Here is a 72,089-nt window from a genome sequence, read left to right as displayed (position 1 = left end):
GCCTTATGGCACGCTGAAGGTGGACGTGGGCTGCCTCCCAGGTTTCCTCAGCGTGCCGAAACCAATTGTCCACCGCAGGAGCTTCGGTCTGACTCTGATGCCAAGGAGCCAGAACCGGCTGATACCCTAATACACATTGAAAAGGAGTAAGGTTAGTGGAGGAGTGACGTAGCGAGTTCTGGGCCATCTCTGCCCAGGGCACGAACTTCGCCCACTCCCCCGGCCGGTCCTGGCAATAGGACCGCAGAAACCTGCCCACATCCTGGTTAACTCTCTCCACCTGCCCATTACTCTCGGGGTGAAAACCTGAGGTAAGACTAACCGAGATCCCCAGACGTTCCATGAACGCCTTCCAGACCCTTGACGTGAACTGGGGACCCCGATCAGACACTATATCCTCAGGCACCCCATAGTGCCGGAAAACATGTGTAAACAGGGCCTCTGCAGTTTGTAAGGCCGTAGGGAGACCGGGCAAAGGGAGGAGACGACAGGACTTCGAGAACCGATCCACAACGACCAGGATCGTGGTGTAACCCTGTGAAGGTGGAAGATCAGTCAAAAAAATCCACTGACAGGTGCGACCACGGCCGTTGAGGAACGGGTAAAGGTAGAAGCTTACCTCTAGGCAGGTGTCTAGGAGCCTTGCACTGGGCGCACACCGAACAGGAGGAAACATAAATCCTCACGTCCTTAGCTAAAGTGGGCCACCAGTACCTCCCATCAAGACAGCGCATCGTCCGACCTATCCCAGGATGACCAGAGGAGGGTGACGTGTGAGCCCAATAGATCAATCGGTCGCGGACAGCAGACGGAACGTACAGACGACCAGCTGGACACTCAAGAGGAGAGGGCTCTGCACGTGACGCCCGCTCAATGTCCGCGTCCAGCTCCCACACTACTGGCGCCACCAAACACGACGCTGGGAGTATGGGAGTGGGATCCATGGGCCGCTCCTCTGTGTCATACAGCCGAGACAATGCGTCTGCCTTGACGTTCTGGGAGCCTGGTCTGTAAGTAAGCGTAAACACAAAACGAGTGAAAAACATGGCCCACCTTGCCTGGCGAGGATTCAGTCTCTTCGCCTGCCGGATGTACTCCAGATTGCGGTGGTCAGTCCAGATGAGAAAAGGGTGATTAGCCCCCTCAAGCCAATGCCTCCACACCTTCAAGGCTTTTACGACAGCTAACAGCTCTCGGTCCCCCACATCATAGTTTCGCTCCGCCGGGCTGAGCTTCTTCGAAAAGAAAGCACAGGGGCGAAGCTTCAGTGGCACACCCGAACGCTGAGAGAGCACTGCTCCTATCCCAGCTTCGGATGCGTCCACCTCTACTATGAATGGCAAAGAGGGATCCGGATGAGCCAACACAGGCGCCGAGGTAAACAGAGTCTTCAGTTTTCCAAAAGCCCTATTCGCCTCGGCCGACCACTGCAAGCGCACCGGTCCCCCCTTTAGCAGTGAGGTAATGGGAGCTGCAACCTGACCAAAACCCCGGATAAATCTCCGGTAGTAATTGGCAAACCCTAAAAAACGCTGCACCTCCTTTACCGTGGTTGGAGTCGGCCAATTACGCACGGCTGTAATGCGGTCGCTCTCCATTTCCACTCCTGAAGTGGAAATCTGATGCCCTAGGAAGGAGATGGATTGTTGGAAGAACAAGCATTTCTCAGCCTTGACATATAAATCATGCTCCAACAGGCGACCAAGCACCCTGCGCACCAGGGACACATGCTCGGCGCGTGCAGCGGAGTATATCAAAATATCATCGATATACACCACTACACCCTGCCCGTGCAGGTCCCTGAAGATCTCATCTACAAATGATTGGAAGACTGATGGAGCATTCATCAACCCATATGGCATGACCAGGTACTCATAATGACCTGAGGTGGTGCTAAATGCCGTCTTCCACTCATCACCCTTCCGAATACGCACCAGATTGTACGCACTCCTGAGATCCAATTTTGTGAAGAAGCGTGCCCTGCGCATTGACTCCATAACTGTATTGATCAGAGGTAGCGGGTAACTATATTTCACCGTGATTTTATTGAGATCTCGATAATCAATGCACGGGCGTAAACCGCCATCCTTCTTCTTCACAAAAAAGAAACTCGAAGAGGCGGGTGAAATGGATGGCTGAATGAACCCCTGACGCAGGGATTCAGAGATATATGTATCCATAGCCACTGTCTCCGCTTGCGACAGGGGATACACGTGACTCCTGGGATATGCAGCGTCTACCAGGAGATCTATCGCACAATCCCCCCGTCGATGGGGTGGTAATTGTGTCGCCTTCTTTTTACAGAAGGCGAGAGCCAAATCGGCATATTCTGGGGGAATGCGCACGGTGGAGACCTGGTCTGAACTTTCCACCGTAGTAGCACCAACGGAAACCCCTAAACACCTACCTGAGCACTCTCGCGACCACCCCGTGAGAGCCCTCTGTGGCCAAGAAACAGTGGGGTTATGATAAGTTAACCAGGGTATGCCTAGCACCACAGAATACGCAGGAGAATCAATAAGGAAAAGACTAATCTTCTCCTTGTGACCCTCCTGCGTTATCATAGACAAAGGTGCGGTGACCTCCCTGATAAACCCTGACCCTATTGGTCGACTATCTAATGCATGAATAGGGAAAGGCATATCCACAGAAACAATAGGAATCCCTAAACTATGAGCTAAATTTTTATTAATGAAATTCCCAGCCGCGCCTGAATCTACTAGCGCCTTATACTGGGAATGCAGGGAAAAATCCGGAAAAGTGACGGAGACAAACATAAGTGCAGCAGAGGGCTCTGGATGAGAATGGTGCCTACTCACCTGGGGTGATGCCAGAGTGCCCTGCCTGCCTTCTCTATTCCCAGAGGAACCAACCCGGCACCGACCAGCAGTGTGATCTCTGCGATCATAGATGGTGCTCGAGCGGGAACCCCCTCCGGTCTCCCTGCGCACCATCCCTCCCAATTCCATAGGTTCGGGAGAGAGGGTGCGGGAGGATGGAACAACCAGACCCCGATCTAGACGTCCACGAGTAGCCAGCATGTTGTCCAACCTGATGGACATGTCCACCAGCTGGTCGAAGTTGAGGGTGGTGTCTCTACAGGCCAGCTCCCGACGGACGTCCTCGCGTAGACTACAACGGTAGTGGTCGATCAGGGCCCTGTCGCTCCATCCAGCGCCGGCAGCTAAAGTCCTAAACTCCAAAGCAAACTCCTGGGCACTCCTCGTCCCCTGCCTCAGATGATAGAGGAGCTCACCCGCTGCTCTGCCTTCGGATGGGTGGTCGAATACCTTCCGGAAATGGCGGATGAACTCCTCAAAATGGTCCAACGCCGCATCCTCTCCACACACAGCGTTGGCCCACTCCAGGGCTTTCCCGGTGAGGCATGAGACGAGGGCGGAACTCTTCTCACGGTCTGATGGTACTGGAGAGACCGTGGCCAGATACAAGTTCAGTTTTAGGAGAAAACCCTGGCAGCTGGCAGTATCTCCATTGTATCCCGTGGGTAGGGATAAATGGATCCTGTTCTGTTCAGGAGGAGAAAAAGCGTTCAAAGGAAATCCAGGTTGTGGTGGTGGAGGTGCTGGAAAAGCTCCCTGTCTCTCCCAGCGGTCCATATTCTGGACAATGCGATCCATGGCAGCGCTCAGACTGTCAATCTCCTCCGCTTGTTCCATAACGCGTTCCTCTAGCTCCATGAGCGAAGTGCCTCCTCCTGCTGACTTCATAATGAGGTCAGAGATTCTGTCATAATAGTGTGTATAGGTGGCATGGAAGTCAGACGCAGGAGAGTAAGACGGAGTGTAAATGTAGACTTTTACTAAATGTCCACTCAATATGCTCCAAGCACGAAAATATACATATATCAAATAAACATGGGTACGAGGACCCGTCGCACACCTATACAACAAGAAAACAATACTTGACATAAAACAATCTCTGACAAACACATGAGGGGAAACAGAGGGTTAAATACACAATAGGTAATGAATGGGATTGAAAACAGGTGTGTGGGAAGACAAGACAAAACCAATGGAAAATGAAAAATGGATCGATGATGGCTAGAAGGCCGGTGACGTCGACCGCCGAACACCGCCCGAACAAGGAGAGGCAACGACTTCGGCAGAAGTCGTGACACTAACAAGAACAACATTAATGGTAGGTGTAGTTGACGGAGTTGGTATAAAATTATACAAATCAAATATTTATTTACATTATTGCCAATTTATTTGTACATTTGTTGAAAGTATGGAGGTTATAGTTGCAAAATATCCCAAAATCAGAAACTTGACAGATTGTAAGGGGTGCGTAACCGGTGGCAGGGAAGTCAGACACAGGAGAGCAGAACTTGGTAATAGCCAGAGCAGTTTAATAACAAAACCCACGGCATAAAAATAACAAGACATTTGGGCATAAAAACCCGTCGCGCACCAATCAACACGTGCACAAGCACTTACAATAAACAATCCCACACAAAGACATGGGGGGAACAGAGGGTTAAATACACAACAAATGATTGAGGGAATTGAAACCAGGAGTGAGGAAAAACAAGACAAAACACATGGGAAATGAAAAGTGGATCAATGATGGCTAGAATACCGGCGACACCGACCGCCGAGCGCTGCCCGAACAAGGAGAGGACCCGACTTCGGCGGAAGTCGTGACACAGATGGAAGCAAAATCAAAATTTTAGCTTGTGGTGCCTGGCCTTAAATCAAGAATAGTCTGATGGGTGACAATATTAGCCTATCACTTGTGAATTATATATTATAACTTGTGAATGATGCCCAGCGTAAGGCAAGAAACAATGCTTTTTTGTGTGACTTTTTCTAATCATAATCACACCTCATGTAGCCTAGCCCATAGCCCAAGGCTTGTACCACAAATAGCTTCTTAAAATTAAGCACATTAATCCTCTTTACAAGGGGTGTAGAGCCTAACTGGCATACATAAGCAACGTGTGAGTTTCAAGTTTGGGGAAGATAAATGCACCTTTATAATAAAAGCCTCAAATGCATAATTGGATGTTGTTTTTTCTGCTAATGGAACATTCGTGCTTATAGCCTACTGCCGTGTGCGCATTTCTGCACTTATAATGTGAAGAAATAGCGTAATGGTTTATCAACATTTTAAGCTAAACGTTCTGATCTGTTGCGTAAGCCACATTGCGTAAAATATTTTTTAGATGGTAGTGGTTGTATTAATTTTGGATCTATTGCACAACTATCCCAGACTAAGTTTGGAATATTTATTTCTCGCATAGAAATATGGGGGATAGTAGATTGACATAGGCTAGTGCTTTTGCTGTTCGTTAGGCCTACTCATCTTATGTGACGAAAATTAAATGTGAACAGTTCTTCCAATATCTTCAATATGCACCTCGGAACTGGATAAGGACTCGGGCAGTTGCGTCCACGATGTGTCTGTCTTCACTTGTAGCCTGTGAGAAAGACCCGATCACATAATGGAGAACCATGTGAGTGAGAGGTGCTTCGGAGCACTCAGTACTCAGGAGAAGGGCACAACGCAGCACTCCGGGCCAAGGGTACAACGGCCAATGGCCGCATAAGCCATGGATTATTTTAGGGTGCATTACGGCCACACAAAGGGGATGCTGCCGAGAAATTCGAGGCATTATCAAGTGCTTGTCAAATTGTGAAAGAGAGACTGCCGAAGTGTGTACAGCCTGTGCAAAAACAACTAAGCAGAGCTAACGCCTTTCAAGTGACTTTTTTCAAATCATCATTAGAGTCGCATCATGTAGCCTTTCAATGTATTAAAAATCTAAACATATAGCCCAACGTTTGTAAAACTAAAATTATATTAATAACTCCAAATTAAGCATATAGGAGTACCCATTTCTTTGTTAACCACTCAACATCGAATAGCCAGAATAGCTGCATGTGCGCACTTCCTCAAATCGTTTGGAGAAAATATCCTTTTTATTTTATTCAGCTTTGTTCAATTGTATTTTTCATACTATAAAATGTAAAATAATGCCACGGAATTCTAAGCAAATCTTGTCTGCTAAATTAACTAGTGTAGCCCACAGACATTTGGCATAGCCAGATCAGGACAGGCTATGTGTGAAAGCCAGGACATGTTAAATGTGTTTGTTAATTAACGGTCAATTACCGTGAGACCGACAGTTATTTGCTTGACAATCACCGGCTGACGAAATGTTGTGACTACCACAGCCCTAGTTAGGATGATGACTGGTGTGTGTTTGCCTGTTGGAATGATGACCCATGTGTGTTGGAATGTTTCACACAAAGGGGAGAGGAACTGTTTTTCTCTAGCTCTAGACTTCCTGGAGCTGATGGGCCGATGAAGTATGAGGAAATCTCATCACACGTTATCAATCTTGTTGCAAAGTCACATAGAAATGGTCAGCACTTTCTATGGTGATGATTAATTCAAAGCATTTAAGACACTATATGTAGAACACTATACACATATTAAAGCTTATGTATATGCATAGACCTATATTTAATTTATTTTAGCTTTATTTAACTAGGCATGTCAGTTAAGAACAAATTCTTATTTTCAATGACGTCCTAGTGGGTTAACTGCCTTGTTCAGGGGCAGAACAACAGATTTTTACCTTGGCAGCTCGGGGATTTAATCTTGCAACCTTTCGGTTACTAGTCCAACGCTTTAACCACTAGGCTACCTGCCGCCCCAGTATGAGTATGAGCCCAAATAAAATTTAATTAAAATAATTATTGTGCTGTTATACGATACATAGCCTACTGAATATTACGCACAGCAGAAAAACAGCTGATTTAAGATGTCTTTGAAACATCATTGGTCTATCCTATACCTATATCCTAAAATTAAACAAACTCTAGTAATTGCCTTTGACTGTGGACTGTATTATAATGCTCTCGAGTGGCGCTGCGGTCTAAGGCACTGCATCTCAGTGCTAGAGATGTCACTACAGACAACTGTAGTGTTAACTACAGTTAACTGACTTGCCTAGTTAAATAAAGGTTAAATAAAAAATAAAAAATACAAATTAAATGCATCCTAGAAGGACTGGTTATCTTATGCTACGCTCCAAACTTTCTATCCATTAGTCTGGGAACATATATGCCTAAGTGATGCTTTTGGTTCGTTGATTGTGCAGGGCAGCTTACAGAGTATAGTCGGCCAGCAAAAATAGTGAATTTGGATTTGATTTTGAATAGCCTAGTAATAGGACTTTTTTCATAATTAATAGGATGACACATTACCTTTTGCTACAGAATATCTCACCACTGTGAGTTTCCATCTCTGCCCCTCTCTCCTTCATTCCTTTCCCCTCCCCCTCTCATTATCAGGACAGAGAAACCAGAAACATGCTCATTGCTCACATATAGCACTCCAAACAAAAGACAGTGAAAACATTGACAAATCGAGTAAATGATGGTTATGAAACAGTGGTGGTCAGTACGGTTTATGGTGAGGGAGGATAATGAAAAGAATGTATGAGCCACAGGAGGTTGGTGGCACCTTAATTGTGGAGAACAGACTGGTGGTAATGACTGGAGCAGAATAAGTGGAAAGGTATCAAATACATTAAACACATGGTTTCCATGTGTTTGATGCCATTCCATTTGCTCTGTTCCAGACATTATTATGAGTCGTCCTCCCCTCAGGAGCCTCCACTGGTATGAGCATGGCCTTATTTCTATTACAGCATATTGGATGACTGTCATTCATATTCCACTCACCCAGCTCAGTGTAACATTGATAGGTTTAGGCTACTACATGACTACTATACTCTAATTTTCCCTTTACCTATGCCCATCATGAGGTTGCTACAACCTAGCCTATGAATGAAACGTACGTGCAAATGTCCAGAGAATTTTGACTAATCAAGGTGACAGACAGTGACACATTCAATACCGCATTGCACACTCTTGCCAGCATCTAGCTCATCTAGGGTCCATTAGTCCAACAGTTGCAAATTAGAGTTTCTATTCGACAAATTCAGGTATTTTTATCCCCGTTTCGTTCCTTTGCTTCCATTTATGAAATGTTTTTCAACAGAATCGCCAGAATGAATACAACCCTGATCACACTCAAACACAGTTCACTTTCATAGCAGCCACATAAAAACAGCATGATCACTTTGCTTGTTGTATATATATTTGCTTCTCGCAGCGATCTACACGCTCTCCTCCTCTCACCTTTTCCCTCACTTGTGGAATTCAGTGCACAACACATCAGCTGTCTGTAACCAGGCGAAAAAATCTTTCCAAGCCAAAGCTTCATATCATGACCGCAAACCACTACACACAGCCTACATCGTTGTCATGTCAAAGTCAAAATACTAGAACTAACGTGTTAGTAAACCTGCTACAATCATCCAGTACAGTGTACAGTCAGAACATAGCATCCCTCTTTGTTTGAGTAGACTAAACTAACTAGATGCATTCACTAGCTAAGTGAAAGTGATTTTTTTTTTAAATACTACCAAATATAGCTAGCTATCTCTCTCTCTTGCTTCTCCTTAATTTTGGAAGAAATTAATTTGTTCAAAATTGTTCAACCACTGTCTTTCTCTCTCTTTAAGTCAACTACTCACCACATTTTATGCACTGCAGTGATAGCTAGCTGTAGCTTATGCTTTCAGTACTAGATTCATTCTCTGATCCTTTGATTGGTTGGACAACATGTCAGTTCATGCTGCAAGAGCTTTGATAGGTTGAAGGATGTCCTCCGGAAGTTAAAGTCTATGTGTGTAAGTCTATGGAAGGGGGTGAGAACTATGAGCCCCTAGGCTTTGTATTGAAGTCAATGTACCCAGAGGAGGACAGAAGCTAGCTGTCCTCCGGCTACAGCATGGTGCTACCCTACAGACTGCTGCTGAGACGACTGTAGACCATTGCAAAACAGTGTGTTTTAATCAATTATTTGGTGACGTGAATATATTTTGCAGAGTTTTATCTAAAAAGGCTAACTTTTTTTATGTTTCACTATTTTTAATTTCATGAAATTCAAAACTTGTTTATTACAATTGTAGCAGGTTGTTAACTCTGCAAACAACATTTTCACTCAGAGAATGAGAATGGTAAATGACTGTAATTAGTACATACATTAACAGAAATGAATGTAACCAAATGACAGGGATTAATGGCACATTTACTACTGGTGACGTGAAATGGGGAATTTATTAGAAAAAAAGGCTAATAATTAACACAATTAAATAATAAATAATGAATTCCCAAGAATTGGCGGGAGACAGCTGAGCCATTCTGGAGAGAGACAACTATATCTTCGCCACCCACCCCTCTCCCCTTCTTCTTGTCTCAACATTGTAAATTATACTCAAGACATTATCTTCACACATATTTTAGATAGTGTTGTGTTCGAGACCATCTAAAGTGAAACTGATTCAAGCCCGAGACCGAAGCAAATCGATTCAAGGTCAAGACCGGAGAGGGGGCGAGACCGAGTCAAAACCGAGACTGGGAGGGGGACAAGGGGTCCGAGACCAAGTCAAGACCGAGACCAGAAAAATGCCAATTCAAGACCATGATTATAATTTTGTCAAATCACCACCATAATAAGAGTTCAAAATGTCCCGTATTTCTGTGTTCATATTTCAGAACAACATATGGATTCTTTACACATTCAAAATAGTGATGTTGAGGGAACATATGCATGTTGAAATATGCATGTTGAGGGAACATAGAGTCACTATACAAATTATTATTAACCCAAACACAGTGAGGAACAATGGGCCTTCTACGCCTTCAGAGAAGGGCTAAGGATTTATAAAATAATGATTATAATAATGATAATGGTAATTATTATTTTCAATGATTTTCAGATTTTTTGTTGGAAAGGAAAGGGTTAACACTGAAGAGAAAAAAAGATCCAATCAGGATGTTTCTTTGCTGTACTTTGGGGAGATAAATCTAGCTAGCTAAGTCAGCCGTTGGCTAGGCCATCAGAAGCTAGATAAAGGCATCTACCGTTTTACTGTATTAGGGAAACATTTTGGAGTGACAGAGGAATCAACCAATCACATTTTGACTTAATGGGTAGAACCGTTTTTACCAAAACGGTCACTGCGCGATAGCGAGCAGTGGTTTTCCCACGGTCTAGCTAGCTAGCTTTTGTTGTCGGCTAGTTTGCAGCTGCTGCAGCAGGTGTTATCAAAGAGGATGTTGTTGCTAATTTCTTAGCTTCTCCCTTTCAAGAATAACATTGAACAAGAGGTTTAAAATTATTGTGGAACTGTGCTTTTTATTGTAGTGTGCTTGATGTTTTTAGCCATCTCTTTGAAAATAACTTATGTGTGTGAAACATTGTTGCATTTAAAGTGGAATTGACAGCATTTTAGCAATATGAATTCTTAATCAAAGCTTTTCATATACAACCCCAGGAAGAATATGACACATATTCTGACAAACGACCACTTAGATCAAATCAAATGTTATTTGTCACATACGCCGAATACAACAGGTGTAGTAGACCTTATAGTGAAATGCTTACTTACAAGCCCTTAACCAACAATGCAGTTTTAAGAAAATCCCCAAAAAAGTAAGATGTCTTACGATCTCTTTGGGGATACCGCATTCCAGAGCATGAGTTAATGTTTCTGTTCTATACGGTACCAGGGAGACATGGCTCCAGTATGGAGTTGGGGGCCCAGACACTGGTCTCTATACAATGAAAACTGTTGACACAGCAGATGCTGTCTGCTGTGAATTATAAGTATCTTTCATACAAATCTTAACTTTGTGACCCATTCCATACATCTGTTGTGTGTCATGTAAACTGAAGGAGGATGGACTTTGGTATAAAATGCTGTGGCTCAAACCAACTCGTTGAGTTCTGTGATCACCTCCATGGGGGTTACCAACCAGCTCCATTACTGTAGTAATTAAATAATAAAGTTTGATTGCTTTGAATAATCTTAAAAGTCTCTCCTTTTTGATTACAATAATTCCACCACAGGTAGCAGAGAGAACAGTCTATGACTGGGGTGGCTGGAGTCTTTGACAATTTTATGGGCCTTCCTCTGACACTGCTTGGTATAGAGGTCCTGGATGGCAGTAAGCTTGGCCCCAGTGATGTACTGGGCCATACGCACTACCCTCTGTAGTGCCTTGAGGTCGGAGGCCGAGCAGTTTCCATACCAGGCAGTGATGCAACCCGTCAAGAGGCTCTCGATGGTGCAGCTGTAAAACCTTTTGAGGATCGGAGGACCCATGCCACATTTTTTCAGTCTCCTGAGGGGGAATAGGTTTTGTCGTGCCCTCCTCACGGCCATCTTGGTGTGCTTGGACCATGTTAGTTTGTTGGTGATGTGGACGCCAAGGAACTTGAAGCTCTCAACCTGCTCCACTACAGCCCCGTCGATGAGAATGGGGGCGTGCTCGGTCCTCCTTTTCCTGTAGTCCACAATCATCTCCTTTGTCTTGATCACATTGAGGGAGAGGTTGCTGTGCTTGCACCACACAGTCAGGTCTCTGACCTCCTCCCTATAGGCTGTCTCATCGTTGTTGGTGATCAGGCCTACCACTGTTGTGTCATCAGCAAACTTAATGATGGTGTTGGAGTCGTGCCTGGCCATGCAGTCATGAGTGCATAGGGAGTACAGAAGGGGACTGAGCACACACCCCTGAGGGGCCCCTGTGTTGAGGATCAGCGTGGCAAGTGTGTTGTTACCTACCCTTACCACCTGTGGGGCGGCCCGTCAGGATGTCCAGGATCCAGTTGCAGAGGGAGGTGTTCAGTCACAGGGTCCTTAGCTTAGTGATGAGCTTTGAGGGCACTATGGTGTTGAATGCTATAGTCAATGAATAGAATTCTCACATAGGTGTTCCTTTTGTCCAGGTGGGAAAGGGCAGTGTTGAGTGCAATAGAGATTGTATCATCTGTGGATCAGTTGAGGCGGTATGCAACTTGGAGTGGGTCTAGGGTTTCTGGGATAATGGTGTTGATGTGAGCCATGACCAGCCTTTCAAAGCACTTCATGGCTACAGACGTGAGTGCTACGGGTAAGTAGTCATTTAGGCAGGTTACCTTAGTGTTCTTGGGCACAGGGTCTATGATGGTCTGCTTGAAACATGTTGGTATTACAGAATCAGTCAGGGACAGGTTGAAAATGTCAGTGAAGACACTTGGTCAGTTGGTCAGTGCATGCTCGGAGTACACGTCCATGTAATCTGTCTGGCCCTGCGGCATTGTGAATGTTGACCTGTTTAAAGGTCTAACTCACATTGGCTACGGAGCGTGTGATCACACAGTCGTCCGGAACAGCTGATGCTGTCATGCATACTTCAGTGTTACTTGCCCCGAAGCGAGCATAGAAGTAATTTAGCTAGTCTGGTTGGCTCGTGTCACTGGGCAGCTCGTGGCTGTGCTTCCCTTTGTAGTCTGTAATAGTTTGCAAGCCTTGCCACATCGGACGAGCGTCGGAGCCGGTGTAGTACGATTCAATCTTAATCCTGTATTGACGCTTTGCCTGTTTGTTGGTTCGTCGGAGGGCACAGCGGGATTTCTTATAAACTTCCAGATTAGAGTACCGCTCTTTGAAAGTGGCAGCTCTACCCTTTAGCTCAGTGCGGCTGTTGACTGTAATCCATGGCTTCTGGTTGGGGTATGTACATACGGTCAATGTGGGGACGACGTCATCGATACACTTATTGATGAAGCCAGTGACTGATGTGGTGTACTCCTCAATGCCATCGGAAAAATCCCGGAACATATTCCAATCTGTGCTAGCAAAACAGTCCTGTAGTTTAGCATCTGCTTCATCTGACCACTTTCTAGTTGACTGAGTCATTAATGCTTCCTGCTATAGTTGTTGTTTGTAAGCAGGAATCAGGAGGAAATAATTATGGTCAGATTTGACAAAGGAAAGGAAGAGCTTTGTACGCATCTCTGTGTGTGGAGTAAAGGTGGTCTAGAGTTGTTTTCCCTCTGGTTGCACATTTAACATGCTGGTAGAAATTTGACGTAGTTTCCCTGCATTAAAGTCCCCGGCCACTAGGAGCGTTGCCTCTGGATGAGCGTTTTCCTGTTTGCTTACGGCCGTAAACAGCTCATTGAATGCGGTATTAGTGCCAGCATCAGTTTGTGGTGTTATATAGACAGCTACAAAAAATACAGATGAAAACTCTCTTTTTTTAACTTGAAAAATATATATTTTCTTTGAAAAGGGATGAAAACTCTCTTGGTAAATAGTGTGGTCTACAGCTTATGATGAGATACTCAGGTGAGCAACTACCTCAGGTGAGCAAAACGTCAAGACTTCCTTAGATTTTGTGCACCAGCTGTAGTTTACAAATATACAAAGACCGCCACCCCTTGTCTAACCAGAGGCCGCTGTTCTATACTGCCGAAACAGCTTAAAACCCGCCAGCTGTGTTATTCATGTCGTCGTTTAGCCACAAGTCGGTGAAACATAAGATCTTACAGTTTTTAATGTCCCATTGGTAGGATATACGTGATCGTAGTTCGTCTATTTTATTTTTGATTGATTGTATGTTGACTAATAGGACCGATGGTAAAGGGATATTATCCTCTCGGCGACGGATCCTTACAAGGCACCCAGGCCTTCGTCCACGATAACGCCGTCTCTTTCTCCTGCGAATGACGGGCATGAAGGCCTTGTCGGGCGTCTCAAGTCTTCTCAGGTATGATGCTACAAGCTTGGTACACCTGTATTTGGAGAGTTTCTCCCAAACTTCTTGGCAGATCCTCTCAAGCTCTGTCAGATTGGATAGTTGCTGCAGAACTATTTTCAGGTCTCTCCAGAAATGTTCAATCGTATTCAAGTCCGGGCTCTGGCTGGGCCACTCAAGGACATTCAGAGACTTGTCCCGAAGCCACTCCTGCGTTGTCTTGCCTGTGTGCTTAGGGTCGTTGTCCTGTTGGTAGGTGAACCTTCGCCCCAGTCGGAGGTCCTGAGCGCTCTGAAGCAGGTTTTCATCAAGGATCTCTCTGTACTTTGCTCCTTTCATCTTTGCCTCGATCCCAGTCCCTGCCGCTGAAAAACATCTCCACAGCCTGATGCTGCCACAACTATGCTTGACCGTAGGGATGGTACCAGGTTTCCTCCAGATGTGACGCTTGGCATTCAGGCCAAAGAGTTCAAACTTGGGTTCATCAGACCAGAGAATCTTGTTTCTCATGGTCTGAGAGTCTTTAGGTGCCTGTCATGTGCCTTTTACTGGGGAGTGGCTTCTGTCTGGCCACTTTACCATAAAGGCCTGATTGGTGGTGCTGCAGAGATGGTTGTCTTTCTGGAAGGTTCTCCCATCTCCACAGAGGAACTCTAGAGCTCTGTCATTGTGACCATCAGGTTCTTGGTCACCTCCCTGACCAAGGCCCTTCTCCCCCGATTGCTCAGTTTGGCCGGGAGGCCAGCTCTAGGAAGAGTTTTGGTTTCTTCCATTTAAGAATGATAGAGGGCAGTGTGTTCTTGGGGACCTTCAATGCTGCAGACATTTTTTGGTACCCTTCCCCAGATCTGTGCCTCAACACAATCCTGTCTCGGAGCTCTACGGACAAATCCTTCGACCTCATGGCTTGGTTTTTGCTGTGACATGCACTGTCAAGTTGTGTGACAGTTGTGTGCCTTTCCAAATCATGTCCAATCAATTGAGTTTACCACAGGAGGACTCTAATCAAGTTGTAGAAACATCTCAAGGATGATCAATGGAAACAGGATGCACCTGAGCAAAATTTAGAGTTTCATAGCAAAGTGTCTGAATACTTATGTAAATAAGATATTTCTGTTTTAAATTTTGTATAAATTTGCAAACATTTCTAAAAACCTGTTTTCGCTTTGTCATTATTGGGTATTGTGTGTAGATTGCTGAGCATTTTTTATCCATTTTAGAATAAGGCTGTAACATAACAAAATGTGGAAAACGTCAAGGGGTCTGAATACTTTCCAAAGGAACTGTATATTAATACATTGATTTATTAGACTTTAAAAAAAAAAAAATGTCCCAAAGATGTGCATTAGCAACTTGTATGCGTGGTGGACTGGAGGTTTATGTTGATTCATGGTCAATTACCATGAGACGGCAGTCATTTTTATTTATTTTAATTTTATTTTAGATTCACCTTTATTTAACCAGGTAGGCTAGTTGAGAACAAGTTCTGATTTACAACTGCAACCTGGCCAAGATAAAGCAAAGCAGTGTGACACAAACAACAACACAGAGTTACACATGGAATAAACAAACATACAGTCAATAATACAAAAGAGAAAGTCTATATACAGTGTGTGCAAATGAGGTAGGATAAGGGGGGTGAGGCAATAAATAGGCCGTAGTGGCAAAATTATTACAGTATGGCAAATTAAACACTGGGGTGATAGATGTGCAGAAGATGAGTGTGCAAGTAGAGGTACTGGGGTGAAAAGGAGCAAAATAAATAACAATATGGTGATGAGGTAGTTGGATGGGATATTTACAGATTGGCTATGTACAGGTGCAGTGATCTGTGAGCTGCTCTGACAGCTGGTGCTTAAAGCTAGTGAGGGAGATATGAATCTCCAGCTTCAGTGATTTTTGCAGTTCGTTCCAGTCATTGGCAGCAGAGGACTGGAAGGAAAGGTGGCCGAAGGAGGAATTGGCTTTGGGGGTGACAAGTGAAATATACCTGCTGGAGCGCGTGCTGCGGTGGGTGCTGCTATGGTGACCAGTGAGCTGAGATAAGGCGGGGATTTATCTAGCAAAGACTTATAGATGACCTGGAGCCAGTGGGTTTGGCAACGAATATGTAGCGAGGGCCAGCCAACGAGAGCAGTGGTGGATTGTATATGGGGCTTTGGTGACAAAACGGATGGCACTGTGATAGACTACATACAATTTGCTGAGTAGAGTGTTGGAGGCTATTATGTTAATGACATCGCCGAAGTCAAGGATCGGTAGGATAGTCCGTTTTACGAGGGTATGTTTGGCAGCATGAGTGAAGGAGGCTTTGTTGCGAAATAGGAAGCCGATTCTAGATTTAATTTTAGATTGGAGATGCTTAGTGTGAGTCTGGAAGGAGAGTTTACAGTCTAACCAGACACCTAGGTATTTGTAGTTGTCCACATATTCTAAGTCAGAACAGTCTAGAGTAGTGATCCTAGTCGGGCGGGCGGTTGCGAGCAGCAAGCAGTTGAAGAGCATGCATTTAGTTTTACTAGCATTTAAGAGCTGTTGGAGGCCACGGAAGGAGTGTTGTATGGCATTGAAGCTCGTTTGGAGGTTTGTTAACACAGTGTCCAAAGAAGGGCCAGATGTACAGTTGAAGTTGGAAGTTTACATACACTTAGGTTGGAGTCATTAAAACTAGTTTTTCAACCACTCCACAAATTTCTTGTTAACAAACTATAGTTTTGGCAAGTCGATTAGGACATCTACTTCGTGCATGACACAAGTAATTTTTCCAACAATTGTTTACAGACAGATTATTTCACTTATAATTCATTGTATCACAATTTCAGTGGGTCAGATGTTTACATACACTAAGTTGACTGTGCCTTTAAACAGCTTGGAAAATTCAAAAAAATTAAGTCATGCTTTAGAAGCTTCTGATAGGCTAATTGACATAATTTGAGTCAATTGGAGGTGTACCTGTAAATATATTTCAAGGCCTACTTTCAAACTCAGTGTCTCTTTGCTTGACATCCTGGGAAAATAAAAATAAATCATCCAAGACCTCAGAAAAAAAATTGTAGACCACCTTAAGTCTGGTTCATCCTTGGGAGCAATTTCCAAACGCCTGAAGGTACCACGTTCATCTATACAAGCAATAGTATGCAAGTATAAACACCATGGGACCACGCAGCCGTCATACCGCTCAGGAAGGAGACGCGTTCTTTCTCCTGGAGATGAACGTACTTTGGTGCAAAAAGTGAAAATCAATCCCAAAGACCTTGTGAAGATGCTGGAGGAAACTGGTACAAAAGTATCTATATCCACAGTAACACCTGAAAGGCCACTCAGCAAGGAAGAAACCACTGCTCCAAAACCACCATAAAAAAGCCAGACTACGGTTTGCAACTGCACATGGGGATAAAGATCGTACTTTTTGGAGAAATGTCCTCTGGTCTGATGAAACAAAAATAGAACTGTTTGGCCATAATGACCATCGTTATGTTTGGAGGAAAAAGGGGGAGGCTTGCAAGCCGAAGAACCCCATCCCAACTGTGAAACGCGGGGGTGGCAGCATCATGTTGTGGGGGTGCTTTGCTGCAGGAGGGACTGGTGCACTTCACAAAATAGATGGCATCATGAGGCAGGAAAATTATGTGGATATAGGGAAGCAACATCTCAAGACATCAGTCAGGAAGTTAAAGCTTGGTCGCAAATGGGTCTTCCAAATGGACAATGACCCCAAGCATACTTCCAAAGTTGTGGCAAAATGGCTTAAGGACAACAAAGTCAAGGTATTGGAGTGGCCATCACAAAGACCTGACCTCAATCCTATAGAAAATTTGTGAGCAGAACTTAAAAAGTGTGTGCGAGCAAGGAGGCCTACAAACCTGACTCAGTTACACCAGCTCTGTCAAGAGGAATGGGCCAAAATTCCTCCTTGTGGAAGGCAACCCGAAACATTTGACCCAAGTTAAACAGTTTAAAGGCAATGCTACCAAATACTAATTGAGTGTATGTAAACTTCTGACCCACTGGGAATGTGATGAAAGAAATAAAAGCTGAAATAAATCATTCTCTCTACTATTATTCTGACATTTCACACTCTTAAAATAAACTGGTGATCCTAACTGACCATAGACAGGAAATTTTTACGAGGATTAAATGTCAGGAACTTTGAAAAACTGATTTTAAATGTATTTGGCTAAGGTGTATGTAAACTTTCGACTTCAACTGTACACAGAATGGTGTCGTCTGCATAGAGGTGGATCAGAGAATTACCAGCAGCAAGAGCGACATCATTGATACAGTATATACAGAGAAAAGAGTCGGCCTGAGAATTTAACCCTGTGGCACCCCCATAGAGATTGCCAACAGGCCCTCCGTTTTGACACACTGAACTCTATCTGAGAAGTAGTTGGTGAACCAGGTGACGCAGTCATTTGAGAAACCAAGGCTATTGAGTCTGCCGATAAGAATGCGGTGATTGACAGAGTCGAAAGCCTTGGCCAGGTCGATGAAGACGGCTGCACAGTACTCTCTTTTATTAACGGCGGTTATGATATCGTTTAGGAACTTGAACGTGGCTGAGGTGCACCCATGACCAGCTCGGAAACCAGATTGCATAGCGGAGAAGGTATGGTGGGATTCGAAATGGTCGGTGATCTGTTTGTTAACTTGGCTTTCGAAGATTTTAGAAAGGCAGGGCAGGATGGATATAGGTATATATCAGTTTGAGTCTAGAGTGTCTCCCCCTTTGAAGAGGGGGATGACCTCGGCAACTTTCCAATCTTTGGGGATCTCAGACGATACGAAAGAGAGGGTGAACAGGCTAGTAATAGGGGTTGCAACAATTTCTGCTGATAATTTAGAAAGAGAGTCCAGATTGTCTAGCCCAGCTGATTTTTAGGGATCCAGATTTTGCAGCTCTTTCAGAACATCAGCTATCTGGATTTGGGTGAAGGAGAAGCAAGGGGGGCTTGGGAAAGTTGTGGCGGGGGGTACAGAGCTGTTGGCCGGGGTAGGGGTAGCCAGGTGGAAAGCATGGCCAGCATTAGAAAAATGCTTATTGAAATGATCGATTATCGTAGATTTATCGGTGGTGACAGTGTTTCCAAGCCTCAGAGCAGTGGTTTGCTGGGAGGAGGTGCTCATATTCTCCATGGACTTTACAGTGTCCCAAAACCTTTTGGAATTAGTGCTACAGGATGCAAATTTCTGTTTGAAAAAGCTAGACTTTTTTTGTATTTTGGTTCCTGACTTCCCTGAAAAGTTGTATATCATGGGGGCTATTCAATGCTAATGCAGTACGCCACAGAATGTTTTTGTGCTGGTCAAGTGAAGTCAAGTCTGGGCTGAACCAAGGGCTTTATCTGTTCTAAGTTCAACATTTTTTGAATGGGGCATACTTATTTAAGATGGTGAGGAAAACATTTTTAAAGAGCAACCAGGCATCCTCTACTGACGGGGTGAGGTCGATATCCTTCCAGGATACCCGGGCCAGGTTGATTAGAAAGGCCTGCTCGCTGAAGTGTTTTAGGGAGCATTTGACAGTGATGAGGGGTAGTCGTTTGACCGCAGACCCATTACGGACGCAGGCAATGAGGCATTGATCGCTGAGATCCTGGTTGAAGACAGCAGAGGTGTATTTAGAGGGCAAGTTGGTCAGGATGATATCTATGAGGATGCCCGTGTTTACGGATTTAGGGTTGTACCTGGTAGGTTCCTTGATAATTTGTGTGAGATTGAGGGCAACTATCTTAGATTGTAGGGCTGCTGGGGTGTTAAGCATATCCCAGTTTAGGTCACCTAACAGTACGAACTCTGAAGATAGATGGGTGGCAATCAATTCACATATAGTGTCCAGGGCACAGCTGGGAGCTGAGGGGGGTCTACAACAGGCGGCAATGGTGAGAGACTTATTTCTGGATTTTTTTTCTGGATTTCAGAATTTTTGGTGGCCTTCCTTAGCCAGGATTCAGACACAGCTAGGACATCAGGGTTGGCGGAGTGTGCTAAAGCAGTGAATAAAGCACATTTAGGGAGGAGGCTTCTGATGTTAACATGCATGAAACCAGGGCTTTTACGGTTACAGAAGTCAACAAATGATAGCGCCTGGGGAATAGGTTTAGTGCTGGGGGCTACAGGGCCTGGGTTAACCTCTACATCACCAGAGGAACAGAGGAGTAGGAAAAGGTTACGGCTAAAGGCTATAAGAACTGGTCGTTTAGTGCATTGGGAACAGAGAATAAAAGGAGCAGATTTCTGGGAGTGGTAGAATAGAGTCAGGGCATAATGTACAGACAAGGGTATGGTAGGATGTGAGTACAGTGGAGGTAAACCTAGGCATTGAGTGACGATGAGAGAGGTTGTGTCTCTGGAGGCACCAGTTAAGGCAGGTGAGGTCTCCGCATGTGTGGGGAGTGGGACAAAATAGCTATCTAAGGCATGTTGAGCATGGCTGGGGGCTCTACAGTGAAATAAAACAATAATAACTAACCGAAACAGCAGTATACATGGCATATTGACATTAGGGAGAGGCATGTGTACCCGAGTGATCATAGGGTCCAATGAGCAGCAATAGATGTGTCAGAGAGCCGTTCGGTAGTCGCTACTACGCTAGGCAAGTGGGAGACACGGCGATTCCGAAAGCTAACGGGCAGGGGCTAGCAGATGGGTCTTCGGCGACATCGCAACGGAAAAGCCTGTTGAAACCACCTCGGACGGTTACGTCGGCAGACCAGTCATGATGGATCGGTGGGGCTCTGTGCCGGCAATAAAGGGTCCAGGCCAATTTTGCAAAAGAGGTATTGTAGCCCAAGAATTAGCTGGTATACCTCTTCGGCTAGCCGGGAGATGGGCCTAGCTCGGAGGCTAGCTCAAGGCTAACTGGTGCTTGCTTCGGGACAGAAGCATTAGCCGGCAATAGCCACTCGGTTGCAGCTAGCTAGCTGCGATGATCCAGTGTAATGGTCCAGAGCTTGCAGCAGGAATCCGGTGATGTGGTAGAGAAAAGCAGTCCAATAATCTCTGGGTTGATATCGCGCTGTGCAGACTGGCAGGTATTGCCCGAGCTGAAGCTGGCTGGTGTCCGAGTTAACGGTGAAGACCGCTAGCAGTGGCTAACTGACTACTAGCTAGTAGCTAGTTAGCTGGCTAGCGCCTGATGGGGGTTCCAGTTCTGAAGTATAAAAATAGCAGATCCGTACCACATTGGGTGAGGCGGGTTGCAGGAAAGTAAATTCAGTTCATAGATGGAAAGTGAGATTAAAATATATACAAAAAACGAGAAAACCGACTATTTACATGGGACAAGACGAGACAAGACAAACACATGTCTGACTGCTACGCCATCTTGGATTAGTTCTCAGTAGCATGCTCTCTGTAAAGCAAAGTTATTATGAGAACTTAGTAGCTCCGTTTAACGTTAGCTTTTTACTTCATCCTTCTAGCTGGCTAGTAATACTAGCCAGAGCCCTTCAATGTATCTGCAATAGAAGCCTTGCCAGTAGCTAGCCACCTGACTGACATAAGCGACTACAAGTTGTGTACTCATTCTCTGAGAGTCAGTTTTTCTTTGTTTGGGGGATGTAAAACTTGGCAAAAAAAAGAAACGTCCCTTTTTCAGGACCCTGTCTTTCAAAGATAATTCGTAAAAATGGTAATAACTTCACAGACCTTCATTGTAAAGGGTTTAAACACTGTTTCCCATGCTTGTTCAATGAACCATAAACAATTAATGAACATGCACCTGTGGAACGGCTGTTAAGACACTAACAGCTTAGGCAATTAGGTAGGCAATTAAAAGGTCACAGTTATGAAAACTTAGGACATGAAAGAGGCCTTTCTATTGACTCTGAAAAACACCAAGAGAAAAATGCCCAGGGTCCCTGCTCATCTGCGTGAACGTGCCTCAGGCATGCTGCAAGGAGGCATGAGGACTGCAGATTTGGCCAGGGCAATAAATTGCAATGTCCGTACTGTGAGACGCCTAAGACAGTACTACAGGGAGATAGGACAGACAGCTGATCATCCTCGCAGTGGCAGACGAAGTGTAACAACACCTGCACAGGATCGGTACATCCGAACATCACACCTGCGGGATGGCAACAACAGGATGGCAACAACAACTGCCCGAGTTACACCAGGAACGCACAATCCCTCCATCAGTGCTCAGACTGTCCGCAATAGGCTGAGAGAGGCTGGACTGAGGGCTTGTATGCCTGTTGTAAGGCAGGTCCTCACCAGACATCACCAGCAACAACGTTGCCTATGGGCACAACCCAGTCGCTGGACCAGACAGGACTGGAAAAAAGTGCTCTTCACTGACGAGTCGCGGTTTTGCCTCATCAGGGGTGATGGTCGGATTCGCGTTTATCGTCGAAGGAATGAGCGTTACAGCGAGGCCTGTACTCTGGAGCGGGATCGATTTGGAGGTGGAGGGTCCGTCATGGTCTGGGGTGGTGTGTCACAGCATCATCGGACTGAGCTTGTTGTCATTGCAGGCAATCTCAACACTGTGTGTTACAGGGAAGACATCCTCCTCCCTCATGTGGTACCCTTCCTGCAGGCTCATCCTGACCTGATCCTTTAGCATGACAATGCCACCAGCCATACTGCTCGTTCTGTGCATGATTTCCTGCAAGACAGGAATGTCAGTGTTCTGCCATGGCCAGCGAAGAGCCCGGATCTCAATCCCATTGAGCACGTCTGGGACCTGTTGGATCGGAGGGTGAGGGCTAGGGCCATTCCCCCAGAAATGTCTGGGAACTTGCAGGTGTCTTGGTGGAAGAGTGGGGTAACATCTCACAGCAAGAACTGGCAAATCTGGTGCAGTCCATGAGGAGGAGATGCACTGCAGTACTTAATGCAGCTGGTGGCCACACCAGATACTGACTGTTACTTTTGATTTTGACCCCTCCCTTTGTTCAGGGACACATTATTCAATTTCTGTTAGATACATGTCTGTGGAACTTGTTCAGTTTATGTCTCAGTTGTTGAATCTTGTTACGTTCATACAAATATTTACACATGTTAAGTTTGCTGAAAATAAACGCAGTTGACAGTGAGAGGACGTTTCTTTTTTTGCTGAGTTTATGTAGACACGGCAGGAGTCGAGGGACGGTTTTGAAATTACCTTTTGTCCAGCATCCGGCAAACACAGCATCAGCAGCGTCTCTAGTTTTGCCTACTTCTCTAGTTAGCCGACTCTAAGCTGGGGTAGTAGTTCGTTTCACATCTCAGGGCCTTGGCCTGTGCCGCAACAGGATGGAGTTAGACGTTTGAGATAGTGGTGAATGTGCTGCTAAAATGGCAAATCCGGGAGGCAAATCCAGGGGACTCAGGCGAACGTAACAAACAACTACTGATCATACTTACACTTACACACAGAGAGGAATGCACAATTAAAACTCAGTCAGATCAAGAATATAAGCATTCTGAGCTTTGATCAACGATATACAGTACTAGTCAAAAGTTTTGACACACCTACTCATTCAAGGGTTTTTCTTTATTTTTTACTATTTTCTACATTGTATAAATGTAGAATTTCTACATATGGAATCATGTAGTAACCAAAAAAGTGTTAAACAAATCAAAATATATTTTATATTTTCGATTCTTCAAAGTAGGAACCCTTTGCCTTAATGACAACTTTGTACAGACTTGGTATTCTCCCCACCAGCTTCACCTGGAATGCTTTTCCAACAGTTTTGAAGGATTTCCCACATATGCTGAGCACTTGGTGGCTGCTTTTCCTTCACTCTGCGGTCCAACTTATCCCAAACCATCTCAATTGGGGTGAGATCGGGTGATTGTGGAGGCTAGGTCATCTGATGCAGCACTCCACCACTCTCCTTCTTGGTCAAATAGCCCATACACAGCCTGGAGGTGTGTTGGGTCATTGTCCTGTTGAAAAACAAACAAGCGCAAACCAGATAGGATGGCATATCGCTGCAGAATGCTGTAGTAGCCATGCTGGTTAAGTGTGCCTTGAATTCTAAATAAATCACTGACAGTGTCACCAGCAAAGCACCCCCACACCATCACACCTCCTCCTCCATGCTTCACAGTGGGAACCACACACGTGGAGATCATCCGTCCACCTACTCTGCGTCTCACATAGACACAGCGGTTGGAACCAAAAATCTCACATTTGTACTCATCAGACCAAAGGACAGATTTCCACCGTACTAATGTCCATTGCTCACGTTTCTTGGCCCAAGCAAGTATCTTCTTCTTATTGGTTTCCTTTAGTAGTGGTTTCTTTGCAGCAATTCAACCATGAAGCCCTGATTCATGCAGTCTCCTCTGAACAGTTGATGTTGAGATGTGTCTGTTACTTGAACTCTGTGAAGCATTTATTTGGGCTGCTGTTTCTGAGGCTGGTAACTCTAATGAACTTATCCACTGCAGCAGAGGTAACTCTGGGTCTTCCATTCCTGTGGAACAACACTGGAGTGTGACTTTAACCTTTTGATAACAGCTGAAGACATAATTTGCCTATTAACATTGGTTGTTCCCATGCTTAGACATTGCTGACGCATAACAGAACTTCCAACGCCTGGATAGGTATTTTACGTATCAGCTAACCTATATGTTATATCTGTCTGGTGCCCCACAGCACAGTCGATGATGCAACCATTGGTTGATGGATCCAACGTCTGAGCAAGGGAACACCATTATATTGATTTGGTTGGTTGGTTCAGACACAGCATTGTTGTGCTGCGTTTAAGAATAATCAAATATATATTTTGTACACAATAAAGGAAATCAATTACGGGTCAATGTTTAAATATTGCTCCCAGAGTTCATCAAAGCTAAGAAGGTTTTTATTTGTGATCTGACTGTTCTAATCACACCTCCATCTTTGTGAATGAGTGGAATCGTGAACAATGGTTTGTTTATGTTCGCCTGCATCCCATGGATTTGCCTTTTTAGCAGCACATTCATTATTCTCTCAAACAGCTAACTCTGCCCTCTCGCGGCACAGGTCAAGGGCCTAAACAAATTACCCCAGCTTGGAGTCGGCTAGAGACACTGCTGACAGTGTGCTTGCAAGATGCCGGGAAAAAAGGCTATTTTAAAAGCGTCCCGTGACTCCTGCCGTGTCTACAGACATCCCCCAAACAAAGAAAAAAAGATTATCTAAGAATGAGTGCACAACTGGTAGTCTCTTATATGTCAGTCAGGTGGCTAGGTGCTGGTAGAGACTTCTGTTGCAGTAACATTGAAGGGCTGTACTATTTATTAGCTAATGTTAAAAGGAGCCTACCTCAGCAGGAGTAAAATATACACTACTAAGTTCTCATAACTTTGCTTTACAGAGAGCATGCTACTGAGACAGACAGTGATGTGGCCCTCAGTGGTGAGGCTGAAGCAGGCTGCAATACATGCAGGAGGAAGCAGACAAGACAGAGAGAGAGAGAAAGCAAGCAGAGAGAGTGGTTAATACAGTGGTTCCCAAACTTGGGGTCAGGCCCCATGTTGGTCCCCTGAGAAAAAATATATGTTTTAATATGAACATCTCCACATGGCCCATCTTCCCTATAGGCCTACATTAAAATGCTATCAATATGCAAACAATACAGTATAAAAAGTATTCTTTTATATCTGTCGCTTCTCTTATCTCGATCGCTCAATGGAGTTTATAATTTATCCATTGCCCATTTTTTTTTACCAATACATCACGGATATTAATACAGAATTGTAAGTAATATTTTAATAAATCGTGTGAATGTAATAATAGGATCATCTGTGTGCTCCATTGATGTCTGTTTGTTCAATGCTTGTAATTTGCTGCTAATGCTATGTAATTTGAGAAAAGAGATATCTATGTCAAATCAAAGAGTATTGGTCGTGCACACAGTTTAGCAGATGTTATAGCGGTGCAGCGAAATGCTTATGTTACTAGCTCCTAACGATGCAGTCAAATGTCAAAACAATTCAAATGTAAAGAAAAATACACACACAAAAAAGGTAAGAAATCACGTACGTACGTATCTACACCGGATAAATTTACACAAGATAAACTAAGAATGATATGTACAGCAGTAGATATATTAGAGTGAGCTTCGTCAAGAATCCAGTATTTAAATAAATATGTGGTGTCTATAAACAGTGTGAAATAGAACATACAGTAGTAGCAATATTAAAATGATCTATGTCAGGATACAGTACTTAAATACAGTGTGAAATGGGAAGTGACCAGTGGTTTAATGTCTCAATAATCAAATCAAAATCAAATTGTATTAGTTATATGCGCCATAATACAGCAGGTATTGTGTCATGTTCCTACCTTACAGTGAAATGCTTACTTACGAGCCCCTTACAAACAATGCCGTTTAAAATAAATACAGATAAGAATAAGAAATAAAGTAACAAGTAATTAAAGAGCAGCAGTCAAATAACAATAGCGAGACTATATACAAGGGGGTACCGGTACAGAGTCAATGTGCGGAGGCACCGGTTAGTTGAGGTAATATGTACATGTAGGTGGAGTTATTAAAATGACTATGCATAGATGATGATAACAACAGAGAGTAGCAGTGGTGTAAAAGGGGGGAAGGGAAATGCAAATAGTCTGGGTAGCCAATTGATTAGGTGTTCAGGTGTCTTATCGCGTGGGGGTAGAAGCTGTTAAGAAGCCTCTTGGACCTAGACTTGGCGCTCCAGTACCGCTTGCCGTGCGGTTGTAGAGAGAACAGTCTATGACTAGGGTGGCTGGAGTCTTTGACAATTTTTAGATCCTTCCTCTGACACCGCCTGGTATAGAGGTCCTGGATGGCAGGAAGCTTCGCCCCCAGTGATGTACTGAGCCGTTCGCACAAGCCTCTGTAGTGCCTTGCGGTCGGAGGCCGAGCAGTTGCCATACCAGGCAGTGATGCAACCAGTCAGGATGCTCTCGATGGTGCAGCTGTAGAAACTTTTGAGGATCTGAGGACCCATGCCAAATCTTTTCAGTCTCTGGAGGGGAAATAGGTTTTGTCGTGTCCTCTTCACGACTGCCTTGGTGTGCTTGGACCATGTTAGTTTGTTGGTGATGTGGACACCAGGGAACCTGAAGCTCTCAACCTGCTCCACTGCAGCCCCGTCGATGAGAATGGGGGCGTGCTCGGTCCTCCTTTTCCTGTAGTCTACAATCATCTCCTTTGTCTTGATCACGTTGAGGGAGAGGTTGTTGTCCTGGCACCATACGGCCAGGTCTCTGACCTCCTCCCCATAGGCTGTCTTGTCGTTGTCGGTGATCAGGCCTACCACTGTTGTGTCATCGGCAAACTTAATGATGGTGTTGGAGTCGTGCCTGGCCGTGCAGTTGTGGGTGAACAGAGAGTACAGGAGGGGACTGAGCACGCAACCCTGAGGGGCCCCTGCATTGAGGATCAGCATGGCGGATGTGTTGATACCTACCCTTACCACCTGGGGGCGGTCTGTCAGGAAGTCCAGGATCCACTTGCAGAGGGAGGTGTTTATTCCCAGTGTCCTTAGCTTATTGATGAGCTTTGAGGGCACTATGGTGTTCAACGCTGAGCTGTATAACATGGGAAAGCAGCATTGGCTGTGAGTGTGAGTGTGTGAGTGAGTATGAGGTGTGTGTGTGTTTTGTGTGAGTGATTGTTCATCACCTGGTAGACAGACGGCAAGTGGTGGCTGTTCAACAGTCTGGTAATAGAAGCTCTTCAACATTCTGATGGCCTGGTAATAGAAGCTGTTCAACAGTCTTTCCAATGGAAGGCTGCACTTGCCTTGCATTGCATTGCAGAGGCAGTTGCAGTGCATTCTGATTTATCAAACGTATCCGTCAAACTGTATGTGTAGAAGGCTTTATAGAAATGGTAGTAAAAGGTGAATGTTGAACTTTTGTTGCACACATATCCAGATAGACCTGGTCATTAAACTACTCCCCTCTGGGCGCAGGTATAGGGCACCCCTCAGCAGGAAAAACACAACTAGACAATCATTTGTGCCAGGTGTGATATCCCTCGTAAATAGCTCGGGCTAATGTTCCTATCGACTCCGTAAGGCCAGCAGGCTAGCCTTTTTTTTAAACGTTTTATTTCTTTATTTATTATAATAATATATTTACTTTTATTTCTTGGTATGTAACTGTTATGAAAGTTGTATTGTCATTTTTGTTTTGAATTTAAACGCCACTTTATATGTGTACATGACACTGCAACAAAATTTCCCCATGGGGACAATAAAGTCAGTAAAGTAAAGTAAAGATGATGCTGCGTACCATTTTGCGCAATGACAATGTAGGTGTGATGGAGGCATTAGCCCTGTCCACTGCTGCCGCTCTGCAGTGAGGTATACTTGGGGGCAAGGCCTGCAGGTAACTTGGACTTGGTTGCGCTCTCTTGCTCAGACGTTGCATGTATCAACCAATGGTTGTGTGCCAGGTCATCGACTCTGTCATCAACTGACAGATTGCTATAACAGATGATGTGGCTAGCTGATACTTAAAATACCTATTCAGGTGCTGTGAGATCTGGTACTCGTACACAACCTATTGTAGCCTACTTGCATAACCTAGAGAGCTAAAATCACTTGTAGCAAAGTCACTTTCATAAGAGAGGTAAAGGAATCACTGAATCTTTAAAAGTGATTAACACCGCACGTCTGTAGATCTGTAGCTCAAATAGAAAGGTCTAACTTTCAATACCTTCCTATCACAAGATAGGCCATGTGGGATGTTCATATTGAAACATATCTTATTTATTTAAGTTCCTAACTATTGCAGAAACGTTAAAGGGCTCTGTCTAGTATTACTTAGCCAGCTAGAAAGATAAATAAGATGCCAGGAGAATGCTACCTGCCCGAATGCATAGTGCCAACTGTAAAGTTTGGTGAAGGAGGAATAATGGTCTGGGGCTGTGTTTCATGGTTCAGGCTAGGCCCCTTTGTTCCAGTGAAGGGTAATCTTAACGCTACAGCATACAATGACATTGTAGACAATTCTGTGCTTCCAACTTTGTGGCAACAGTTTGGGGAAGGTCCTTTCATCTTTCAGCATGACAATGCTCTGGTGCTCAAAACGAGGTTCATACAGAAATGGTTTGTTGAGATCAGTGTGTAAGAACTTGACTGGCCTGCACAGAGCCCTGACCTCAACCCCATCGAACACCTTTGAGATGAATTGGAACGCCGACTGCGAGCCAGGCCTAATCGACCAACATGAGTGCCCGACTTCACTAATGCTCTTGTGTCTGAATGGAAGCAAGTCCTCACAGCAATGTTCCAACATCTAGTGGAAAGCTTTCCCAGAAGAGAGAAGGCTGTTACAGCAGCAAAGGGGGGGCCGACTTCTTATTAATGCCCATGATTTTGGAATGAGATGTTGGACGAGCAGGTGCCCACATACTTTCGGTCATGTGGTGTATGTGTGTAAGTGTAAGCATGTGTGTGTGTGTGTGTTGCTGCTAACTGAATTGTATGCATTAGTCAGAGTTTAATATTAGAAATTACGGGGGTGTAAATTGGAGCCATCAATCAAAGCAGACATTTATATGTTCAGGACTTCTGAGCAGAATGTTGGAAAGCAAAACACACTTCTCAAAATCAAGACGCCAGGCTGATTGGATATTGAAATGGACTCAGGAAATTACAGATTATTTCTTTATTTTCTAAACTTAATCTAACTTTAATGACATCATGGTGTTATCCATATGCTTAGGGATGATTGTTTTTTCAGTGTCTGTCTGACACACACACACACACACACACACACACACACACACACACACACACACACACACACACACACACACATACAGTATGTAGTGGACATAAGTCGGTCATGATCGTGTGATGAGGTAGCCGCGCCTGCGAACTTCAAAACCAGTGTTTGCCTTCAGCCTAAAAGGGAATTACCTATTGGTCTAACAGTCTAAGATGTTGGTTGCTCCGGTGGGAGATCTAGGTTCATATCCTGTGTGTTACACGTACAATGCATTCAGAAAATATTCTGACCCATTGACTTTTTCCACATTTTGTTACATTACAGCCTTATTCTAAAATGTATTAAATTGTTTTTTCCCCTCATCAGTCGACACACAATACCCCATAATGACAAAGCAAAAAACAGGTTTGTAGACATTTTTGCAAATGTATAAAATTAAAAAACTGAAATATCACATTTACATAAGTATTCAGACCCTTTACTCAGTACTTTGTTGAAGCACCTTTGGCAGCGATTACAGCCTCGAGTCTTCTTGGGTATGACGCTACAAGTATGGCACAACTGTATTTGGGGAGTTTCTCCTATTCTTCTCTGCAGATCCTCTCAAGCTCTGTCAGGTTGGATGGGGAGCGTCGCTGCACAGCTATTTTCAGGTCTCTCCAAAGATGTTCTTATCGGGTTCAAGTCCAGGCTCTGGCTGGGTCACTCAAGGACATTCAGAGACTTGTCCCAAAGACACTCCTGCGTAGTCTTGGCTGTGTGCTTAGGGTCGTAGTCCTGTTGGAAGGTGAACCTTCTCCCCAGTCTGAGGTCCTGAGCACTCTGGAGCAGGTTTTCATCAAGGATCTCTCTGTACTTTGCTCCGTTCATCTTTCCCTCGATCCTGACTAGTCTCCCAGTCCCTGCAGCTGAAAAACATCCCCACAGCATGATACTGCCACCACCATGCTTCATCGTAGAGATGGTGCCAGGTTTCCTCCAGACATGACACTTGGCATTCAGGCCAAAGAGTTCAATATTGGTTTCATCAGACCACATAATCTTTTTTCTCATGTTCTGAGAGCTTTTAAGTGCCTTTTGGCAAACTCCAAGCAAGCTGTCATGTGCCTTTTACTGAGGAGTGGCTTCTGTCTGGCCACTCTATCATAAAGGCCTGATTGGTGGAGTGCTGCAGAGATGGTTGTCCTTCTGGAAGTTTCTCCCATCTCCACAGAGGAACTCTAGAGCTTTGTCAGAGAGACCATCGGGTCAGCTCCCTGACCAAGGCCCTTCTCCCCCGATTGCTCAGTTTGGCCGGGCAGCCAGCTCTAGGAAGAGTCTTGGTGGTTCCAAACGTCTTCCATTTAAGAATGATGGAGGCCACTGTGCTCTCAGGAACCTTCAATGCTGCAGAAATATTTTGGTACCCTTCCCCAGATATGTGCCTTAACACAATCCTGTCTTGGAGCTCTACAGACAATTCCTTCGACCTCATGGCTTGGTTTTTGCTCTGACTATCAGGAATCAAGGTAAGACCCAGATGCAGACAAGTCGAATTGACAATGGTTTAATATTCCAACAGCGGCAGGCAATGGACAGGTCAAGGCAGGCAGGGGTCAGTAAACCAGAGGTGGGGCAATGGTACCGGACGGCAAGTAGGCTCAGGGTCAGGGAAGGCAGAGGTCAACAATCCAGAGGTGAGGCAAAGGTACAGGTCGGCAGGCGGGCTCAGAGTCAGGAGAGGCAAGGGTCAAAACCAGGAGTGCGAGAAAACGAGAGACTGGGAAAAGCAGGAGCTGAGAACAAACACACTGGTTGACTTGATAAACAAGACGAGCTGGCAATGGACAAATAGAGAACACAGGTATAAATACACAGGGGATAATAGGGAAGATGGGCAACACCTGGAGGGGTGTGGAGACAATCACAAGGACAGGTGAAACAGATCAGGGTGGGACACTGACATGCACTGTCAACTGTGGGACTTTATATAGACAGGTGTGTGCCTTTCCAAATCATGTCCAATCAATTGAATTTACCACAGGTGGACTCCAATCAAGTTGTAGAATCATCTGAAGGATGATCAATGGAAACAGGATGAGCTCAATTTCAAGTCTTATAGCAACGTTTCTGAATACTGATGTAAATAAGGTTTTTCTGTTTGAAATTTTTAATACATTTCCAAAATGTCAGAAAATCAGTTTTCACTTTGTCATTATGGGGTATTGTGTTTAGATTGATGAAGATTTGTTTTTATTTAATCAATTTTAGAATAAGGCTGTAACATAACAAAATGTGGAAAAAGTCAAGGGGTATGAATACTTTCCGAATACCCTGTATTTACACATACTCACATGTTTCATAGATAAAACTTAATTCAATTGCGTCATGTAAATTATTTCAATTTCTGTGTTATTTTTACACACAAGGACTTGATGAGCCTCTGAAACGTTTAAGCAGTCTGTGAAACCATATTGGTTTAATGGCCATCAGAATGACTAAGAAAATCAGATGTAATGTACAGAATCACATGAATCAATTAATAATGTGCAATTTCACAGTTGAAGGACAAAACTGCCTCTGAAGCCACATTGGCAAATATATTAAGGCAATATAGCTTGGAGTCGGCTCAAGTAGGAAACTAGAGACACTGCTGACAGTGTGCTTGCGAGATGCTGGAAAAAAAGCTATTTTAAAAGCATCCCGTGACTCCTGCCGTGTCTACAGACATCCCCCAAACAAAGAAAAAAAGATTATCTGAGAATGAGTGCATAACTGGTAGTCTCTAATAGCCACTCTTATAGCCACCTGACTGTCAGTCAGTTGGCTAGCTGCCGGTAGAGACTTCTATTGCAGTAACGTTGAAGGGCTGTAGTATTTATTAGCCAGCTAGAAGGATGAAGTAAGAAGCTAATGTTAAACGGAGCCTACCCCAGCAGGAGTAAAATATACACTACTAAGTTCTCATAACTTTGCTTTACAGAGAGCATGCTACTGAGACAGACAGTGATGTGGCCCTCAGTGGTGAGGCTGAGGCAGGCTGCATAGTATGCAGGAGGAAGCAGACAAGACAGAGAGAAAGAGAAAGCAAGCAGAGAGAGTGATTAATACAGTGGTTCCCAAACTTGGGATCGGGCCCCATGTTGGTCCCCTGAGAAAAAATATATGTTTTAATATGAACATCTCCACATGGCCCATCTTCCCTATAGGCTTACATTAAAATGCTATCAATATGCAAACAATACAGTATAAAAATGTCATACGTCTTCTTTTATATCTGTCGTTTCTCTTATCTCGATCGCTCAATGGAGTTTTTAATTTATCCATTGCCCACTTTTTTTTTACCAATACATCACGGATATTAATACAGAATTGTAAGTAATATTTTAATAAATCATGTGAATGTAATAATATGATCATCTGTGTGCTCCATTGATGTCTGTTTGTTCAATGCTTGATTAGTAATGCCTAGGAATATGAATGTGAACGCTATGTAATTTGAGAAAAGAGATATCTATGTCAAATCAAAAAGTATTGGTCGTGCACACAGTTTAGCAGATGTTATAGCGGTGCAGCGAAATGCTTATGTTACTAGCTCCTAACGATGCAGTCAAATGTCAAAACAATTCAAATGTAAAGAAAAATACACACACAAAAAAGTCAGAGTCAAAAAATTTCAGAACGAATCCAATTAACAACCCAAATAGCACTTTAACAGTAATCCAAATGCAATCTATACGTATCTACACCAGATAAATTTACACAAGATAAACTAAGAATGATATGTACAGCAGTAGATATATTAGAGTGAGCAAAGTCAAGAATCCAGTATATAGATAAATAGGTGGTGTCTATAAACAGTGTGAAATAGAACATACAGTAGTAGAAATATTAAAATTATCTATGTCAGGATACAGTACTTAAATACAGTGTGAAATGGGAAGTGACCAGTGGTGTAATGCCTCTATAACATGGGAAAGCAGCATTGGCTGTGAGTGTGCGTGTGTGAGTGAGTATGAGGTGTGTGTGTGTGTGTTTTGTGTGAGTGAGTGTTCATCACCTGGTAGACAGACGGCAAGTGGTGGCTGTTCAACAGTCTAGTAATAGAAGCTGTTCAGTAGTCTGATGGCCTGGTAATAGAAGCTGTTCAACAGTCTTTCCAATGGAAGGCTGCGTTTACCTTGCATTGCATTGCAGAGGCAGTTGCAGTGCGTTCTGAGTAGTCCAGACAAATCCAACGTATCCGTCAAACTGTATGTGTAGAAGGCTTTACAGAAATGGTAGCAAAAGGTGAATGTTGAACTTTTGTTGCACACATATCCAGATGATGCTGCGTACCATTTTGCGCAATGACAATGTAGGTGTGATGGAGGCATTAGCCCTGTCCACTGCTGCCGCTCTGCAGTGAGGTATACTTGGGGGCAAGGCCTGCAGGTAACTTGGACTTGGTTGCGCTTTCTCGCTCAGACGTTGCATGCATCAACCAATGGTTGTGTGCCAGGTCATCGACTCTGTTATCAACTGACAGATTGCTATATATGATGTGGTTAGCTGATACTTAAAATACCTATTCAGGCGCTGTAAGATCTGGCAGGTGTCAGAAACGCCTGGGCAGAGGAATGCACCCCTTATTTGACCAAAGAGGTGCCAGCGGGAGCACACTATGGGTATGTCCCAATAGTATCTCATTTACCCTAAAGTGTAGGCCTACCCTCGTTCACTAACCTACTTTCCACAAATCTAAAAGCATTGGAATGGTGGAGTCGTGGGCAAGTAGGAGTTTCCACCATATTTCCTATACCAGTCATTTCCTTTCAAATTAGTGAAGGGAAGTGAACAAGTGCACACATTGTGAGGAATGACATAATTCGGACATAGACCCTAGGTAGCGAGTCCATTAGGCTATTACAGCGCTTTCTGTAATAGACGGGACTGGAAAGTGAAAGCTATTGGAGTCAGTGACGGAAGTTAAATATATTGTCATGCTGTCCGCTGGCCAAGCAGGGAGATTGATAGATAAACAAGCCCGGCTGGTTATTCTAGGCTTATTACAGCTAGAATATAAAGAAGGGATTTATTTCATTAAGAAACACTACAACGCATGAACATTTTACTGCTGTATGGAAAACGCAACAACGCAGCCAGAGTGGTGGGAGTGGCACCTTTTTGTGAATATGAACCAAGAATGGTAGCCTACATACAAATGGTAGGTAACATAATAGGCTACTGTATAGTCTAGCCGAAGTTCAGTTGACTCACAGAATTATAAATACCATAACCCACTGGGCACTGACTTCAATTCAACGAAGTAAAACACATATAGAAATATCTGAAAGTTAACCTACCACTATCAATTTGTTTTCAGTTTGGACATTGGTTTGATATTCGGAGTTTGCTTGTCAATATCCTTGGATGGTTAGAGTGATTTGGGTAGAATCTGATGATAATAGAGAGTAAGGTACAGCCTTTGTTTTGTCCGTTCCGTTTTCAAAAAGTGACTTTAGATTGGTTTCAATGGGGGCATATTATGCACTCGCAGCTAAGGGACCGTCTTAAAAGTTCAATTAGCAGAACATGGTGTTTACAGAAAATACATTTTTTTGCCGCAGTTAAATAATATAGAGATCTCAAGCCACCTTTATGTTTTTTTCCACACAATTACATTTTGAAATGTTATGTTGTTTATTTTTCATGAACTGCAAAAATAAGAGTTCCAAAAATATAAATAGAACTATGATCGTTCTCACTCGTATGCAACCTATTGTAGCCTACTTGCATAACCTAGAGAGCTAAAATCACTTGTAGCAAAGTCACTTTCATAAGAGAGGTAAAGGAATCACTGAATCTTTAAACGTGATTAACACCGCACGTGTGTAGATCTGTAGCTCAAATAGAAAGGTCTAACTTTCAATACCTTCCTATCACAAGATAGGCCATGTGGGATGTTCATATTGAAACATATCTTATTTAATTAAGTTCCTAACTATTGCAGAAACGTTAAAGGGCTCTGTCTAGTATTACTTAGCCAGCTAGAAAGATAAATAAGATGCCAGGAGAATGCTACCTGCCCGAATGCATAGTGCCAACTGTAAAGCTTGGTGAAGGAGGAATAATGGTCTGGGGCTGTGTTTCATGGTTCAGGCTAGGCCCCTTTGTTCCAGTGAAGGGTAATCTTAACGCTACAGCATACAATGACATTGTAGACAATTCTGTGCTTCCAACTTTGTGGCAACAGTTTGGGGAAGGTCCTTTCATCTTTCAGCATGACAATGCCCCAGTGCTCAAAGCGAGGTCCATACAGAAATGGTTTGTTGAGATCAGTGTGGAAGAACTTGACTGGCCTGCACAGAGCCCTGACCTCAACCCCATCGAACACCTTTGGAATGAATTGGAACGCTGACTGCCAGCCAGGCCTAATCGCCCAACACCAGTGCCCAACCTCACTAATGCTCTTGTGGCTGAATGGAAGCAAGTCCCTGCAGCAATGTTCCAACAACTAGTGGAAAGCCTTCCCAGAAGAGAGGAGGCTGTTATAGGAGAAAAGGGGGGACCAACTCCTTATTAATGCCCATGATTTAGAATGAGATGTTCGACGAGCAGGTGCCCACATACTTTCAGTCATTTGGTGTATGTGTGTAGGTGTAAGCGTGTGTGTGTGTGTGTGTGTGTGTGTGTGTGTGTGTGTGTGTGTGTGTGTGTGTGTGTGTGTGTGTGTGTGTGTGTGTGTGTGTGTGTGTGTGTGTGTGTGTGTGTGTGTGTGTGTGTGTGTGTGTGTGTGTGCGTGCGTGCGTGCGTGCGTGCGTGCGTGCGTGCGTGCGTGCGTGCGTGCGTGCGTGCGTGCGTGCGTGCGTGCGTGCGTGCGTGCGTGCGTGCGTGCGTGCGTGCGTGCGTGCGTGCGTGCGTGCGTGCGTGCGTGCGTGCGTGCGTGCGTGCGTGCGTGCGTGCGTGCGTGCGTGCGTGCGTGCGTGCGTGCGTGCGTGCGTGCGTGCGTGCGTGCGTGCGTGCGTGCGTGCGTGCGTGCGTGCGTGCGTGCGTGCGTGCGTTTTGCTGCTAACTGAATTGTATGCATTAGTCAGAGTTAAATATTAGAGATTGCGGGTGTGTAAAATGGAGCCATCAATCAAAGCAGACATTTATATGTTCAGGACTTCTGAGCAGAATGTTGGAAAGCAAAACACACTTCTCAAAATCAAGACGCCAGGCTGATTGGATATTGAAATGGACTCGGGAAATTACAGATTATTTCTTTATTTTCTAAACTTTATCTAATTTTAATGACATTATGGTGTTATCCATATGCTTAGGGACTATTGTTTTTTCAGTCTGACACACACATCTACAGAATGGAGCGGACATGAGTCGGTCATGATCATGTGATGAGGTAGCCCCGCCCGCGAACTTCAAAACCAGTGTTTGCCTTCAGCCTAAAAGGGAATTACCTATTGGTCTAACAGTCTAGGATGTTGGTTGCTCCTGTGGGAGACCTAGGTTCATATCCTGTGTGTTACACGTACAATGCAGTCTTATTCTAAAATTGATTGAATGTTTTTTTCCCCTCGTCATCCTACACACAATACCCCATAATTACAAAGCAAAAACAGGTTTGTAGAAATGTTTGCAAATGTATAAAATAAAATAAACTGAAATATCACATTTACAGTACTCAGACCCTTTACTCAGTACTTTGTTGAAGCGCCTTTGGCAGCGATTACAGCCTCAAGTCTTCTTGGGTATGACGCTACAAGCTTGACAGACCTGTATTTAGGGAGTTTCTCATATTCTTCTCTGCAGATCCTCTCAAGCTCTGTCAGGTTGGATGGGGAGCGTCGCTGCACAGCTATTTTCAGGTCTCTCCAAAGATGTTCTTATCGGGTTCAAGTCTAGGCTCTGGCTGGGCCACTCAAGGACATTCAGAGACTTGTCCCGAAGCCACTCCTGTGTAGTCTTGGCTGTGTGCTTAGGGTAGTTGTCCTGTTGGAAGGTGAACCGTCACCCCAGGCTGAGGTCCTGAGCACTCTGGAGCAGGTTTTCATCAAGGATCTCTCTGTACTTTGCTCCATTCATCTTTCCCTCAATCCTGACTAGTATCCCAGCCCCTGCAGCTGAAAAACATCCCCACAGCATGATGCTACCACCACCATGCTTCACTGTAGGGATGGTGTCAGGTTTCCTCCAGACATGACGCTTGGCATTCAGGCCAAAGAGTTCAATATTGGTTCCATCAGACCAAATAATCTTATTTCTCATGTTCTGAGAGCCTTTAGGTGCCTTTTGGCAAACTCCAAGCAAGCTGTCATGTGCCTTTTACTGAGGAGTGGCTTCTGTCTGGCCACTCTGTCATAAAGGCCTGATTGGTGGAGTGCTGCAGAGATGGTTGTCCTTCTGGAAGGTTCTCCCATCTCCACAGAGGAACTCTAGAGCTTTGTCAGAGTGACCATTGGGTCACCTCCCTGACCAAGGCCCTTCTCCCCCGATTGCTCAGTTTGGCCGGGCGGCCAGCTCTAGGAAGAGTCTTTGTGGTTCCAAACTTCTTCCATTTAAGAATGATGGAGGCCACTGTGATCTTGGGAACCTTCAATGCTGCAGAAATGTTTTGGTACCCTTCCCCAGATATGTACCTCGACACAATCCTGTCTCGGCGCTCTACAGACAATTCCTTCGACCTCATGGCTTGGATTCTGCTCTGACATGCACTGTCAACTGTGGGACCTTATATAGACAGGTGTGTGTCTTTCCAAATCATGTCCAATCAATTGAATTTACCACAGGTGTACTCCAATAATGTTGTAGAAACATCTCAAGGATGATCAATGGAAACAGGATGAGATCAATTTTGAGTCTCAGCAAAGGGTCTGAATACTGATGTAAATTAGGTTTTTCTGTTTGAAAGTATTAATACATTTTCTAAAATTTAAAAAAACTTTTTTCACTTTGTCATTATGGAGTATTGTGTGTAGATTGATGAGAATATGTTTCCCTTTAATCCATTTTAGAATAAGGCTGTAACATAACAAAATGTGGAAAAAGTCAAGGGGTATGAATACTTTCCGGATTCACTGTATATACACATACTCACATGTTTCATATATACAACTTAATTCGATTGCTTCATGTAAATGATTTCAATTTCTGTGATATATATATATATATTAAGGCAATATAAGCAGCAGTGTGTGTGTGTGTGTGTGTGTGTGTGTGTGTGTGTGTGTGTGTGTGTGTGTGTGTGTGTGTGTGTGTGTGTGTGTGTGTGTGTGTGTGTGTGTGTGTGTGTGTGTGTGTTTGCACGCTTGGCTCTCATCTGTCTGTATGCCTCACATGGTTCCAAACAGAAAACGTAATTATTTGAACAATGGCTCGTGTAATCAGAAGAGTCAAATATTTATTAATACCCACAGCTGGTGGGATCATTTTAATAAACATGTGTCTTTGACATTTGATAGTGTAATACTCTCTTACGGACCAAATGAGCCAAGTGAAGGAAACAGAAAATTAAGCTTTAGCGAGTCTGTAGTCTTTCTTATGAAGTTTATCTATTTGCCATTCCCTCCCTCTCTCGGTGTCTGATCCTCTTGAATACACTAGCTGTGTGTTGACCATGGCTGTGTGCCAGGGCAGAATAGAATGTTCTCACCATCCAGTCCTTGGTTACAATAGCTTCTCAGGAATAATTGACTCTCGGAATGCATCGCCTTCCCATTAGAAAACAAAAGACTTTGGAACTGTGGAGTTTTTTTTGCAACATTTCTGTTTTATACTCATTTATCATTATGAAATTACATGATTTTGACCCTATACTTCAATGAAAATGGTTTCCCCTCTCCATTCCCTAGGTGATTAGTGTCAGTTTCCCCCAGGTTGGAACATCTTATTGCAGGTCTGAACGGGGTCTTTGCTGAGATCATCAGTGTGACAGGGACAAAATCAGCTGTGTGGGGGTCTGTGTGTGTGTGTGTGTGTGTGTGGACTCACTTCTCTGTCCAAGGTCATTTTACCTTTTTGAGGGTGTGTTTGTGCATGCAGTGGCACACTGTCAGTGGTGGAAAAAGTACTCAAGGAAAATTACTCAAGGAGGCCTCCCGAGTGGTGCAGTGTTGCGGCGTCACTACAGCCTGGGGTTTGATCCCAGGCTGTGTGATTACCGGCCGTGACCGGGAGTCCCATAAGGCGGCGCACAATTGGCCCAGCGTCATCCGGGTTAGGGGAGGGTTGCAGGGGGGGGCTTTACTTGGCTCATCGTGCTCTAGCGACTCCTTGTGGCGGACCGGGCGCCTCCAGGCTGACTTCAGTCGTCAGTTGAACGTGTTTCCTCCGACACATTGGTGCAGCTATCTTCCTGGTTAATCGAGCAGGTGTTAAGAAGCACCGCTTGGCGGGTCATGTTTCGGAGGATGCATGACTCGAACTTCGCCTCTCCCGAGCCCGTTGAGTTGCAGCGATGAGACAAGATCATAATCACGAAATTGGGGAGAAAAAGTGGGTAAGAAAATATATATATACAATACAAAAGTTTGGATTTTCTACATTATAGAATAATAGTGAATACATCAAACTATGAAATAACACATACGGAATCATGTAGTAACCAAAAAAGTGTTGAACAAATCAAAATATATATTATATTTGAGATTCTTCAAAGTAGCCACTTGATGACAGCTTTGCACACTTGGCATTATCTTGGCATTCTCTCAACCAGCTTCATGATGTAGTCACCTGGAATGCTTTTCCAACAGTCTTGAAGTCATTTATACATATGCTGAGCACTTGTCGGCTGCATTTCCTTCATTCTGTGGTCCAACTCATCCCCAACCATCTCAATTGGGTTGAGATCGGGTGATTGTGGAGGACAGGTCATCTGATGCAGCACTCCATCACTCTCCTTCTTGGTCAAATAGCCCTTACACAGCCTGGAGGTGTGTTTTGAGTTATTGTCCTGTTGAAAAACAAATAACAGTTCCCCTAAGTGCAAACCACATGGGATGGCGTATTGCTGCAGAATGCTGTGGTAGCCATGCTGGTTAAGTGTGCCTAAATCACCAACAGTGTCACCAGCAAAGCACCCCCACACCATCTCACCTCCTCCTCCATGCTTCACAGCGGGAACCACACATGCTGAGATCATCCGTTCACCTACTCTGCGTCTCACAAAGACACGGCGGTTGGAACCAAAAATCTCAAATTTGGACTCATCGGACCACAGGACAGATTTCCACCGATCTAATGTCCATTTCTTGTGTGTCTTGGCCAAAGCAAGTCTCTTCTTATTATTGGTGTCCTTTAGTAGTGGTCTCTTTGCAGCAATTCAACCATGAAGGCCTGATTCATGCAGTCTCCTCTGAACAGTTGATGTTGAGATGTATCTGTTACTTGAACTCTGTGAAGCATTTATTTGGGCTGCAATCTGAGGTGCAGTTAATTGCCGATTTCTGAGGCTGTTAACTCTAAAGAACGTATCCTCTGCAGCAGAGGTAACCCTGGGTCTTCCATTCCTGTGACGGACCTCATGAGAGCCAGTTTCATCATAGCGCTTGATGGTTTTTGCGACTGCACTTGAAGAAACTTTCAAAGTTCTTGAAATGTTCAGGATTGACTGACCTTCATGTCTTAAAGTAATGATGGACTGTCGTTTCTCTTTGCTTATTTGAGCTGTTCTTGCCATAATATGGACTTGTTTTTTTACCTAATAGGGCTATCTTCTGTATACCAACCCTACCTTGTCACAACGCAACTGATTGGCTCAAATTGATTAAGAAGGAAAGACATTCCATAAATTAACTTTTAACAAGGCACACCTGTTAATTGAAATGCATTCCAGGTGACTACCTCATGAAGCTGGTTGAGAGAATGCCAAGAGTGTGCAAAGCTGTCATCAAGGCAAAATATGTGGTATTATTCCATATGTGTTACTTCATAGTTTTGATGTCTTCACTATTATTGTAGAATATTAGTGGAAAATAGTAAAAATAAACAAAAATCATGGAATGAGTAGGTGTGTCCAAACTTTTGACTGGTAGTGTATATAAAATGTTTTTTTAGAAGGATTCAGGAGCCCGTACTCAGTGAGTGTAGACAGCCTGCTGCCGCTCTGCTAATCGTCAGATGGGGGGAGGAGAGGAGGTAGGGGGCCCATGTGGGTAACTGGGGGGACCTGCTTTGTTTGGGTAACTGATTAATAATAAATAAAACAAACTGCATAATAAATAAATGTAACTGGCCAATTGTGTGAGTCAGTGACTGGGCTCAAACCCATAGGGGCCCAATAGTTTATTATTTATTTTTATCTAACCACAGGAGCCCACTCGCAGTGTTCAAAATACACCAAAGAGAATCATATATATATTTTTTAAACTAAGCCCAAGGCCTATGATTTCTTAATCCGGTCCTGAACATGGTACAATCGGTCTGTAGTTTAGCTGTTGACTACTGCCAGACCAGAGGTCCGAGATGTCTCGTAATGGCACTCACCTGGATCGGTAAAGTATGAGTAGATCAAGATAAATCAAAATAATATTTAGCATGAGCCATGAGTCTGTAACTACTGTGGATAATGCTAAGACTGTTGTACACTTACACCTCTCTCTTTCCCTCTCTCTGTCTGTCTTTCTCTCACACACACAGAATATTCTTGGCATCTCTGTCTTTTCTCTCATGCTGCTACCTCTGGCGTTGTCTTGTGACAGCAACAGGACTATGAGAGAGATCGCTGAGGACTACGAGACTGTCATCTACCCGCTCCTTCAGAACCTTGTAAGTACCATGACGGACAAGGGGTTTTCCTGTTGCCATGGAGATCTCAAAATTGACTTTAAACGGTTTATATGGATCGTGTTAAATGGAGCTCTCTGCTTTCACTCATAGGAGAACAACATCACGGAATCATTAAAAGTGATTAATAAAACCTGCACGGAGAAGGAAATCGCTGAATGTGAGAAGGATAAAGTGAGTATTTACAATATTATGAACAAACTTCCTTCCAGTGGTTTAAAGTACTTAAGTAAAAATACTTTAAAGTACTACTTAAGTAGTTTGGAGTACCTGTACTTTACTATTTCAATTTTGTAATACTTCTACTTCACTATATTCTTTAAGAAAATATTGTAATTTTCACTCCATACATTTTCCTTGACACCCAAAAGTACTAGACACATTTTGTATGCTAAGCAGGACAGGAAAATTGTCCAATTCACGCACTTATCAACAGAACATTCCTGGTCATCCCTACTACCTCTGATCTTGTCACGATCGTTATAAGGAGTAGACCAATCCTATGTATGTTTCAATCCTTTATTTTGGAAATGAAAACTTAAAAGAACAAAACAACAAAACGAACAAACGAAACGTGAAGCTAAATAATAATGCTCACAAGATCCCACAAAGCACAAAAGGGGAAATGGCTGCCTAAATATGATCCCCTATCAGAGACAACGATAAACTGCTGCCTCTGATTGGGAATCATACCAGGCCAACATAGATGTATAATTACCTAGATGACCCACCCTAGTCACACCCCGACCTAACCAACATAGAGAATAACAGGCTCTCTATGGTCAGGGCGTGACAGATCTGGTGGACTTACTAAACACACAGGCTTCCTTTGTAAATAATGTCTGAATGTTGGCGTGTGCCCCTGGCTATCCATAAATTTAAAAAACAAGAATGTAACGATGTACGCTGAGAGTTGGGAAGCAAATTCAGAGAGTGCTTCAATAAATAAATTAAACAAACACGTAACACAAACAACGGACAGACATGACCCAGGAACAGAAATAATGACGGCTGGGGAAGAAACCAAAGGGAGTGACATATATAGGGCAGGTAATCAAGGAGGTGATGGAGTCCAGGTGAGTGTCATTATGCACAGATGCGCGTAACGATGGTGACAGGTGTGCGACATAACGAGCAGCCTGGTGACCTAGAGGCCAGAGAGGGAGCACACATGACAAAGAAAATGGTGCGTCTGGCTTGCTTAATATAAGGAATTTTAAATTATTTATACTTTTACTTTTGATGCTTAAGTATATTTTAGAAATTAAATTTACTTTTGATATTTAAGTATATTTTAAACCAAATACTTGTAGACTTTTACTCAAGTAGAATTTTACTGGGTGACTTTCACTTGAGTCATTTTCTATTAAAGTATCTTAATTTTTCCACCACTGCTTCCTTCCATCTTTTCGTCCCTCCCTCATTTTCTCATCTCTCACCTGACCAAAGATCAACCACATGGCAATGGTGCAAGGCTGTTACCTTACTGCTTCCTGCTATTTTAGATTAGGAACTGCATCACCAGAGTAGACAACCAACACAGAACATTGACTTGAATGGGAATGTCCACTGTAGTCCATCTAATTCTCCAGATGACTCTGATCATTGTTTTGTAGGAGAGACAGTTCATCCACAACATGCTGTGTAGGCATACCAGACTCATCAGGCTCTATAAGCTAGAGAGGCTCAAGAGAGACATCCTGTGCTCACTGGGCCGCCACTGTCCTAGAAAACAGGTGAGATCCATTCATTAGTAGTTAGCCAACTACACTACATGTACAGTATGTCTTTCTTACGAATGTTGAGATACTCTTTTTATATCTAATCACTGTATTATTACTGCCCATAGATATTGATTGACCATATTATTATTGAGTTGTCAATGTTCCCTTTTCTCAACATCCAGAGGAGTTCACAAGGACAGAGCGCACACCATCAGCATCCGAATAGAAAGAAGAAGTCAGGAGGAGAAAGGGAGGAGGAAAACGAGAAAACTGAGGAGAACAGAGGGACCACGGAGGAAGGAGGGGAGAGGGTGGACAGTGGGAAACAGCAGAGACGAGATAAAGGGGAGGAAAGGAGGAGCACAGAGGCCATGGAGCGGAGGAGGAGACGGTGTGGACAGAAGGTGTTTGTGGACAGCTTGAATGGGTGCTACATGTCCCTGGCTGAAAGATATGGAGGCCTGAGATGAGAGGAGAGATGTGGCCCGGAGCTAACCGCACCAAGAACCAACAAACTTACTGTAAAGTGTATAGTTACTGTAAAGAAAAAAATGATACCATGCGTCCTGTAAAGTAGTATCGTCTTGCCAGACACTTACTTAGAATAAAAGTGTCTGCTAAATATTCATCCTATTATAATAGACAAAGGCGAAAATCTCTGTGGTACCTAACAAATTGTGAGGTGTTCTGTTACAATGATGAAACTCTTGTGTCGTAATGATAAGTCTGTGGCACAGTGCAATTATCCTAAAGCAAACAAACAAAGATGATTGATTGCTTGTGTACAAATGAAGTGCACTTTTGAGTAGAGAGACTTGTTGTAGCTCATGATGTCCCTCTTTCTGCTCCAGTTAGTGGTATTGGGCAGTGAGCCTGGCCTTGGGTGTGTGACAGTGTTGCTTTATTATTATAGAATGGCAGTTTGAAAGCCTATTACGCCAAGGATGTTTGCTTTCAACTTAGTGTCTTAACTGAAATCCACATAGGGCTACTAAAACCTTCCCCAAAAACTTCCTGTGAAATTCAACCAACGCCTTTCGCGCAAGCCTTTTTCCCTTATTTGATGAATGATGCTCATCTTGACCTGATTTCAAGCTTTGTAGAGTAGTTTTCCAAGCGTAAGGCAACATGATATCCAATGTTGTCTTATTGTAACTGTAGCATTGGTTTTAGTACTATTTATTTTTATTCTGAAATCATATTGACTCACAAGTGTTAACTGTACCCCTGTAATCCTTTTATTGTGAAGCACTTAAATTATCCCCTGCGTGTGTCAGAGCAAAATAAGACGTTTTGATGTTGATGTGATCCTTAGGCCACTATAACTCTACATTAATAGAGTTTAAACTGCCATTGTGGTTTTGCCTGGGTGCCAGTCTGTTTCTGCTGTTGCCATTTAATACTTTCAAAGCCTGGGGAAGGAGAATATGTGCATTAATTACTCTGATCCTTATAATGTGACAAAGTGGTAGTTGTACATGCTAGCATGATTAATTATGCATTTATATTGTAACATTTTATTTTGTTTAGTGTTTTGTTGCTCAAGCATTTGATTCATAGTGTCTTATGCTACATTCATAACCAAGTGGGAAGGTGGTAATTACCTGTTGTGAAGTCGTAAATATGAGTTGGATGCGTTCACATGCTTTCAACTCATTGAGAAAGCTGCATCAAACCATAAACTAAAAGTATAGCTGTCATGCTTAAACAAATTATAGTCTTCAAAAACAATATGAATAGATTGCTTTTCATAAATGTTTCTTGTTGCATTTAACTGTTGAAAATGCTGTTATTGAGGTAATTTCCTTAGTAGGTGAGTTCAGCATGTGGGTGAAGTCGTAGCTCAGGGATCATAGACGAGTTTCCCACTAGTAATTGCGAGTTGGAAGGGCATTCCAGGGGATTTCTCCCTGTCGTATGGTCCTATGTACGAATTTATGAGGTCTTATATAGAGCTTCAAAATAAAAACAACCAATACATCATCATGAGTAGCTTAGCTATAGTAAAGGTCAACCAATAGAGGTCAAGTCTTTGAGTGCATGCATCCTCCAAAGATGGAGAGGGACAGTTCATGGCTTGATCAGGTGACCAGGGAGATGGTGATGAAGAGTCTGGTGACGATCATGTAGAGGGCTACTCTGGGAAACAGCCTAAGTCATGTAGCTACTGGACTTCTCCCTCACAATGTATGGCACCCACTTGGGTGATGCCTCGTCAGCTCTGGGCATCAGTCGTCCTCATTATGAGCCCTTTGCCTCAGCACTCCAATTCCTCTCAAGCTTCAGGTGACTCTTCAATTGATGTTTTCAAACTCCAAAGATCAGGAACCAGCAGCCAGGTGAAACAAAAAAAGCTGGTACAATGTCTAGATGCATCATTCAAACAAAAACAATTTGCCAGCTAGCTAACTAGCTAGCCAAGCCAAAGAGTTGACCTGCCAGTCCATCTTCAAATCTGTGGGTTAAAACCCCCATGGATATGGAATAAAACTCAATGTTATAAAAAAATAAAACAGCTGATACAAATATATATTTAAAACACATACAAATGATGAAATATGTTCATATTTACAGGATCTCTCTGCTTAGGCTGCTACTGGGGCGCTATGGAAACTATAGAACCAATAATAAGCCCATATGGGCTGGGCACCAAATGGTGTATGACATGGAAAACAAAAAGGAAACAAACAGATATCAGGCTGATTGAGTTATGATTGTGTTATCCATGTACTGTATACTATGTATTATATTCTACCAAGGACTGCAAATATATTTTTATATTCAACTGCAAATATATTTTATATTCAACTGCAAATACGTGTTATGGTGTATTCCTTCTTTAAAGACCAACTAACCCGCAACTTAAGGGACAGCTACAACCAGTCTGCTGTTTTTCCCTAGCTAAAGATGACAACACACACACGTCGAATGACTAATACACAGAAGATTCTTCAGAAATGTTTATTGATAAATGTTTAGGACGGAAGTACGACAGTCAATTTCCAGCATAGGAATGTCCTATCCAGTCAGGTAAGCATTGCATATCATCTAAATAACGCTTGCATCGGGGTGCATTTACAGTCATCGCAAGTTCTTTAAAATGACACAAATTAAGATGTTTCGATACAGCTCAATATAAAGATGACTACAATAACATTAATGATATGGATGAAATTAGATAGGAGTTCCTTTTAGTGTAAAATTATTATTTACCCATATCATGAGTTGGGTAGATGTCTTTACAATCTTACTGGTGGGCAGCAGTGTGTGCAGGCTTTTGTTCCTGCCCGGCACTAACACACTGATTCAGCTAAATGAACCACCATGAGCCTCATCAAGAACAGTAGAAACAGGTGTGTTAGTGCCGGGCTGGGTCAAAAGCCTGCGCAGCCTGTGGGGTCCAGGACCATGATTGAAGATCATTGATGTGGTCTGGGCAACTGGTTGAATGTGACCTGCAGGGACAGTGTTGGTGAGGACTGGTCAGTGTTGGTGAGGACTGGTCAGTGTTGGTGAGGACTGGTCAGTGTTGGTGAGGACTGGTCAGTGCATGTACCGGCCCGTACCGTAAATCCCAGATTATCCCATTCAATACTGATTCAAAATTAACACCGAGTACGTTTACATGCACAGTAAGAATTTGATATTAAAACAGACTATAGCAGTTGGCAGACTATGCAGTAGTAATGTAAACACCTTACTCTGATGTTAAATCGGCATAAGGTCAAAATCTAAGTAAGCATACGGTTTTCTGAGTAATCTTTCAAATTATTAGGACATGTAAACACCTTAATCTGTGTTCCAGCCGTGTATTTCATCAGCGCATGTGTTAGCACCAGTTGAGCGAGCCTCCCACTTTAATGTGAGTGAAGTGAGTTTGAGTGTCTTAGAAGTAGTTTTCACATACAAACGTTATATGTCTGAACTCAGAATCAAATATGCTTCCCAAAACTAACATGGTCGCTGTGATAGAACGAATATATTTTGATTGGCGATTTTCTGCATTTATCAGAGTGCCATCAGGTAATCTGACTATCCACAATAATCGCATTACCGTGTGCATGTAATCGTACTCACTGAAGGAAACACAGGAACACATGTAGGTAGATACAGAAAAAGGCTTTCACAAAACCATGAAAAAAATACATTTTGATTGCTTAGTTAAAACAAACACAGAGCGATAAAATAAATTAACCCATTTTCTTGTATACAGTATGTGGAAATAGCAGTATCTGAATGATGGTCAATTTGAACACCTTGTATCGTATAATTGTATCGGAAATGTTATATCGTGTATTGAAACTGCTGCCTTTAAAATCATTTAAAAACGCTGACCTATACCACAACTATTTAACAGCAATGGCCTCTTACACTGCATGTTAGTGGGGGTTTTATCTTCATAAATTCTGTTCTGGAGGCAGCTCTGCAGAGTCATAAAATCGGATTTTAAACATAACCCTTACCCTCACCATAACCACACCGCTAAACCTAATGCCTAACCCTAAATGAAGACCAAAAAGCTCATTTTTGTTTTCATGAATTTTTACAATATAGACAATTTTGACATTGCATCTGTCCTAAGGGGAAATCACTCAGGCCGTGTCTAGACTTGACAGTTCATGCAGCTTTTGTATTCTGATCAGGTCATGTGTCTACACCTACATTTAAATGTGTCTACTGTGTCCACAGTGTGTCCGGAATCCCTTTTTTTCACACTATATTCAAATGACAGTATGCATTCTACAAACGGTGGAATAGGCAAAATATGATCATAACTACTGTAGCTAACCTCTGTAGCTAGCCAGCAAGATAGTAAGCAACACTAAAGTGATTGCAAACGGGATAACACTAGCCAAACAGAAATGTTTTTCTAAATATTAGCTAGTTGGCTACCATTTGAGGCCAGCAAACACGTTCCTCTCACACTAGGAACGTAAACCCTCCAACATTATAATGAAAAGGTGCTTCTCTGTCCCAAAACACACGTTTTCTGGAGATTTGGTAGAGGAGTGCTGATGATGTTGCCCACTGTTTGCGCTTTCGGTAGCCTGATTGCGTCCAGACTGAGGAGAAATCCACACACAATGCATCCCTGACCACTTCAGATGTGAACACAATTAGACCACAAAGCGACTTTTGTGCATCTAGACCCGTCTTTTCAATGTGATCTTCGTATTATGACAGCAGAAGTCGCATGAAAGTGTCAAGTGTAGACACAACCTCAGTTCTGCCTCCAGGACAAGATTCATAACAATAAAAGGTCAACCTGCTCTTACACTGGTCCCAGTAAAAATAATGTGTATTCTTTTCCAAATACTTAACATTAATTCTACTCATGACTCAATGAAAAGAATGAGTCCAGTTTGCCACGTCACACATTCCATTAATCTACAATAATTAAACTCCTTTTTTTATCAGTAGTCAATAATTTGCACTTCAATAGTAATACATTGAATATGTGAGGCAGGAGAGAAACGGGTGGGAGGGAGTAGATAGAAACCCACTCTCATCCTACCTAGGGTTATACTGGAAAGGGCTTGTAGATCATGGTACATAGGCAGTGGTTGGGATAAGAATGGGTTAGGGTGGACATTTGGGGTAATTATGTTCTTGAGTCTTCTGTAGTAAAGCCTGAATAACACTGTCATAATAATGACATTAACAGTTATGAGAGCTGATATCAAACTGACTTCACGATATTATGGGGGGGGGGGGGGGGGACTCCTGCTTGCCGTGTACTATTTTAACTAGGTAAGTGTCATAACAGCATCATGGCCCAGGGTTCCAGTGAACTGCCCCTCTTTAATTTAATTTCCTATTTCCCTCCTCTCCACTTATCTTTCCCCCTTTTCTCTATCCTCCTACTCCTTTCTCTCTCCCTCTCCATTCTCCTCCTCCATCCCTCTCTCTTCTCCTCCTCTACCCCTCACTCTCCTCCCTTAAATACACATCCTACGGACCCCACACTCACAGCAGAACTTGGCCCAGTCTACAGGGTACTTGGTTCCACACTCGTTGCAGAACTTTGTCATCATTTCACCATTATCCACATCGTTTTCACTTTTGCCATCGCTCCTGAAGTGGAGAAAGACAGGGAAGGGGAAAAAAGTAGAGCGTAAGATATAGACACACACACACAAAGAAAGAGGGAGTGAGAGAAAGAGAGAGTGGGGAAAGAGAGAGAGATAGGCAATTCATGCATTAATAATGACATCATTACATCTGACGTCAGTGAGAGAAAGAGAGAGAGAGCAGAAGGGTGTTTGAGTTGTCATCCGCTAAAGCGACTAGAAGACATATTGACTATGATGTCACCATGTAAATATGGACAGCAGGACAACACTATTGGTGAATCTTAATTGCATACTCCTTGCGTCCTCTCTCCTTGCCTTCTCAAAACCCACTGGAGGAGAAGGTCAGAGGGGAGAGTCCTTTGAGCGATACCAACACCAACCACAAGAGGACAGTGTTTATTGTCTGGACTTCTATTTTGTCTAACACTTCCACTACAAGTAAACCATCACATACAATCTCCCAGTCACACTCATACAGGCCTTTTCCTACCTGGAGTTGTATTTGTCTGCGTTGTAGGCTTTCCTGTTGTTGAGTCCCCCTGCTGTCTGAGAGATTTTCACAGAGCCATAGGAACCTACTGGACGGGGCTTACCTCCAACACTGAGAGAAGGAGAGGAGGAAGAAGAAGAGGAGAAAGAAGGGAAGAGTTTTTACTGGTGGTCTTAAACGTATAATGTGTGTTACATATTGACAGGATTTGTTGACATGTGCGTGCATGCAGGTGTGTGTTTATTACGACTCCCCATTAGCTGCTGCTTTTCCTGGGGTCCAGCAAAATTAAGGCAGTTTATACAATTTTAAAAACATTACAATACATTCACATATTTCACAACACACTGTGTGCCCTCAGGCCCCTACTCCACCACTACCACATATCTACAGTACTAAATCCATGTGTATGTGTAGTGCGTATGTTATTGTGTGCGTGTGTGTGTATATGCATGTGTCTGTGCCAATGTTTGTGTTGCTTCACAGTACCCACTGTTCCATAATGTGTTTTTTTAATCTGTTTTTTAAATCTAATTTTACTGCTTGCGTCAGTTACTTGATGTGGAATAGAGTTCCATGTAGTCATGGCTCTATGTAGTACTGTGTGCCTCCCATAGTCTGTTATGGACTTGGGGACTGTAAGGAGAGACGTCTTGTGGCATGTCTTGTGGGGTATGCATGGGTGTCCGAGCTGTGTGCCAGTAGTTTAGACAGACAGCTCGGTGCATTCAACATGTCAATACCTCTCATAAATAAAAGTAGTGATGAAGTCAATCTCTCCTCCACTTTCAGCCAGGAGAGATTGACATGCATATTATTCATATTAGCTCTCTGTGTTTATCCAAGGGCCAGCCATGCTGCCCTGCTCTGAGCCAATTGCAATTTTCCTACATCCTCTTTTGTGGCCCCTGACCACACGACTGAACAGGTGCGACAAAACTAGGGCCTGTAGGACCTGCCTTGTTGATAGTGTTGTTAAGAAGGCAGAGCATCGCTTTATTATAGACAGACTTCTCCCCATCTTAGCTACACTGCATCAATATCTATTGACCATGACAGCTTACAATCTAGGGTTACTCCAAGCAGTTTAGTCATCTCAACTTGCTCAATTTCCACATTATTTATTACAAGACTTTGTTGAGGTTTAGGGTTTAAGGAGTGTTTTGCTCCAAATACAATGCTTTTAGTTTTAGAAATATTTAGGGCTAACTTGCCACCATACTGAAACTAACTGCAGCTCTTTGTTGAGTGTTGCAGTCATTTCAGTCGCTGTAGTAGCTGACGTGTATAGTGTTGAGTCGTCCGCATACATAGACACTCTGGCTTTACTCAAAGTCAGTGGCATGTCTTTAGTAAAATTTGAAAAAAGCAAGGGGCCTAAACAGCTACCCTGGGGAATTCCTGATTCTAACTGGATTATATTTGAGAGGCTTCCATTAAAGAACACCCTCTGTGTTCTGTTAGACAAGTAACTCTTTATCTACATTATAGCAGGGGGTGTAAAGCCATAACACATACGTTTTTCCAGCAGCAGACTATGATCAATAATGTCAAAAGCTGCACTGAAGTCTAACAAGACAGCACCCACAATCATTTTATCATCAATTTCTCTCAGCCAATCATCAGTCATTTGTGTATGTGCTGTGCTTGTTGAGAGTGTGTGTGTTAGTGTTGTGAGCATGGTGTGTGTGTGTGTGTTAGTGTTGTCAGCATGGTGTGTGTGTACTAACCCTGAAGGTGGACTGGTGAGGCCAGAAGTGGCGCTGCGGTTAGGAGAGTAACCAGATGGAGCTCTCCTCACTGATCCTGCAGAGGGAACCTTACTGGATGAAATCCCTATAGGGACAAGAGGAGAGGAACACAGGGTGTAGACTTAAAAACATCTCAGTCCTATCTCTCCAGCAAAATGGCTTAAATTCAGTGACATTGTATCTGAATGGCCGATGTGCCCAGCCCAAGAGGTTTTGTTGATTCAGCTTCAGTCAGTGTGGCCTAGCACAGAAGAGACAGGGTCTACTTGGAGTTGTCCTCTGTAAGACAGAGGGACAGTGTTCTAAAAAGAGACTGAGCAGAAATAGAGACAAGCATGTGAAATAACCCCTGGGTTACACCAATATCTGCACCATCATCTGACTTGAGACACCGTGTGTGAGTTACCGGAGGGCTGGCCCAGGACAGATCTCTGGGGTAAACGGGAGGAAGAGGGCACAGCGGACACAGCAGGAGAGTTAGCCTTCTTCACATGAGCAGGAGGTTTGAACTGTGGAGCGCACACACACACACTTTTGTTTTATGCTATGCAACACACTCACTGCGCACTTTACTCTAGGTGTATGGCTCACACACTTAAAGAAACGTTAAACAAACACATCAGTGCTGTCCTACCTGTGTGCGTGCAGGTGTTTTCTTGGCGTCCACAGCCCCGGGTACCTTGGCCTTATTCTGCATGCGAGCGTGCTGCTCCTTACAGAATTTCATGTGTCTGTCTGCTGCATTCTCACTGAACCGCCGCTCGCAGTATGGACACTGGATATAATCTGGAACAACACAATCACTGGATATAACCTGGAACACAGTCACCGGATATAATCTGGAACAAACACAATAACACAACCACCGGATATAATCTGGAACAAACACAATAACACAGTCACCGGATACAATCTGGAACAAACACAATAACACAGTCACCGGATACAATCTGGAACAAACACAATAACACAGTCACCGGATACAATCTGGAACAAACACAATAACACAGTCACCGGATACAATCTGGAACAAACACAATAACACAGTCACCGGATACAATCTGGAACAAACACAATAACACAGTCACCGGATACAATCTGGAACAAACACAATAACACAGTCACCGGATACAATCTGGAACAAACACAATAACACAGTCACCGGATACAATCTGGAACAAACACAATAACACAGTCACCGGATACAATCTGGAACAAACACAATAACACAGTCACCAGATACAATCTAGAACAAACACAATAACACAGTCACTGGATATAATCTGGAAACACATCGAAGATATTACGTTGTTCATTGACCTCAATCTCTTTCAGAGGGGTAATCTCTAAACAAAAAATGACCTGCGTAAAGTTGTTGTTACCTGGGTCGTACTGTAGGTGAGGGGGGAGTAAGGGTGTTTTGTTACCTGGGTAAGGGTGTTGTTACCTGGGTCGTAGGAGGGGGCTGGAGGAGGGGGTAAGGATATTGTTACCTGGGTCGTAGCAGGGGGTAAAGATTTTGTTACCTGGGTCGTAGGACAGGGTAAAGATTTTGTTACCTGGGTTGTAAGAGGGGGGTGGAGGAGGGGGTAAGGGTGTTGTTACCTGGGTCGTAGGAGGGTGGTGGAGGAGGGGGTAAGGGTCCCCCATCCTTCATGACCTGAGTTATGCCCTTGGCAGCTCTGATGGTGGCAATGAAGTCCTCATGTTTCCTGCGCCAGTTAGACTGCTTCTTAGGAGGCTCCGGCTGGAACACACAGACACACACACACACACACACACACACACACACACACACACACACACACACACACTTCAGTAACCCATCCGTCTGGAATGATGAAGGGAAACTGGATCCAAAGTGGTGCCTTTTAATGACTTTAGAATAGAGAAAGAAACCTCTCAGCAACATCTCTCACTTGCTTCTAATACCTAATTCACACAGGATTTACGGTATGTTGCCTGTTTTTTTTTTTTTTTTTTTTTTTTACAATGCTTATATGCTACCCTTTCAAACAGTCCCATTTTTACCACATTATTGCTGGCATAAGCCGTTTATACCTCCAGTGCGCATGCCGGCACCGGTGACGAGTGGGAGTAGGGGTGTGCCGATGTGGCTGGCCTATTTTAAATCCATTGAATATAAACCATCACAAAGAAATGCATTATTCATTTGTTTAGGCAGGTCCTAAGAGACTAATAGAATGGCATATTTTGAGTTTAATTATGTTACAAGTCTGTACTGTCCATAGGCTGCTACATGGCTGTGCCATGCAAATTAAATCAATAGTTCATGATTTTGTTCATTAAAACAGACAAGAAACACATACATTCCCTGCCCTGACCACAGTCAACACGCATATATTTTATATACTGAACAAAACTATAAAAAACACAACATGTAAAATGTTGGTCCCATGTTTCGAGCTGAAACAGAAATTCTCAGAAATGTTCCATACGCACAAAAAAAGTATACTACTTTCAAATTTTATGCACAAATTTGTTTACATTCCTGTTAGGGAGATTTCACACCTGACAGGTGTGGCATATCAAGAAGCCGATTAAACAGCATGATCATTACACAGGTGCACCTTGTGCTGGAGACAATAAAAGGCCACTGTAAAATGTGCAGTTTTGTCAAACAACACAATACCACAGATGTCTCAAGTTGAGGGAGTGTGCAATTGGCATGCTGAATGCATGACTATCCACCAGAGCTGTTGCCCGATAATGTTAATTTCTCTACCATAAGCCACTTTCAACGTATTTTAGAGAATTTGGCAGTACGTCCAACAGGCCTAATAACCGCAGACCACGTGTAACCACGCCAGCCCTCCACATCCGGCTTCTTCACCTGCGGGATCTTCTGAGACCAGCCCCTGGCACGCTGGAGAAGTGTGCTCTTCTCGGATGAATCCCGGTTTCAACTGTACCGGGCAGATGTGTGGGAAAACACAATTGCATTTTATCGATGGCAATTTGAATGCACAGAGATACCGTGATGAGATCCTGTGGACAATTGTCGTGCCATTCATCCGCCGCCATCACCTCATGTTTCAGCATGATAACACAATTCCTGGAAGTTGAAAATGTTCCAGTTCTTCCATGGCCTGCATACTCACCAGACATGTCACTCGTTAAGCCTGTTTGGGATGCTCTGGATTGACATGTATGACAGCATGTCCCAGTTCCCAACAATATCCAGCAACTTCACACAGCCATTGAAGAGGAGTGGGACAACATTCCACAGGCCACAATCAACTCTATACGAAGGAGATGCGTCGCGCTGCATGAGGCAAATGGTGGTCAAACTAGATACTGACTGGTTTTCTGATCCACGCCCGTACCTTTTTAAAGGTATCTGTGACCAACAATTGCCTGATTTCCTTATATGAACTGTAACTGAGTAAAATCGTAGAAATTGTTGCACGTTCCATTTATATTTTTGTTCAGTATAGTAAGAATATAACAGAATAAAATATAAATAATAACTTGTGTCACTGGAATATGTGGAACTGCTGTCAAATAACAAACAAGGGATATGCCCCCATTTTATTTGAGTTTGTATGTGCTTTAGGAACCTTTGAATCTGCTCTTTCAGCAAGAAATACAAAATCTGACCTTGATGAACCTTTTGATCCACGTTTCCTACCCTCACTCCGCTTTGTTAGATATCATGCACATTGACAATTTGCTAGCAAACATCCGTGCCAACTGATTTTGTTTATAGTAGCAGCAGACAGTTATTTAAACAGGATTAATTGCAGCAAAACATAATCAACATAAATGTCCAACAAGATATTGTAGCCTATAGCTTCTGTGACTCCAGGGGCCGGTTAAAAATAAATAAATTGGGGGATCAGAATGAGCCGGATTCTGTAATCTTCTTTTTTCTATCCAGGATCAGATCGATCTGACTGTTTTTTTGCCGGTTTTTCGGAAAATAAATCTGATATAAATCATTTGTATCAGATACCACAATATCAAGATAAAATAATACAGATTTTCAGTGCATTGAACAGGCCTACACCTCACCATCTACTGGACAGGTTGAGGTACTACTTACAGGTTGAGGTACCACATACCTATACTGCAGTCAATTTAACATAATGAACTTTTGGTTTTCAGATGTAAGAAAACAATTTTTACTTTCTCACCTTTCTTGGTTGTAGAGCCTTTCACCTTTCTAAACACACCCTGAATCCACCCTTCCAGTGGGATAAACCTAATTTTGGGGATAAAAAAAAAAAATCCTAATCCCTACATTTGAGTACATACACATACAAAAAGGTAAAAATTGGATTACCAAATCCTTATCCCTATGCGGAAGATCAGACTCAAATTTTCCAGTTTTGAAAAACGTAATGCTAACATTTAATCCTTTCCGATTCGCCAAAAACTGATAAGATACCTTTAAAACAAAAACTGATAAGATACCTTTAAAAAAAACAACTGCCGCATGATGAACTACATGACGATAGCCAAGACAAAATAGCTTGCATGTCACTTGTAAGCAAATTTATTTGCATAACTTTTAATATAACACTTTAAAAAAGTTAAATATTTTTCAACTAAATTTGCCATCTCACCAGAAGTCTTCATCATCTGAAAACGCAACCCCAGCATCTGTCAAGCGTGCTTGAAAGAAGAAATGTACAGTTCTCTTTGTTGGAGCACTATCAACTTGATCTGTTCTTCAGCAAGAAAAGTCAGCTTTTCTGACCTCTCCGTTTCCTGCTTTACAAGATTTCTATAGGCATCATCATTGGTGTCTTTCTCAAGATGCCTTCTGTCCTAATCACTACCCCTTAAGTGTAGAAAAACGCAAAAACAACATTTAATCCTGATTAAAAGGTGAGATTGGATTACCAAATCCTTATCCCTAGCCATAAAATCAGAATCTAATTTTTCAGTTTTGAAAAACACAATTCTAACATGTAATCCTATCTAATTGGGGAAATCCTAGCAGATTACTTTTGAAAAACTGGGAGAAAACCCAGGAGAAAAGGAATAGAGGAAAGACTTGCGTAATTGCGAAAGCCTCTCTTTTCCAGATGAGCCCTACGTGTAGCTGAAGAACCTCATTCATATTAACCCATCATTCATTGGCTAAATATTAGGCCTAATACTGCAGTAAATGTATGCTGTATGCTACATGCTTTCTCTCCTTTCAAACTCCCCACCTACTAGGCTACTTTGTCTGAAGACAGATTAACTACAAATCACTAGAAGGCTTAGTTAGAAAGATATGGGTTAAAAATATGCATAACTTAATAGCTAAATATAAGGGTGTTTAAACATTTACCTGTCAAAGTCAAGTAAAAGGATCAAATGGCATATGCTGTGTGTTCCCCAGGCTGAATGTCAAAGCATGTCTGTGACAATAGTCGTGGCCAAAAGTTTTGAGGATGACACAAATATGAATTTCCACAAAGTTTGCTGCTTCAGTGTCTTTAGATATTTTTGTCAGATGTTACTATGGAATACTGAAGTATAATTACAAGCATTTCATAAGTGTCAAAGGCTTTTATTGACAATTACATGAAGTTGATGCAAAGAGTCTATATTTGACCCTTCTTTTTCAAGACCTCTGCAATCTGCCCTGGCATGCTGTCAATTAACTTCTGGGCCACATCCTGACTGATGGCAGCCCATTCTTGCATAATTAATGCTTGGAGTTTGTCAGAATGTGTGGGTTTTTGTTTGTCCACCCACCTCTTGGAGGATTGACCACAAGTTCTCAATGGGATTAAGGTCTGGGGATTTTCCTGGCCATGGACCCAAAATATCGATGTTTTGTTCCCCGAGCCACTTAGATATCACTTTTGCCTTATGGCAAGGTGCTCCATCATGCTGAAAAAGGCATGGTTCGTCACCAAACTGTTCCTGGATGGTTGGGAGAAGTTGCTCTCGGAGGATGTGTTGGTACCAATCTTTATTCATGGCTGAGTTCTTAGGCAAAATTGTGAGTGAGCCCACTCCCTTGGCTGAGAAGCAACCCCACACATGAATGGTCTCAGGATGCTTTACTGTTGGCATGACACAGGACTGGTCACCTTGTCTTCTCCGGACAAGCTTTTTTCCGGATGCCCCATACAATCGGAAAGGGGATTCATCAGAGAAAATGACTTTACCCCAGTCCTCAGCAGTCCACTCCCTGTACCTTTTGCAGAATATCAGCCTGTCCCTGATGTTTAACCTGGAGATAAGTGGCTTCTTTGTTGCCCTTCTTGACACCATACAATCCTCCAAAAGTCTTCGCCTCACTGTGCCTGCAGATGCACTCACACCTGCCTGCTGCCATTCCTGAGCAAGCTCTGTACTGGTGGTGCCCCGATCTCGCAGCTGAATCAACTTTAGGAGACGGTCCTGGCGCTTGCTGGACTTTCTTGGGCGCCCTGAAGCCTTCTTCACAACAATTGAACCGCTTTCCTTGAAGTTCATGATGCTCCGATAAATTGTTGATTTAGGTGAAATCTTACTGGCAGCAATATCCTTGCCTGTGAAGCCCTTTTTGTGCAAAGCAATGATGACGGCACGTGTTTCCTTGCAGGTAACCATGGCTGACAGAGGAAGAACAATGATTCCAAGCACCACCCTCCTTTTGAAGCTACCCGTCTGTTATTCGAACTCAATCAGCATGACAGGGTGATCTCCAGCCTTGTCCTTGTCAACACTCACACCTGTGTTAACGAGAGAATCACTGACATGATGTCAGCTGGTCCTTTTGTGGCAGGGCTGAAATGCAGTGGAAATGTTTTTTGGGATTCAGTTCATTTGCATGACAAAGAGGGACTTTGCAATTAATTGCAATTCATCTGGAGTATATGCAAATTGCCATCATACAAACTGAGGCAGCAGACTTTGTGAAAACTAATATTTGTGTCATTCTCAAAACTTTTGGCCACAACTGTACAGCTCAGAGCAACATGATTTAAATGGGGATAATTAATGCATTACAAGCATTTCTGTGAAGCTTTGTGATTGACAAGGACAAGTTTGATGTCGGACAACAAAATAATTTTCATGATTTAATGCGTGCCAAAGCTGGTAAAATACCAGAATCGAAGCAGACCAAACTCTTTGGTCATTTTAAAAATGTGCTGTATGTAGAAAATTGTTTGCTATAGCTTGGGAAATTATTAAATGTAACTTTGAATGATAACATAATGTTTAGGGCTGTTTTCCTACAGAAGTTAAATACGCTTTGTGTTTTGTTTCCTTGCCACGATAGTAACGAGTATCGCGATACTGGTATCATCCTGGCCCTAACGTAAAACCCTCTATACCGATGCTTTAGGTCTTCACGGGATCTGAGACTGACCACTAGTGACAGAGGTGGTTCAGTGTCATACCACTTCACGGTTGGTCACATGACAATCCCAGTGACCTCATATCATCCCTATCTGGTTACAGCTCGGATCAGATGCTTGTTTCCCTCATCGGTGATTAAACTGTGTTTTATACAGAGTACACTACAAGTGCACGTCCAATACGTGCAAACTCCATTTAAGTGCAGTGCAATTCACCAGTCCCAATTCAAAAATATTATTTATCCTCCAGATATCTGCATGCTCTGGTTTAGTGCACTAATTTAGGACAGTCACAAGCCATTGCATTTACCATGATGTTTAAGTGCCAAAAGATTACATATTTTCAAGCCCTGGAGAATAGTGCCATTAGTGTGTATTAGAATCCTAAATAGAAATGAATGTTATAAAGTACATACCAAACTAACCACAGTATATACCTGGGATTTGGTTTATCCCATGAAAACGACACTACTGGAGAACACACCTAGGTTCCCTCCCAAAAGTAGTGCACTAAATAGGAAATAGGGTGCCATTTAGGACACACATTTCACCAATTATTATTCTGGTAGCCAGCAGGGAGGGAACAGCTGTTCAGGACATAATACAGCATTGTTTTCCTTTTCAGTTTCCATTAAAATGCATGTCAGGCAGCGTGGCTAGCTGTCAGAAGCAGTAGAGTATAGGATGTAGCCTAAGCATCTAGCTAGTCCTCGTAAATCAGACTACTGTTATCACCTAGATTTAGACTACTCAGACTATTGCTTGTTGTGGAGTTGAGCTAAAGCACATACAGACAGATATGGGACCAGTCTAGGAGCGTATAGCTCTGGTTTGGATGGCCCAAGCACATACAGCTTAGTTCTGAATGCAGGAGAGCTTTAAGTATTTATTACCTTTCTAGTTTAGAAAATGGATTGTATGAAAAAAGATCATTTAAAAACTGTCTGTTAAAGAATAGGGAAAGAGTGGAAAGGGATTAGTGCATGCAGTTGTTAGATGACAGTCTTAGATTGGTCAGATATTCTGACCAGACTACTGACCAGGCTACTGTTTCAAATAGAGCTTCTGACACAATAGAGCAAGATACAGTGCCAAAGGACCAATACATTTTTGAATACCTTATACACACAGCAATGTTGTGTTACAACATCACACAAACGTAAAATAAAGACTATTCAACTTACTTTCACAGTCTTAGCAGTGGTGGTAGAAGTGTGTGACTGAAATACATAAGTGGTTTAAGGTGTATAACAAATGATCAGGAAACAGAAATGTTGATGGTCACATCTAGCTAACAAATGTGGACTTGTTTCACAGTAGAGTGGATCCTTGTCTTAAACCCATCACTAGGTCCCTTCAACAGCCTCTTTCACTGTGGTCTGAGGCACGTTTTGGAATGTCTGTAGCCTAACAGTTATTGGAGCTGTTTGCGTGTGAGTGTTTGCGTGTGAGTGTTTGCGTGTGAGTGTTTGCGTGTGAGTGTTTGCGTGTGAGTGTTGTTATGTTGTCTCACCTTAGATTTGATGGGTTTGATAGTGGAGATCTCTGTTCCCTCAGCTCTCTGCCTGCCAGAGTCAAACACCTTCCTCTTCTTAGCTGCTGCTTTCTGACAGATTGGGGTATGTTTCTTCTACAGGGCAAGAAGGAAAGGGACAGGGAGGTTTAAACCTCAAAATACACGTACATGCTATAGTGTGTGTGTGTCTTACCAGGACTTTAGTGAAGAAGCTCCTTCCACAGATTTTACAGGGGATCAGCTCTTCGTTGGAGGGCGGAGCCTCTTCCACATCTGTACAGAAGTGAATGGATGCAGAGAAGATGAAGAGCTGTCATACAGTAGCCTTGGCTAGGATACACCACCAGGGGCATAAGAGTACTTGACAGAAATATGCTTAGGCCTAATGGATAACAGAATATCTGGCAAGCAGGAATATAGCAACGCTATTCGTTTGTTTGTGTGAAATGTATTTGACCAAATTCTATTCTATTTTAAATGATCAGGTAGGCACCCAGGCAGCCTGAAACATAACAGCATTTGACATAAATATGATGCGAGAGGTGCCAGGTTTAAGCAAAATGTATTCAAGTAACAAACACTATTATGCACTGGTTCAAAATAGCATAAATAATTGCATAAAATAGTAACGTTAGACCATTAGTCAGAATGGCTAAGTAATATAAATTCTTCATTCTAGCAATGCATCAAGGCTGTTGGTGATGGTTTCAGTGGCTTTAAGGTTTGAGAAGCATTTTAGATGTAGCTAGCTAGGTTGTGCCAGACCCATTTTTAGGCTATTGTTTAGGTTATGAGATCAAATAAATATTGATCTAGGCTATTCTATCAATACTGGCTAGCCGGTTAGCATGAGGCTGCCAAGCCTGCCATTCCAAGCAAACAACATGTCCTTTCTTCAAGCGCTGTGGCCTATCTATGAAAGGCTATCAAATAGCTTAGAGCTAGCAAATAGCAATCAGCTATTCAACTATTAAAAACAAGGTAAAAGCATGCATTACGAACAACCAGTGCCACCAATATTGGGATAACGCCCTAACCATAGCGTCATACTCCGCCCTGTTTTGGCCAGACACCGCAAAGAGGTCGGTAAACGAAAATAGTGCAGTTCTGCGGCACTGAAAAATCCCCGAAAATCAACACAACAAAATAAGAAGTCGCATTGAAAACCTAGGATTTATTCAACAGTAAAATCGATAACTGTTTATCTCCTCAATGTATTATTTACTAAATACCTTACCTTCAAAGTCCTCCATCTCCCTTGTCTGTGTCGGTCGCTGATGCTGCTGTAGCAACTAACTTGTCTAGGAAACAGCACCACATCCCAACATCCGAGGATTTCATTGGCCATTCCTTTACTGTTAGCAAGACAGGAACGGGTGCATTGTTTATTTTGAACGGCAGGTGGGGCGTGGGAGGCAACCCTTTCCCTCTGGATTGAAGTTTCACGTTTTAATGTCACGTGCACAAGTACAATGAGTGAAATTCACCCAATGGGAAGAAAGCTCATTCCATAGGCCTACTTGGCCCAGTTTTATTTTTAATTTGCTAACATCAGCACATATCTTTTGGGGGTTTACTGTTTTAGCCTATGAGAACATAAGAACATTGCATAATGTAATATTTTGTCAGGGCAAAGATAACATGGCCTATAATTTAAACAAATAAAACTAACAACAAGTCACCTGAGTGTTGGTAAAACTGCAGTATAATTATTTAGCCTTGAATTAGGCCTTTATGTCAATAAACTTGAGCAGCCAGACTTCCGTATTGAACACATATGTTGAGTTTGAATGGGATCTTTCACACGCTGCCACAATAAACCACATTCTTAGGCCTCAATATGTTTTCCTTCTTGGCTGTGCGGGTCAGTATCTCACACACTGACTGCTCAGTGCTCTCTCTCTCTCTAGCTCTCTCTTGCTCTCTCTCGCTTTCTCCCACTCTCTCTCTCTACGCTCTCAATTCAATTACATTTAAAGTGCTTCATTGGAATGGTAAACATATGTTTATATTGCCAAAGTAAGTGAAATACATAATAAACAAAAGTTAAGTAAACCTTAAAAAATGAACAGTAAACATTACACTCACAAAGGTTTCAAAGGAATAGAGACATTTCAAATGTCATATTATGGCTATGCACAGTGTTGTAACGATGTGCAAATAGTTAAAGTACAAAAGGGAAAATAAATCAACATAAATATGGGTGGTATTTACAATGGTGTTTGTTCTTCACTGGTTGCCCTTTTCTTGTGGCAACAAGTCACAAATCTTGCTGCTGTGATGCCACACTGTGGTATTTCACCAATAGTTATGTGAACAAAATTGGATTTGTTTTCGAATTCTTTGTAGATCTGTGTAATCTGAGGGAAATATGTGTTTCGACTATGGACCTACTCTCTCTATCTCTCTCACACACACACACACACACACACACACACGCACACACACACACACGCACACACACACACACACACACACACACACACACACACACACACACACACACACACACACACACACACACACACACACACACACACACACACACACACACAGATGTTGACAATATTAGAAAATAATGGCGCAGCAGTATAAGGCACTGCATCGCAGTGGTGTCACTACAGATCCGGGTTCGAAACTGGGCTGTTTCATAGCCGGCCGTGACCGGGAGACCCATGAGGCAGTGCACAATTGGCCCAGCGTTGTCCGGGTTAGGGGAGGGTTTGGCCGGCCGGGATGTCTTTGTCCCATCGCGCTCTAGCGACACCTGTGGCGGGCAGCAAGGTGTACGGTGTTTCTTACATGTAAGGGATTACAAAAAAACGAATTTACAAGCAAAAATATTGAAATTAGATTACAGATACTTTAGAAAAACTAGATGATTACTTTTAAATTCAGAAAGGATGTTTGTGAAAAAAATCTTTGATAATTCTCTGTTTTCTCAATGACATTCAAATCAGAATTGAAAAAGGCTTAAGTTTTAGTACAACAACAAAAATAAGAAAAGAAAACTGGGAACCGACAATATCTGTAGTTCCCAATTCGCAAGAGTAGGCCTATCAGATGTTTTTTTTAAATCTTATACTGAAATAAAAATATAAAACGCAACAAGTGTTGGTCCCTTCTTTCATGAGCTGAAAGAAAAGATCCCAGAAATGTTCCATGTGCACAAAAAAGCCTATTTCTCTCCAATTTTGTGCACACATTTGTTTACATTCCTGTTAGTGAGCATTTCTCCTTGCCAAGATAATCCATCCACCTGACCGGTGTGGCATATCAAGAAGCTGATTAAACAGCCTGATCATTACACAGGTGCACCTTGTCCTGGGGACAATAAAAGGCCACTCTAAAATGTGCAGTTTCGTTACACAACACAATGCCACAGATGTCTCAAGTTTTGAAGGAGCGTGCAATTGTCAGGCTGACTGCAGGAATGTCCACCAGAGCTGTTGCCAGAGAATTGAATGCTCATTTCTCTACGACAAGCCAACCTCCAACGTAATTTTAGAGAATTTGGCAGTACATCCAACTGGCCTCACAACCGCAGACCAGGTGTAAACACTGCAGCCCAGGCTTCTTCACCTTTGAGATCGTCTGAGACCAGCAACCCGGACAGCTGATGAAACTGAGTATTTCTGTGTGTAATAAAGCCCTTTTGTGGGGGAAAACTCAGTCTGATTGGTTGGGCCTGGCTCCCCAGAAGGTGGGCCTATGCCCTTCCAGGCCCACCCATGGCTGCGCCCCTGCCCAATCATGGAAATTCCTAGAATAGAACCTAATTTATGTATTTAAATTTAGTGATTTCCTTATACGAACAGAAACTCAGTAAAATCGCTGCCATTTTTGCATGTTGCGTTTATATTTTTGTTCAGTATATATTGAATTATATTATTGAGTTAATGTAATAATTGATTTTGTTAGGCCTAAGAAATAATACGAATAGCGTTATACAATTTAAATAGGTCTACATCTTGCACTACAGTAGCCTAATTGCACAGGCGAGCCAGTGCAGGAGCAGTGACCAACCACTTTTTTTTTTCTTTTTTTTTTTATATAAAAAAAAAAATGTTAAAGTATTTTATTAACAACAAATCAATACAGAAAGTACATGAGGGATCACAAGTATATATAGATTAAATACAATGGACAATCGAGCTAGGGGGTACAATATCACATTACAATTACACAAGGACCTTAAGGGACATACACTTACAATTCTTACAGCTTTTTTGTTAGTAGAGTATTTAACTGTCTTAAAATACAGTTCCATTTCTTTTTGTAGGGTAAGAAAATTTGTTTTTTTGTTTGTAAATTTACATTTGTGTATATGAAATTTGGCCAAAAGAATAATGAAATTAATTACATTAAAATGTTTCAGCTTATTTCTATCGTATGTAAAGCATCCAAGCAGTACATCTCTCCACAATAGTGTAAAATCTTCAGAAATGTGTTCAATTATAAATCTACTGATGTCTTGCCACAGTTTTCTTACATGTATACAATGCCAAAAAAGATGCAACACTGTTTCTGGGTGGTCATTACAAAAGGAGCAATTTGAGTTGATGTTTTCCTTAAACTTCTTCATATAGTGGTTGGCAGGATAATATTTATGAATAATTTTAAAGGAAACTTCCTTAATTTTGTTAACAAGTAGGTATGTGTGTGGCAACATCCAAACTTTTTCCCAACAGATATTATCAATAAATCCATTCCAATAAGGCATGACATAGATGACATAGATACAACATCCTGCTGAAACAAGGTTCGTATCGCTCTGTTGTTGAATGGACCAAAAGGGAAACAAATCTTTCCTGCTGATGAGTCAACAGGGTCAATAGAAGGTAGGCTCTAAGGGTCAGGTCTTGACACATTCCTGAATAACAGAGGGAATACCTGAGGGAATGGCGGCTGAAACAATTGCAAAATCTTTAGGTGTTACAGGGACCTTGTAAAGTGATAAGAATTCCTTATAACTGAGTAAAAGACCCTCTGCATTTACCAGTTGGCTCACCAATAGGATATTATTTCGGGAACCAATATTCTAAAAACAAAGAAGTATTTTTATACAATATATCCCTATTATTCCATATATAATATCTGTGTGGAGAAAAATTGTGTTTATAAATTAAGGACCATGACAAGAAAACCTGCCGATGAAAAGCAGAAAGTTTCACTGGAATTTTGTCAATATTATAATTGCAAAACAACATGAAGTTAAGGCCACCAAAAGTAGAGAAGACATGATGAGGAATAAAATTCCAGATAGAAGTGGGTCTTCTTAGGAATTGTTTTATCCAATTGATCTTAAAAGTATTATTTAAAGAAGTAAAGTCCAGAAAATTCAGTCCACCATTCTCATAAGTGTTCATTACAACAGTCTTCCTAATGTAATGGGTACGGTTTCTCCAAAGAAAGTTGAAAAGCATCTGGTCTATCTCCTTGCTTATTTTACTGTCAAGATATAAAGATAGAGCGCCATATGTTAGTCTAGAGAAACCTTCGGCCTTGGTTATTAGGACTCTACCTTTTAAAGATAAGTCCCTCTGTAGCCATTGATTTAGCTTCTTCTGGGTATTTTTAATAAGAGGGTTACAATTTAGTAAGCCTCTAGACTTCTGATCCGTTGTAATGGTTATACCTAAATATGTAAGTTCTTCTTTTACTGGAATACCATAATATGAAGGTGTCACACAATCTTTGACAGCTATGAGTTCACATTTATTAATGTTAAGACATAGACCAGACGCTTTGGAAAAGGATTGTATCACATTGATCGATATGGGAATTTGGTTAGCGTCTTTCAGAAAAAGTGTAGTATCATCAGCCAGCTGGCTTATAATAATTTCTTTACCAGCTATGGAAATACCTTGTACAGGACTATTATTTAAAGAATTTGCAAGAAGTTGGGTGATTAATAAAAACAGGTACGGGAGATAGGACAACCTTGCCTAATTCCTCTCTTTAACTCAAATCTAGGTGAGGTGCCATATTTCAATTTGATAGAGCTGTTACCATTTGCATAGAGAGTCTTAATAGCCTTACAGAAAAAATCTCCAAAGCCAAGTCTCTCAAGGGAGTGGAAGAGAAACTGATGCTCTACGGTGTCAAATGCTTTATAAAAATCTAAAAATCATATGAAGCTATCCTCAGTTATTAGGTCTGAGTAGTCAAGTATGTCTAATACTAGTCTGACATTGTTCGAAATATGTCTGTTCCTCATGAAGCAAGACTGTGTTTCATCAATGATTGCATCCAGGACTTCTTTAATTATTTTTGCAAGTAGTAAGGCTAATATCTTATAGTCATTATTAAGAAGACAAATTGGAAGCATTGACCAACCACTGAACCATTGTGCCCAGCGCTCAAACGTCATGCCCTACGTGCGGCCACTGCGCCTGCCGTGCAGCAAGAAAGGTCCGGTTGCATCTGTAGACGCGAGTCGCGACGTAAATCACAGACGACAGTCGACTTCCTCATGTCGCTGTGTGATTGACCGTGCATAGCAGCTTCTGTTTGGAAGTCCTCAGCACACACAGGTAAGATTTTAATGAGATTTCAAGCTTCGATTTCGGTTTGTGTTACCTGTTTAAATGGTGCCGCTTTCGCTCTGCCTCACAGGTTGTCAAGCTACAGCTTTTAGAGAAGTCTGTGTCAATAGCTCAGCGACATTTTCTGCTGTTTTGATTTAGCCTGGTTGGAACCCGTCTCCTTGTTGTGCAAATGCAACATCGCCATACATTTGATTACAGTGTTGCCATACATTTGATTACAGCCGGATGTTTGCTATTACAGGGTTGACACATTGTAACAACAAATTGCACGCACTGTCGCGCTCTTTAATGCACATTCGTTTGAAATGAATTAACATAGGCTAGATAAATATCATAATGACCATGCAATGATTCCCCAAAGCCTAAACTAATAGTGAGAATGGATGGTTTTGTCAGAGATGACTGGACTATATGTAGGCCTATTGCATCTTGGAGCATCCTTCAGTCTGGAGTACACAACTACAGGTCTGTCATCATATGTAAATGAAATGTGAGCGAGAGAGGGAGTGGGGTGGGCACAGAGGAGAGATTTCCAAGCCGTACATTTCTATTTAGCTAGATTTGGCCGTAAATACTTTCTTTCGTGCCATGAATCCAATTTGTTCCTTCAGATTGCGTCAGACCTATGAAAATCCAGATTCAATACTGCATGGTAAATAGCCTGTGTTCATCAGATATGGTCATTAAGATATGAATACTGAAGGATGTGTGGCTGTCTGTACACATTGCACTTGTTGAATTATTCAGCTGAAGGCAGTTTGTCTGAAGGCTATTTTAGGAAGGCTGTTGCCCTTAATGCTACAGGGACATGCTCTGGCATCTTGCAAATGGCATGTTCCTTGGTAATGACTACACTTTTGTCAATCAGTAAACAGGGAAAACACACACACAGCTCATAGTCTATGCTGATCTTAGCTCCTCGGGTGTATTGTTGTGTGTAAATTATGTAAAACATGAATATTTCAGAGTGCAGATTGCCAAGTACATCCCAGTCCCACCACTAAAACCAGTCCTGTAGCCTACACGCCACATTGAACTCTCACAGCAAAGGAATGTACAGTATGACTCTAAGATACTGTACTTCACGCCACAAATCTTAGCTTAAAGTGTTTTCCACACCAGCGATGATGAGTATTGATAATGCCAGCTATCCCAGTTACAGTAATAGGTACTGTATATCAGTCGTCCTTCTCAGTCCCCCTCCAATTCCTGATTTTGTACTTCTGACACAAATATGCAAGACCAGGATCACATGGACATTAAGACATATCAATAAGATGCTGTCTTTATACCGTAAACACTCAAATAAATACTTGACGCAAATACTCTGTTATTTTAGTATCAATTGTTTATTTCCCCTGCAAGTTAACCTTATTCTCAAATAAGTATTGTTGATATAACAACCAATCTAAAGGAACCCCAGTGTATGACCAGTGTGGGGTGACTGGGTTCCTCATTAGTAGTGAGTGACCCAGTGTTTACTAGTCCAACAGCTGTTTAGCATCGCTGCCACGGTGACACCATTTTGAGCATCACAGCTGACTGCCAAGCAGTTGAGAGGAGGATAGAGGCCCAAAATAGCACCCGGTGGTCACCGTTTTGCACTGCATTCTGGGTATAACCTCTCTCTAATAGGGTGTTATCATGTCAGCAGTGGGGCTTAACCTCAATCTCCCTGGCAATGGTTACTGTATATGAAATCGTGTTGTTTAGGAATTTGGATTTTGTCCAATGCATGCTAATACTAAACAATAGCGTTTCCTTCATTGGGCGAAGAATTGTAGAATATTGAGAAATAAAGGTGCTTTTGAATTCAGAGGTGTTAAACTGTTCATAAGGGAATATGATGTCAGTGATGGCAATGCCACTGACTGAGTGTGTGTTTGTAGTGCAAGTGTGAAATTGGTGTAGATATTGACTTTATAAAACGCATTTCCTGCAATTCTGCGTAGTTTGACATGACTTATTATGCCTCTATTGAGAGGGGTATATGGAGGAGTATTTTGAAAACACAATATAGAGGATGATGCCTCCTAAGGAGGATGAGATGGCCAAACAGCAGTCTACTCGCATGAATATTTTTTTTTTTGAACGGTATACGCCCACACCATTCTGTTGTTGGGGTATGCCCACACCATTCTGTTGTTGGGGTATGCCCACACCATTCTGTTGTTGGGGTACGACCACACCATTCTGTTGTTGGGGTATGCCCACACCATTCTGTTGTTGGGGTATGCCCACACCATTCTGTTGTTGGGGTATGCCCACACCATTCTGTTGTTGGGGTATGCCCACACCATTCTGTTGTTGGGGTATGCCCACACCATTCTGTTGTTGGGGTATGCCCACACCATTCTGTTGTTGGGGTATGCCCACACCATTCTGTTGTTGGGGTATGCCCACACCATTCTGTTGTTGGGGTATGCCCACACCATTCTGTTGTTGGGGTATGCCCACACCATTCTGTTGTTGGGGTTTGCCCACACCATTCTGTTGTTGGGGTATGCCCACACCATTCTGTTGTTGGGGTACGCCCACACCATTCTGTTGTTGGGGTACGCCCACACCATTCCAACACAGAAAAGCTGCATTTTAACATACCATTTTTTGGAAGGAAAACAAAGTAATTATTTCACTTATTGTAATTAATTATAGGTCAAATTTATAGAAATCTGTAAACACTGGACAGCTACTTTAAAGCTAATTTCCTGCTATTTTTATTTTTTATTATTTTAAATAAATTACATGTCCCCCTAACCCCCATGGCAATTTCACTTATGTTGTAGGGACTGGGTTCTCTGGGTGCTAACAAAAAAAAAACAGCAAGGCTTTCCCTCTGGCTCCCCTCAGCAGATGGCTGGTTTATGGCACAGGGTAATCCCTCCACCCCCCTGGGAGACTGCATGTGTGTTTACATTGTGTGTGTGTGTGTGTGTGTGTGTGTGTGTTCCCCTGTCTCCCAGGCCCTGCTATGTTGAGGTGTATCAGCTATGACTGATGTGGAGGCGACATATGAAGACTTCATCGCTTCACAGCGGACCGGTCGGCGGAACGCCGTACACGACATCCCACAATCCCCTGAGGCACAGGGTCCCAGCGACCTATCACACGACTTGGCTCAGCTCAACATCAACAAATCCGGTGAAAGCATTGGACACACTCTGTTTCAAAACTTGGCTAGCATAATTCACCTGTTGGTCAGGAAGCTGATGAAAGATGCATTTGGTGTTTCAACTTGAGACAAAATCCAGACTTGCCAGGACCTGTGTTTTATAAATTGGGCTATATTATCTCTTTCTGTAGCAGTGCAATGTGTTGTTTTACATGACATATGGGAGAAAGTGTGACAATGCCAGGATAATGCCAATTTGGCCAACGCAGGAAGTTGAAACCGACAGGCGGCTAGACGAGCCATGTGTTTCCCTTGATAACTCATAGGGAGAATCTCAATTGCATACTCCTCACTCCTCTCTCCTGACCTTCTTTTCAAAACCCATTGGATGAGAAAGCCAGAGGACCCTCCTCAGTGGGTTTTGAGGAGGAAAGGCGGGAGGACGCAAGGAGTATACAATTAAGATTCTCCAATAGTGTTGTCTTGCTGTCCATATTTACATGGTGACATCATAGTCAATATGTCTTATTTTCGCTTTAGCGGATGACTCAACTCAAACACCCTTCTTCTGCTCTCTCTCTCTTTCTCTCTCTCACTGACGTCAGATGTAATGATGTCATTTAGAGTCATTATTAATGCATGAATTGCCTACCCCTCTCTCTCTCTCTTAGGTGAAGGAGAGGATGCTGAAAAGAGCCAGGCCCCGTCAGAGTCTTCATCCCAACCAGAAGAGGGGGGTAAAGAGTAGGAGGGCTAGCAGACGATCAGTGGTCATCAGTGGACAAACTGCTGCTCTTTTTCCAAACTTCTAATCTGTGAACTGATCTTTCACCCTACTATCGTCCAGTAGTCCCTCCCCAACTTCTCTCAAAACTCTGCCCTGAGCCAATAATATGAATTGTTGGGGTTACTTAGGCAGCCGCAGCACACTGAGCCCTCTGTGCTGGTCCGCGTCCCAACAGTCTTAAAAAGTTCCCTTTCCTTACCTACTTTCCTTCTAAACCACTGAAGCTGAAATTAGACGAGACCCCAGTTCCGATTCTCCCCTCTCTCCTTGAAGTGTGTACACTTCAGGGGAACAGGAAGAAACAGAATGAATGGGAAGGAACAGAATTGGATTAATATGGTACGGCAGATGAAAACAATGTGGTGGAATCTTACCCATTGCCTTTTCGGTGGTCCTTCCTAAAGGAAAGGAAGCCATTTAATGTGGTTGGGACGTGGCTGAAGATGTTTTCAATAGAGGAAGTGTAACTTAACTAACCAGCCTTGGGGATTCTCTATGGTTACCGCTCTAAACACAGAACTAAACTGTAACAATGAACAGTGATTGGACACTGACTCCAGCTCTTTCCTCTCTGCCCTGATGCCTTTGGCCCAGGCCCCCTGTCAATCATGTGGACATCCTTACAGTACCAACAACCTCCTTTCACTCTCTAAATGATTGAACCTTCATTTAACCAAGAGATCTCCTGAGTTTGATAACCTCTTTTACCAGAGACTTGACAAGGCACGGCACTGGGGTTGGAAACTAAAA

The 72,089-nt window shown here is 42.8% G+C and overlaps 2 protein-coding genes across 2 annotated transcripts; one reads left to right on the top strand and one right to left on the bottom strand.

Moving 5' to 3' along the window:
- Positions 1-34,238: 34,238 nt before the first annotated feature.
- LOC120027982 lies at positions 34,239-46,489 on the top strand. Its single transcript, XM_038973079.1, has 5 exons — positions 34,239-34,465; positions 41,875-42,003; positions 42,115-42,195; positions 43,638-43,757; positions 43,928-46,489. The coding sequence occupies exons 1-5, from the start codon at positions 34,361-34,363 to the stop codon at positions 44,213-44,215; spliced, it is 723 nt and encodes a 240-aa protein (XP_038829007.1). The 5' UTR covers positions 34,239-34,360; the 3' UTR covers positions 44,216-46,489.
- A 2,960-nt stretch (positions 46,490-49,449) lies between these two features.
- zc2hc1a (zinc finger, C2HC-type containing 1A) lies at positions 49,450-62,208 on the bottom strand. The gene is made up of 9 exons (XM_038973237.1): positions 62,127-62,208; positions 61,083-61,162; positions 60,887-61,003; positions 53,666-53,807; positions 52,695-52,846; positions 52,467-52,569; positions 52,040-52,145; positions 50,310-50,420; positions 49,450-49,820 (listed from the first exon to the last, which is right to left on the bottom strand). The coding sequence occupies exons 1-9, from the start codon at positions 62,140-62,142 to the stop codon at positions 49,685-49,687; spliced, it is 963 nt and encodes a 320-aa protein (XP_038829165.1). The 5' UTR covers positions 62,143-62,208; the 3' UTR covers positions 49,450-49,684.
- Positions 62,209-72,089: the final 9,881 nt, after the last annotated feature.

This window comes from Salvelinus namaycush, chromosome 33, assembly GCF_016432855.1.
Source record: "Salvelinus namaycush isolate Seneca chromosome 33, SaNama_1.0, whole genome shotgun sequence".
In the NCBI taxonomy this organism is placed as follows: Eukaryota; Metazoa; Chordata; class Actinopteri; order Salmoniformes; family Salmonidae; genus Salvelinus; species Salvelinus namaycush.
Note: the sequence above shows the minus strand (reverse complement) of the source record. Positions and strands in the feature narration are given on the sequence as shown.

Coding starts and splice junctions, on each gene's coding strand:
- LOC120027982 (XM_038973079.1), top strand. CDS start 34,361: ATGAACATTTTACTGCTGTATGGAAAACGCAACAACGCAGCCAGAGTG. Junction 42,004..42,114: donor ACCCGCTCCTTCAGAACCTT/GTAAGTACCATG, acceptor TTTCACTCATAG/GAGAACAACATCACGGAATC. Junction 43,758..43,927: donor GCCACTGTCCTAGAAAACAG/GTGAGATCCATT, acceptor CTCAACATCCAG/AGGAGTTCACAAGGACAGAG.
- zc2hc1a (XM_038973237.1), bottom strand. Junction 61,004..61,082: donor GCTTCTTCACTAAAGTCCTG/GTAAGACACACA, acceptor CTTGCCCTGTAG/AAGAAACATACCCCAATCTG. Junction 52,146..52,466: donor TGTCCTGGGCCAGCCCTCCG/GTAACTCACACA, acceptor TTGTCCCTATAG/GGATTTCATCCAGTAAGGTT.